Below are 72,089 nucleotides of genomic sequence, written 5' to 3'. Positions count from 1 at the left end.
CCAGCGCTAAGCGGTGTGCGCTGCTCCCTGCTCTGTGCACATTTAGCTGCAGCACACATCGGGTAATTAACCCGATGTGTGCTGTACTAGGAGAGCAGGGAGCCAGCGCTCAGTGTGCGCTGCTCCCTGCTCTCTGCACGTGTAGCTGCGTGAGCTGGTAACCAAGGTAAATATCGGGTTGGTTACCCGATATTTACCTTAGTTACCAAGCAGCATCTTCCACGCGGCGCTGGGGGCTGGTCACTGGTTGCTGGTGAGCTCACCAGCAACTTGTGTAGCCACGCTCCAGCGATCCCTGCCAGGTCAGGTTGCTGGTGGGATCGCTGGAGCGTCGCAGTGTGACATCTCACCAGCAACCTCCTAGCAACTTACCAGCGATCCCTATCGTTGTTGGGATCGCTGGTAAGTTGTTTAGTGTGACTGGACCTTTAGATATCATCCATGCCACGTTTGTTTTTTGCCTTCAGTAGGTGTTAATAGTAACATCTATTGTCAAGATGCTTATGTGATAGGATTAACCTGTTTCATTAACCTAATTTCACCCATGTAATATGTTCTATCATTATACCTTTCATTTATATTCCAGAACAACCTCGAAATCTGGTAATTACATCTAAGTAGTCTTTTTTTCCCCCCGTTCATCATTCCACAAAAAAGGAATCAGTTGTCTGAGAACCCCAAATGGTACCAATCAATACTATAGCTTATTTTGTAAGAGAAACCTCCTCAAATAGCTATCTTTTATACATTTTATGAAAAAAAAAAGTTATTTTGTTGTTCAAAAAGTATTATTAGTGGTATTTCTGTTTTCATAAAAACCCATCCAACAAAGTTTTTTTTTTTTGTTTTTTTTTAAATTTTAGTCATACCCCATGGAAAATGTTTAAATATAAAATCCCAAAAGAGATTTCAAAATTAATGTTTTTCTTTCAGTGCCCTGAAACATAAATTACTGAATACATTGTATGAGATTCAAAAGGTTGCTACTACATAAACCAATGAAAACCTGCCGAAATATGGCTGCGTCAATTGAAAAAAAAATAATAAAAATAAAAATAAATACACTCCTCAGCATTGAAATAGAAATACAAAATGGAAAAGTTGTGGAATTATGGGAATCACAGGATGAGTAGACATGTTACTGATCTGCAAATGATGAGAAATGGGAAACATGGGAATGGGAAATTTAAAATATCTTGATTTATCCAGTATCAAGTATGAGCACCACGTGCAGAAATCCCTCCTGCAGTTACAGCCTTGGCTGCTATCAATGAGGTTAGTAAACGGAACCTATCACCAGATTTGTCCCCTAAAAACTGCGGCCATCGCCTGTATGCACTTATTCAGTATTCTAGAATACTGTATATAAGAGCCCAAGCAGAACTGTATAACATAAAAAAACTGATTTTCTTATAAAACCTTTATTTATATGCAGCGCTTTACATACATCAGGAACACTCTCCCCATTGGGGCTCACAGTCTAAATTCCCTTTCTGTATTTCTTTGGAGTGTGGGAGGAAACCCACGCTACCTTGGGGAGAACATACAAATTCCTTGCAGATGTTGTCCTTGGTGGGATTCGAACCCAGGAACCCACCAAGCTAACCACTGATCCACCGTGCCACCCAGTTTTGTCATGAACAGCCGGGTTTTGGTCTCGCAAGATCTCCCCGATGTTCACCAATTTTGTCACAAACAGACTGCTCTCTAGCGCCCCTTTTTTGTCAGGTCAATTTCGATACTGCCGGAAAATAAAAAAATGAGGCCGCTAAGCTACTAATGCCAAATATTGAAGGTCTCTTCCCGCTAATGGAATATACCGTGTGTCTACCCATATCCTGTCCACCGCCATTAACTTGAGAACGGCGGCAGCTATAGGCATAGAAGTGGTGTCTAGGTATAGTAAAGTAGCCATGCGCTACGCAATGAAACCACCTATAGCGCCACCTGGTGGAAAACAACGAAGTTAGCATTTTTATCTTGAAAACTGAACGAGATAGAGAAAAAAAGTGAATTAAAAAATTGTAGGGCATCATCAATTCAATATGAATCGGATATGGGTGGACACACTGTATATATATATATATATATATATATATATATATACTAGCTGTACTACCCGGCTTCGCCCGGGTTAATAACTGCTGTTAACAAAATAGAATGTATTAACAAAAATGTATTCAGCACACAAAAAAACAGAAAACAAATAGATAGAAATGTAATTATTAAAAGGCAAAAACTAAGCTAATAGAAGCATTTCACAACATATATTTCAACACCACAGATATTCCACACAGATGTAACATCCTATGACCTCACACATACTGAGAATGTCCTTTGTTGCCTATATTAACCAATCAGAGCTCAGATTAATTAACTGTAGCAAAATAGAAGTTAAGCTGTGATTGGTTGCTATTGGCAGCCTGATAAATCTCCAGGCAACAGAAAGCCCTCCCCCTGACAGTGTATATTAGCTCACACATACACATATAGACAGGTCATGTGACTGACAGCTGCCGTAATTCCTATGTGGTACATTTGTTGTTCTTGTAGTTTGGCTGCTTATTAATCAGATTTTTATTTTTGAAGGATAATACCAGACTTGTGTGTGTTTAGGGCGATTATGTGGTGAGGTTGGTGTGTGTGTGGTGAGATGTGTGCTGAGGGTGGTATATGTGTTCAAGCACGTGGTAGTGTGTGGTGCATTTTGTGTGTGTGTTCATATCCCCGAGTGTGGTGAGTATCACATGTCGGGGCCCCACCTTAGCAACTGTACGGCATATACTCTTTGGCGCCATCGCTCTCATTCTTTAAGTCCCCCTTGTTGACATCTGGCAGCTGACAATTTGCCCCCAACACTTTTCGTTTCACTTTTTCCCCATTATGTAGATAGGGGCAAAATTGATTGGTAAATTGGAACGCGCGGGATTAAAATTTTGCCGCACAACATAGCACCCGGCGCTGCCCAGGATAGTAACTGTCTCTATGTTTCTCTCCCATTCTCTGTCTGTCTCCCCCTCTGTATATATCTCTCTGTCTCTCTTTCTCTATCTCTTTGTCTGTCTGTCTCTTTCCCTGCCTGTCTCTTTCCCTGTCTGTCTCTTTCTCCGTCTGTCTCAATCTCTTTCCCTGTCTGTCACTTTTCCTGTCTGTCACTTTACCTGTCTGTCTCTTTCTCTGTCAGTCTTTCTCTTTGTCTGTCTCTTTGTGTCTGTCTCTTACCCTGTCTATGTCTGTTTCTTACCCTGTCTGTGTCTGTCTCTTTCCCTGGCTGCATTGTGACACGCCAACATTCCATATAAGGGCGTGGCTGCGCATTCTTCTGAAGTTCTGGCTGCACTGTGGCTCCCAGCTCCATTTGCTTTAATGGAGGCAGGTTTTTTGGTGAATAACTGTAAAGAGCGGTGTTAAAATTTCCACCCGAAACATAGCCTATGACGCTTTCGGGGTCCAGAAGTGTGCAAAATTTTGTGGCTGTAGCTGCGACGGTGCGGATGCCAATCCCGGACATACACACACACACACACACAAACACACACACACACACACACACACACATTCAACTTTATATATTAGATATATATATATATATATATATATACACCCCTCGGTACCCTTACTGGTAGCACTCTAAAAATTCTACACAACAATTCTTATACTCACCTATGGGGCAGGTAGGTCCAATGGGGGTTGCTGGTCTTGGTCCGGCACCTCCTGTCTCCTTGCAATCACCATCCTCCTTCTCTGCTCCGTGTTGATGACCCTGCATCATCCACACAGTGTTCTCCATGGCGCTCCTGTGCTGCTTTGGGCAGATCAAAGTATTGTAATGCGCAGGCGAAGAGAAAGGTCAAAGAATATCTGTGCTTCCGCACTATAATACTTTCATCTGCCCTCATCAGGGCAGAGAGATGTGTGCGTGCATAGGAACGCCATGGAGGATACTATGTGGATGACATAGGACGCGTCGTCGACACGAAGCAGGGAAGGAGGACATCGATTGTAAGAAGATAGGAGGCGCTGGACCGAGACTAGCGACACTCATCAGACTGAACCACCTCACAGGTGAGTATAACAAAAGCTGTTTTTTATGTTGTACAGATCGGCCTGGGATCTTATATACAGTATTCTACAATTCAGTATATAAGGGTTTACTTGTGGAGGCCGCAGCTTATAGGGGACAAATCTGATGACAGTTTCCCTTTAAAGGTTAGGTGTCACTTTTTTTTATTTTTGTATTAATAACAGTGATTACGAAATCAAGTATTTTTAATACAAAATTAAATTCACTGTTTATTTAGTTTTTATTTAATTCTAGTGTTACTGAAGCACTGGGGGCTGCCATCTTGGATTTGCTGTGTGTAATGATAGTTACTCACCTCAAATACGACAGTTCCTGTGCATAAAAGACACTGGTAGTGCCTACTTAACACAGGCACTGCCTTCTGCTGTGAGTTGAACACACCCCCTGGGCTGTCCAGATCACAGCAGAGGGAGGAGATCAGCGCCATCTTTGTAGAGCTCACAGCATATGCTGTGTGCTGCACTTTCCCCTTCTCACCCGCTTGGGATGGTGAGTACCGGCGCCGGACCGCCTCCGCTACCCTCGCCCCACCATCGCTTCTCTCCCCCCATCTCCCCACCGCCGCTCTCACCACTGCAACTTTTAAAATATTTTTTTTTAGATTTTGCTCAATTAAAAACAAATAATGATATTTAAACATAACATTAAAGCATTAATACTTTACAGTTTTTCAGTTATTGAAATTTTTTTTTTTACGACACCTTTCCTTTAATGGTTGTCTGAATAAGGTTCTGGAATGCTGGATGCACTTGGGCATGGAAGTCATCAAGATCCGCTGCTGGCAGCTCCCCTTGTAATTGTCGATTAATGGTGTCCCAGATGTGCGCGATGGAAGACAAGTCCGTCGGTAGAGGGCAGTTGCAAAGTTCATTCAGAGCCGCAGAACATTCTTCAGACAATCAATAATAACTTCACTGATTGCAGACAAGGCTAGAGGTGTGGTGATTTCTGCACATGGCGTTCATACTCAATACTGAATAAATGAAAATGGTTTTAAAATGCTGTTTCTATTTTTTTCATCACTTGTTTATCCGTAACGTGTCTATCCACTCTGTGCTTGCCATAATTATGGTACTCAACTTTTTTTCTTTTTGCAACTTCAATGTTGAGGAGTTTATCACACGTGATCATATTATTTCATGTTCAATTACCCTATGGAAATGAAAAAAAAAAATGTTGAAAAAACCCCCAAAAAACAAAAAACAAAACAAAACATAAAAGTTTCCCAATGCAAAAATAAAGAAAAATGTAAAAAAAAGAAATAAACATATTTGGTATCAAAACTTCTGACCTATCAGCATATAAGATTAACTAACTAAATGGTAAACACAGTAATATGAAAAAGAATCAAAATATCAGAATTTATATTTTGAGTCCGGGCACCTTTCCCAAAAAAATGCATTATAAAGCTATCAAGACATTGTATGTATCCCAATATGGTAACAATATAAACTACAACGTGCCACACAAAAACTCAAGGCCTCTCACAACTCCATGGAAAAATAAAAAAGTTGTTACAGGTCTCAGGAAAAGGCGACACAAACCTAATTTTTTTTTACAAATTTCTGAAAGTTTTTAACTACTAAAATATAAAAGAAACTATATACACATATACATCCCCACCGTCTTACACGGTGGCAGCAGCATGTGCAAGTGTTCTTTATTGAGAGAGCGTGATGTTGGAGCAGTACACTCACCCCATCAATCAAACCCCAGTGGGTGTCATTGCCAGCTTAGGAGCATGATGATCTGATATGAAGCACCTCCGACTTGACTGGTTGCTAGTCATTTACATAACAGGTGTCAAATGATAAAGAGTAGTTTTTGTTTGTTATATGCTGGAGTGGTTAGTATTAGAGAAACATTATGGATATAATTTTGAAGTTTATCATGTCAATCTGGCAGGACAGTTTCCTTTTATTATAAAGATAAGTCAGGGAGGGGGGGCGGGGGGGGGGCTGTGGCTGGGATCGTGAACTGAGAGGAGGCACATGAGAAGTGTTCCTGCTAAGCCATGTTAAAAAACGTAAATTACTTCATACTTTCCAATCAGCGTAAGAGGCACTAGACTAGTGGATAAAGTGCCCGCCTAAGAAGCATAACGTTGGGAGTTCTAGTCCTGGTAAAGAATGTAATTTTTAGCGTAAGAGGCACTAGACTAGTGGATAAAGTGCCCGCCTAAGAAGCATAAAGTTGGGAGTTCTAGTCCCGGTAAAGAATGTAATTTTTGGGTGGCGATCCCTTTCCTTTCTGGGTAGGTAGCGATCCCTTTCCTTTCTGGGTATGGTGGTGATCCCTTTCCTTTCTGGGTATGGTGGCGATCCCTTTCCTTTCTGGGTGTGGTGGCGATCCCTTTCCTTTCTGGGTATGGTGGCGATCCCTTTCCTTTCTGGGTATGGTGGCGATCCCTTTCCTTTCTGGGTAGGTGGCGATCCCTTTCCTTTCTGGGCATGGTGGCGATCCCTTTCCTTTCTGGGTATGGTGGCGATCCCTTTCCTTTCTGGGTATGGTGGCGATCCCTTTCCTTTCTGGGTATGTGAGGTGGCGATCCCTTTCCTTTCTGGGTAGGTGGCGATCCCTTTCCTTTCTGGGTATGTGTGGTGGCGATCCCTTTCCTTTCTGGATATGTACGGGTGGCAATCCCTTTCCTTTCTGGTTATGTACGGGTGACGATCCCTTTCCTTTCTGGGTATGTGTGTGACGCCCTGGGCAAGCCAGGGGTCACAAGTCATAACACCACCACACCCTACACCCCAGATAGGTACACCAAAGCTACACAAAAATCCTTGTTGCCTTCCTCCAGGGGCTGATGTCCACACCAGGGGACCGCTTGAAAAGCTGCATAGAAACTTCTATGAACAGGCCCGAGAACTTACAGGGCAACCACAAACATTAGTGGCTTGTAAATCAAATCTGTTTGTTGCAGCTAACTGTTACCGCCTCCGGAGAGGCAGGTTGGAGGGAGGGCCCGCAGTGGAGCAGGCTGGGGCCCAGCCACCACAGGAACCGGTGGCTACCCTCTGGAGGGGAACGACAGATCCCGCTCGGGAAACTGGTTCAGGACTGGGGTCAAGGGGTGCTGCCTGGGTTTTAGGGGCAGCATCAGGGCCAGGTTACTTGGGTGGGAGAGAGCGGCAGCCGCAACCGTTGAAAATGTTAGTAACGTTTAAGAAATGAACCTCCCGATGTGGGATGAAGTTATTTTATTTGTATGTCATGTTTTTATATCTTTTCAGAAAATAAAACCGGTGTTGGACGGGCAGCCCGCGGACGGTCTGCATTTTGCTAAGGGGGAATGTGACGCCCTGGGCAAGCCAGGGGTCACAGGTCATAACACCACCACACCCTACACCCCAGATAGGTACACCAAAGCTACACAAAAATCCTTGTTGCCTTCCTCCAGGGGCTGATGTCCACACCAGAGGGTGGGCCAGGCGGTTGGCTCCACCCACCAAGGAGTTCACAGCCCTGGAGGCGGGAAAACCAGGCAGTTAAGCTAGGGAAGTGAAGGAGTGTAGACAGAACAGTGAGTGAAGTGGAAGTGAAGTGGTAAAGGAGCAAGAGAGAGGAGAAAAGGTGGAAGAAGAAGTGACAGTTGAGGAAGCCTAAAGTTGGTCCGGGTGTGTGCCCCGGACTGAGACAGCAAGGTCAGCAGACGGCGGTGACTGTCTGCAGGAGAGGCTGCTTGGAGGTTGCCGAAAGGACCGTGGACGGGTGGTGGCCCGGTGGTACCGGAGCGGTATACGAAGAGCAGTCAGCACCATTGGCAGGGGCCTTTCGGATCCCGGCAAGGCTAGGAGTCGCCGTGAATTTGCCAAAAACGTCAGTGAAGGGGACCTCTGGGTCTCCCAACAACCAAGTCCCGATTGAAGGCAACAGTCCAACCGTTAGAGAGAGACACCGCCACCGCCAAGGCACCAGTTTCTCAGGGCCAGCGCCTGCGGGCAAAGTAGGGCTCCTCCGGCCCATATCCAAGTCGGGGAGCGGGTTACCGGTGGGAACCCATCACTACCAACATAGACTTAGGTGCAGGAAAAAGGACCGTCACCGTCAACTACTGGGGAAAAGCAACAGCAGCCGTCCGTGGGAACCGTCTTTCCAGCCGTGTGTTTTACCGAGAACTGTGTCCCCATCTCAGGCTGAGTGAGTACCACAGTGCCGTGAGGCACAGCGCTGCCCCCGCGTCCCTGCACCCCACCAGGCCCTGCACCGGCCCCGCCATCCCTCATCACCCACCTCATCACTGGGCCCCGGGACAACTACCCCCTACCCACGGAGGGGAGAACCAACAACTTTGCTGCTCCCTGTCACCGCTCCCGGGATCCCCATACAGAGCAGCGGTGGTGTCCACACAATCACCACAACCGTGGGTGGCGTCACGGACAATAAACAATCCCAAAAACCAATCCCTTTTCACTCACAGGCGAGGAGCGCCGCTCGAGTCCACGGGATCCGGCCCATCGCTCGAGCCACCGAGCAGCAGCAGGCCGCAGCAGCAGCGGCAGCCGGACCCGAGCAGTGGGAGAGCGCGGCGTCCCCTCCTCCGCCCACAACAACTTGGCGTCACGAACAGGATCTTACCGCTCTGCCGTTGGGTAGAGGTGCGCCTTGTTACCGCCGGAGGTGTCCGGCTGAAAAATTTCAGAAGCCGCCATCTTTGGCGCGAAAAGTTCCCGCTCGAGCGTCTTCTCGAGTAGCGGAGGCGCGAAGGCCAAAACCCCGCCCCGATAGAGGAGGGGCCGGAAAGAGGCTAAGGGGGACGGAAACAAGATGTCTGCGCCCGACGGAGCCGCTGGAGGAGCGGTGGTCGCGGCCGCAGTGGCACCCGTGGATGGGAATGGGCCTGCCCAGATCCCGGCCGTGTTGGCAGGAGGTGCCGCGGTCCCCGCTCTCGCTCAGGTGATTCCGTTCTCCTTGCACTATGTGCCTGGAGCTACCTGGCTACCGCAGTATGACGGGAAACCTGATGCTTTACAGGACTTCCGGAAAAAGCTTAATCTGCTTCTGGAATTGTACCCCCTGACCGATAAGCAACGTGCAGCGGTAGTGCTGGGCCAGCTAACTGGTGCGGCTGAGCAGGAGGCGGAGACCTGGGCCGAGGGGGACCGGTTCTCTGTAGCCACCATCTTTGAGAAGCTACAGACTGCCTTTGAGACCCGTACCGAAGCTGAGCTGAGGATGCAGTTTTACCAGTGCCGGCAACGGTCTGTGGATAGCATTCGGGACTATGCTTTACGTCTGCAAACCGCCCTCCGCACACTAAAGCGGGTGGACACTATCAATGAGGCAGACAGCAACAAGATGTTAGTAGAGCAATTTGTGCAAGGGATGAGGTCCCCTGAGGATCACAAACAACTCCGGCTGTGGGCCCTGGAACACCCTGATGTGGACTTTGCTGTGTTAAAGGAACGGGCCATTAAAGCACTGCAACCCCCAGCTTCAGAAATCTTGGAGCCAGCCCTGTGGCCCATTGAGACGGCCCCTGTCGTGGTGGCCCCTGCCCTACCAACCTCTTCAATACCTACAGCCCCAAGCAGCACGATGGAAGAACTGGCAGCCCAGGTCCGCCGCATGGACGGAGACCTCGCCAAGATCCTCGCTGCACTCCAACCTTTGACCAGATCCCAGCCTCCAGCAAAGATACAGCTTGCCGACAGCCCTGAGGATGTTCCCTGGATGCAGCGGAGAAGTGCTAACAACTCGCGGAACAGAGCTCCAACCTGTTACAAGTGCAGTAAGCCTGGCCATTACTTCCGACAGTGCCCGTTAAACGAGCAACCCCTGGGGCCCCGGGCCAATCCTCAGGAGTAGAACCCCGTGGCCCCCCAGACTGGCGGGACCGGTATATCGGGGCCCGGCCCATCATCCCCGTGGCTGTGGACGGCATACCGGTGATGGCTCTCTTGGACACTGGATCACAGGTAACCACCATACCATACACATTGTACCAGCGGTATTTGGGGATAGACGAGCTGGCACCCCCAGATACTAGTATAACGCTGATTGCTGCTAATGGACTCCCATTGACCCAAGTGGGGTATAAACAGGTGGCAATGACAGTGGGGCAAGCTGAACTGCAACACCAGGGTATGATTGTGATCATGAATGAACCCAGTGATCATAACCCGAAGATAGTGCTAGGAACCAATGTGATGGAGCACTGTATGGGTGATGTGTTGGCCCTACTGCAACAGCTGGCCGCCACAGCGGCGGGGAGCCGACAGAGAGCTGTGCAGCCTGAGATCCGAGCCTTGATGTACCGCCAGCATGTAAACTCAACAGGAGGAGAGATTGGTGGAGTGAGAGTGATGGATGTTGCTCCGTTGATTGTGCCCCCTAGGAGTGAGATGATGATTTGGTGTAGGGCAGCAGTAGGGCCTCAGGGGCGTGACTACCCTGCCATGATGGAGCCCATGCCCTTCGAGCACTGGCCCACTGTAATGGCCGCCCGAGGGGTGGTAGACGTAAAGAAGGGGAGAGTGCCCGTGAGGGTACTGAACTGTGGGGAGGAAGAAGTCAGGCTTCCCCGGTATGCCACCCTTGCCAAGCTGCTCACCCTGGATCCCCACACCATCCACGAGGCCACTCCCCCAGTTTCCCCACCTACTACCAGCACTCCCCCGCCCCAAGGGGAGGTAAATGAGTGGCACCAACAGCTACACGTGGGCACTGACGATACCCCTACACATCACAAAGCAGGGGTATACAGGGTGGTGCGGGAGTACGAACAGGTTTTCAGCAAACATCCACTAGACTTCAGGCAGATCAAGGGGGTTCAACACCACATCCCCACCGGGGAACACCCCCCTATCAAAGAGAAGTACAGGCCTATTCCCCCTGCACATTACCAGTGTGCCAAAGATATGTTGAGGAACATGAAAGAGGCAGGGGTTATTCGGGACAGCTGTAGTTCCTGGGCCGTTCTGTTGGTACTGGTCAAGAAGAAGGATGGCACCATGCGGATGTGTGTGAACTACCGGAAGATTAATCAGATAACGCATAAAGATGCCTACCCACTGCCCCGTATTGAAGAGTCTTTGGCCGCACTGAGAACCGCAAATTACTTCTCTACCCTTGACCTCACCAGTGGGTACTGGCAAGTGGCAGTGGCCCCGGAGGACCGGGAGAAAACCGCCTTCACCACCCCAATGGGGCTCTGTGAATTCAATAGTATGCCGTTTGGGCTGTGCAATGCCCCTGGAACCTTCCAACGGCTGATGGAGTGCTGTCTGGGACATCTAAACTTCGAGACCGTCCTATTATACCTGGATGATATGATCGTGTACTCTCAGACGTATGAAGCCCATCTGGAGCACCTAGCCGAGGTGTTCGCGTCCCTTGCCAAATACGGGATGAAGTTGAAGCCCTCTAAGTGTCACCTGCTGAAACCCAGAGTGCAGTACCTGGGGCATGTGGTGAGTGCGGAAGGTGTCACCCCCGACCCTGAGAAGATCACTGCAATCCAGGACTGGCCAAGACCAACCACCGTGAGGGAAGTGAGGCAGTTTTTGGGTCTGGTGGGGTACTACCGACGCTTCATCAAGGGGTACACGAAGATGGCTGCCCCCATGCAAGACCTCCTCGTGGGACAGACCAAAGGTGGTAGACCTATCGGAGCCCCACTGGTGTGGGAGGACAGGCATGAGGAATCCTTCCGCCAGCTGAAAGCGGCCTTGACTGGAGAATAGGTCGTAGCGTACCCTGACTACGGCTGCCCATTCATCCTCTACACAGACGCCAGCAATGTGGGTTTGGGGGCAGTCCTGTCCCAGGTCCAAGATGGAAAGGAGAAAGTGATTGCCTATGCTAGCCGAAAACTCCGGCCGACTGAAAGGAACCCTGAGAACTACAGCTCCTTCAAGCTCGAGCTCCTGGCACTGGTATGGGCTATCACCGAGCGGTTCCGCCACTACTTGTCCGCAGCAAAATTCACCGCTTTCACGGATAACAATCCGTTGACTCACCTGGACACGGCCAAGTTGGGCGCGTTGGAGCAGCGGTGGGTGGCCAGACTAGCCAACTATGACTTCACAATCAAATACAGGGCCGGCCGTGTCAACATTAATGCTGATGCACTCTCTCGGATGCCCCACTTGTCAGAAGGAGGGTGCGAGGATGATGACCTCGAAGAGATCGAGTTGCCTGCATTTCACCAGCCACCAACTGAGAAGGTACATGTCCACCAACAACGGGTGAACCTGGATCCACTGCCCAGTCAGGAGTGGCAGGAAGCTCAAAATCAGGCGCCCGCTGTCCGCCTAGTCAAGACCCTGGTGGAGCAAGGCGCTGCTGGGATGGACCCTGCCACCCCAGCTGAAGCCCAACGCTTGTGGAAGGAACGGACCCGGTTGTATCTACATCAAGGGAAGTTGTACCGTGAGCTGATCAACCCGAAGACTCATGAGAAGATCCGCCAGTTGGTTATTCCCCAAGCTGATGTACCCACTGTTCTGCAGGCGTACCATGATGGTGCCGGACACTTCGGATGGAAGAAGCTGGAGATGCTGTTGAGGGAACGGTTCTATTGGAGTGGGATGCGGGAGTCTGTGGAGGCCTGGTGTCGAGAGTGCGGTTCTTGTACGTTGAGGAGGAAGGACGAAGCTAGCCAGAAGGTGCCCCTACGCCCGATCATTACACATCAACCGCTGTAGCTGGTCGCCTTGGACCATGTAAAGCTCACCCCCAGCCGAAGTGGGTACACTTACGCTCTGACCATAGTAGATCATTACTCCCGGTTCATGGTGGTTGTCCCGGTCAAAGACCTAACCGGCCGTACCACCGCTAGAGCGTTCCAAGCTTACTTCTGTCGACCCCATGGATACCCTGAGAAGGTGCTTACCGACCAAGGCCCAGCCTTTGAAGCGGAGGTGTTCCATGAGTTCTGTCAGCTGTACGGCTGCAAGAAGATCCGGACCACGCCTTACCATGCCCAGACCAACGGTATGTGTGAGAAGATGAACCATTTGGTCCTTGGCCTCCTCAAGACGTTGCCGCTGGAAGAGCGGAACCTGTGGCCGGAGAAGCTGCCTGACTTGGTCGATATGTACAACAATATCCCGTCTAGCTCAACAAAGTGCACCCCAGCATATCTGATGAGGGCTCGGCCCGGCCGACTGCCGGTGGACCTGGAAATGGGACTGGAAGCCCCAGAGACACTCCCCTTGACGGCTGAATGGGACACCCGGCGGAGGGTGCAGTACCGACAGATTCAGGAGTATGTGGAGAAGAATTTAAGTCGGAGTCGAGAACAACAGGAGCGGCGCTTCAATCAGAAGGCGTCTGCAGGCCCTTTCCAGCCTGGAGATGTGGTGTTAAAGCGGAAGAGGAAGACCCACAAGCTGGATGATCAATGGGAACAAACCCCATACGTCATACAGCCCACAGGATGGGAGGATGGGAAGGCCTACCAGATCAGTCGTGACCAAGGGGGCACTTTGGCCACGGTTTCTCGGGACCATCTGAAAAGGTGCCCACCAGCATTGAGGGCAACGCCTGAAGTACCGGTTCCTCCACCAGCAGAGAAGGCAAAAGAGGTGATCCACACTGTAATGGGTGACTTCCCAGCAGATTGGCCTACACAGAACGGCGCGGTGATTCTTCCAGTGATACTGTTCCCACAACCTGTGAATGAAGAAGTGATGGAGGCGGTAAACCCTGAGCCAGAACCAGTGCCAGTGCCCAGGGATGAACCTGCGCCCAGCTCCCCTATGCCTCCGCCTGCCCCACACGATAGCAGGGAGGAGGAACTGATTGTTCCCTCTGCCCCACTGCCTAGCCCCACTGACACCGGACCCCGAAGGTCCACCCGTCCCAACCTAGGTAGGCCCCCACTTAGGTACAGGGAAACCGTTCTTTAAACAGAGGGGGGGGGGGGAAGAAAGTATGTGTGTTTTGAGTTTGAAAAGTTTTGACGAAAATGAGAATAATTACCGAACAGTAATTTGATTACCCATGTGATTGAAACCGGCCGTTGCCGGCATTGTTGTTCCCGTGGGGACGGCTTGAAAAGCTGCATAGAAACTTCTATGAACAGGCCCGAGAACTTACAGGGCAACCACAAACATTAGTGGCTTGTAAATAAAATCTGTTTGTTGCAGCTAACCGTTACCGCCTCCGGAGAGGCAGGTTGGAGGGAGGGCCCGCAGTGGAGCAGGCTGGGGCCCAGCCACCACAGGAACCGGTGGCTACCCTCTGGAGGGGAACGACAGATCCCGCTCGGGTAACTGGTTCAGGACTGGGGTCAAGGGGTGCTGCCTGGGTTTTAGGGGCAGCATCAGGGCCAGGTTACTTGGGTGGGAGAGAGCGGCAGCCGCAACCGTTGAAAATGTTAGTAACGTTTAAGAAATGAACCTCCCGATGTGGGATGAAGTTATTTTATTTGTATGTCATGTTTTTATATCTTTTCAGAAAATAAAACCGGTGTTGGACGGGCAGCCCGCGGACGGTCTGCATTTTGCTAAGGTGGAATGTGACGCCCTGGGCAAGCCAGGGGTCACAGGTCATAACACCACCACACCCTACACCCCAGATAGGTACACCAAAGCTACACAAAAATCCTTGTTGCCTTCCTCCAGGGGCTGATGTCCACACCAGGGGGTGGGCCAGGCGGTTGGCTCCACCCACCAAGGAGTTCACAGCCCTGGAGGCGGGAAAACCAGGCAGTTAAGCTAGGGAAGTGAAGGAGTGTAGACAGAACAGTGAGTGAAGTGGAAGTGAAGTGGTAAAGGAGCAAGAGAGAGGAGAAAAGGTGGAAGAAGTGACAGTTGACGAAGCCTGAAGTTGGTCCGGGTGTGTGCCCCGGACTGAGACAGCAAGGTCAGCAGACGGCGGTGACTGTCTGCAGGAGAGGCTGCTTGGAGGTTGCCGAAAGGACCGTGGACGGGTGGTGGCCCGGCGGTACCGGAGCGGTATACGAAGAGCAGTCAGCACCATTGGCAGGGGCCTTTCGGATCCCGGCAAGGCTAGGAGTCGCCGTGAATTTGCCAAATCCGTCAGTGAAGGGGACCTCTGGGTCTCCCAACAACCAAGTCCCGATTGAAGGCAACAGTCCAACCGTTAGAGAGAGACACCGCCACCGCCAAGGCACCAGTTTCTCAGGGCTAGCGCCTGCGGGCAAAGTAGGGCTCCTCCGGCCCATATCCAAGTCGGGGAGCGGGTTACCGGTGGGAACCCATCGCTACCAACATAGACTTAGGTGCAGGAAAAGGGACCGTCACCGTCAACTACTGGGGAAAAGCAACAGCAGCCGTCCGTGGGAACCGTCTTTCCAGCCGTGTGTTTTACCGAGAACTGTGTCCCCGTCTCAGGCTGAGTGAGTACCACAGTGCCGTTAGGCACAGCGCTGCCCCCGCGTCCCTGCACCCCACCAAGCCCTGCACCGGCCCCGCCATCCCTCATCACCCACCTCATCACTGGGCCCAGGGACAACTACCCCCTACCCACGGAGGGGAGAACCAACAACTTTGCTGCTCCCTGTCACCGCTCCCGGGATCCCCATACAGAGCAGCGGTGGTGTCCACACAATCACCACAACCGTGGGTGGCGTCACGGACAATAAACAATCCCAAAAACCAATCCCTTTTCACTCACGGGCGAGGAGCGCCGCTCGAGTCCCCGAGATCCGGCCCATCGCTCGAGCCACCGAGCAGCAGCAGGCCGCAGCAGCAGCCGGACCCGAATAGTGGGAGAGCGCGGCGTCCCCTCCTCCGCCCGCGACATGTGCATTATGTGATCTTCCAAATGTAAGACCTGTTAACATTTATATATATATATATATATATATAGGTTAAAAGACTTTGGTGGACTTCCTTGTGTTATGCTGCCACCTGCTGTCAAAACAGAGAACAGCGGGCAAAAGTCCTGCTGCTCAAGTGACTTGATTGAGTCTGGAACAGGAGGAGGAGGAGTCTACATGTGGTTGTTTGGCAGAGAGGAGTGTGCTGGAGTGGGCTGTAAGATAGAAGGCCTCAGTCTGCCCTGCTTTTCCGAGGTCCAAGTACCTTAGAGTGTTGCGTGGTGTCCCCCCCAAGACACAGATCCAAAGAGGCTGGATGTGGAGTGAGGAGCCAGACAGCACGTGCAAATTACAAAATTACAGATCCAAATAGGCTGGATGTGGAGCGAGGAGCCAGGCAGCACGTGCAAGTTACAGACCCGGGACAAAGACTGAACTTTAGAGGTGTCTGCCAGCGGAATTCGGGCCCCAACGGTGACGAGGTACCCCACGCTGAAACCTGCAGTTAAGTTTGCACACTACTTTTAGTTAGGGACAGATAGGAAAAGACTCTGCACTGTGTTATACGAGTAAGGTAACAAGGACTCTGCGTTTTTTTTGTTTAATAAGGATTTCTGTGTTTTGCTTTTGGGAGTACAATCTGAGGCTTCCTACCCTTGACAAGTTATTCAAAGTAGTTGTATGTATATTGCATTATCTCTACTGCTGTGCACTTTTCCGGCTTTTCTCCCCTTCCCACACTTTTCCTCTACCTGTGTTGTGCAATACATTATTAAATTTGCATTGATTAACCCCCGTGGTTCCGTGCAGTCCTTGCGTAGCCCGTTACCTGCAGGTTATTACATTTGGCGTAGTCGGCAGGATACGCAGGCTGGTACGGAACAATGGACGGACAGGGGGGTGTCGCTGATGGAGGTGTACTAATACAACCTGATGGGGGAATACCAGCAAGGCAGCTGTCCCTGGGGGCTATGCTGACCCATATACCAAAATTTACTGGCAACAATGTACCTCTCCATGACTGGGCGCAGAGAGTGAGGGGCATGTTGAGAGTAGCAGGAGTGACTGCAGAAAATCAAGGGGAGATACTGTTGATTGCCCTTGAAGGCCATGCTCAAGAGACTATTTTATTGCGCCCTGAGAGTGAACGAAAGACGTTAGAGCAGGTGGTGAAGATTCTTGAGAGAGTGTATGGCGGGAAACCAGAAGCAGGAGATTTACAGGCGCAACTGTTCTACAGGCTGCAGGGTGAAGAGGAAGGTCTGCCACAGTATGCAAATGCACTCCAGAGAATAATGAGACAAATGCTTAAAGCAGAGCCAGAGCTAGCACAAACAGCCAGTTATGCTGACCGTACCCTACGAGATCAATTCCTCCGTGGGTTACATAACCCCAAGATCAAAGGTGCCCTCCGTGAACGGCTCAGGGTAGAAAAAAAACTAACTTTCCAGGAGATATTGGAAGAAGCAGTCTCCCGCACACAAACTGAAAATTGCGACCCGCAGAACGCCTTGGGTGAAGTTTGTTTGCATAAGGTAGTCCCGGGTGAGAAAAACCGAGAACCGAGCCAACTTGAGGCTAAAGTGGATCAGTTACAAGAGACTGTTACTGCTCTACAAGAGTTGCTGAAGAATATGCAAGCCCCGGCGTCAGAAGTAAGAATGACAGCACCGCGATCAAATACCCGCATGCATACCTATCAAGAAGAGAGGGGACAGATCGAGCAGAGACAACCGAGACCCGCTGGAGACTACCAGTGTTGGAACTGTGGAAATTGGAACCATTTATTCCGACACTGTCCAGAGAGGAAGACGTCGCAAGAAAGACCGCCGTTAAACTAGTGCCTCCCTCCATGGATGGGCACATGGTGGGGAGACCAACTGAGCTTAGAGAAAACCAATGCCCTGAAGATATAGCAGCCTGCACGCCGACGATCACGGCCGAATTTGAAGGGAAAGAAGTAAAATGCCTGATGGATACTGGGTCCCAAGTGACCACCATGCCAGAACAGTTCTTCTACCAACATTTTGGACAAACTGTATCCATTGACAAAGGGGCACATATCAAACTGAGGGCTGCAAACAATCTTCCCATTCCGGTTGTAGGGGTCGTGTGGATGAACATACGTGCCTGTGGCCAGAACTTAGGCAAAAAAGGGATTGTGTTAACGGAGGGCCGGTACGACAGAGAGGTGCCAGCTATCGTGGGCATGAACGTCCTGAAAGAATTAGACCAGTTGCTCTTCAACAAGGGGGGCTGTGATTACTGGAAGACGACAGTTGCTAACAGGCCTGCCCAAAAGGTCTTCCAACACCTTATCCGTGCCCGAGGACTGTGGAAGAATGGTGGGAGCCGCTACCCGGTGGGGAGGGTTCGAGTCCCAAGACAGACAACAATTACTCTACCTCCAAATCGTGAGACAGTCCTCACCTTGCCAGTCGGGGCCCACCGTACACTCGAGGGGATGGAGGTGTTGGTGGAGCCTTACCGTGGTGAAGAGAACGGAGACGAACCGTTGGTGGCTCGCACTTTAGCAACAGTAAGAAATGGAAGGGTCCCTTTCCATTGCGTGAACACCGGTGAACAGGCCTACACCTTGACCTCGGGAGTTGTTCTGGCCCATGTCTACCTGGCGCCTGAAGAGGTGGCAGCTGCAGAATCGATTGAATTGCAGCCCATGGCAGGGGAAGCCTGGACTTGGGCTCTTTCTATGGAAAGAAAAGAGAAACCCACTGATCAATGGAACAGTCACGTCATCTTAGGGCAGATGGGAGTGGACCTGAGCCCCTTCGATTCGGAGCAAGCCCAAGCCATAGAGGACTTTATTTGGGAGAATCAAGCCACGTTCTCCCGTCACGCAGAAGATTTCGGCTGTGCTGACAAGATTCAGCACGAAATACCCACAGGAGATGCCCCACCGATCAGGGAAAGGTACAGGCAAATACCCCCAAAGTACTACCAAGAGGTAAAAGAGCTTTTGGCGCAGATGCTGAAGAGCGGGGTGGTAAGAGAAAGTCAGAGTCCATGGGCTGCCCCAATCGTGCTGGTCAAGAAAAAGGATGGGTCTACCCGCTTCTGTGTTGACTACCGCAAGCTTAATGGATGCACGGTTCGTGATTCCTACCCTCTGCCCCGGATAGAGGAGTCCCTGTTGGCGTTGGGAAAGGCACGTTACTTCTCCTCCCTCGATCTGGCCAGCGGATATTGGCAGGTCCCTGTGGCAGAGAAAGACAAGGCCAAGACCGCATTTATTGTACCCATGGGACTCTTCGAGTTCAATCGCATGTCGTTTGGACTAAATAATGCCCCAGGAACTTTTCAGCGCCTCATGGAAAGTTGCCTTGGAGACATGAACTTCGAGGCCACATTGATTTACCTGGACGACATAGTAGTGTATTCTGAAACCTTTGAGAAACATCTAGAAAACCTGGGCCAAGTGTTTCAGCGGTTACGGGCCCATGGGCTTAAACTAAAACCAAAAAAATGTCGGCTCTTTCAGGAAGAGATTGAATATCTCGGACACAAGGTGTCGGAAGCCGGCGTACAGCCCACCGATGGGAAAGTGAGAGCAGTGCTACAATGGCCCACACCCAGCACAGTGCGGGAGGTTCGAGCTTTCCTGGGGCTAGCCGGTTATTACCGTCGCTTTATCAAAGATTTCGCAAAGGAGGCAGAACCTTTGCACGAATTGCTCCGAGGGACTGCGAAAGGACCAAAAGCACAGAAAATTTGCTGGGGACCAAGACAAGCAGAAGCCTTACACCGATTGAAAGAGGCCTTGGTTAGCGCCCCTGTGCTTGCCTATGCAGACTATAACCTCCCCTTTCGGTTGTATACAGACGCGAGCCTCTACGGCCTGGGTGCAGTACTGGCCCAGGTACAGAATGGTACTGAACGGGTGATTGCATATGGAAGTCGGACGTTGCGAGAAGCTGAGCGCAACCCCGAGAATTACAGTTCCTTTCGGTTGGAGCTACTGGCACTAGTATGGGCAATAACCGAAAGGTTCTCGGAATATCTCACGGGAGCTCAAATTGAAGTCTATACGGATAATAACCCCCTGGCTCACATCTCCACCGCCAAACTGGGAGCAATGGAACAGAGGTGGCGGGCACGACTCTCCAGATACAATTATCATGTGCAGTACCGCTCTAAGCATGAAAATCAGAATGCGGATGCCCTTTCTCGTGTTACCACCGAAGCCCCAGTGGGGGAGAGAGATGAACAGTTGGAGGAAGACGAAATTCTGGACTTTAGTAAATTCACCGCTCAAGTGGTAGAGGCTCTTATGCTGGAAATTACGTCGGGCACGACATCACGCCTGCTTGGCCAAACCAGAGAGGAATGGGTGAAAATCCAGTCATCTGACCTAGAACTGCTTCAAGTGAAAGAGTGGGTGATCCAGCAGCGCAAGCCTAGAAAGGAAATACGGGCCACGCTGTCGCACGTGGCCCTCCAGATTCTCAGCCAGTGGGATAAGCTGTCGGTGCAAGAAGGGATGCTGTATCGGAAGGTGCACCTAGCTACAGAGTTGGAAGTACGGTGGCAAGTAGTGATACCCCAAAAGATGGCAGTACCATTGGCCCGAGAGGCGCATGAGAAGGGAGCCCATTTCGGACCGGACAAGACTTACCAGTGGTTGCAAAGAATAGTATACTGTCCTCAGATGCTTCGGGCAGTAGAGAAGGCCTGTAAACTGTGCCGTTCCTGCGAGTTAAGTAAGGCTCCTCCACAGCAAGCACCAGTATAGACTATTGTAACCAAAGAGCCGTTGGAAGTACTCATGATCGATTATCTCAAGATTGGCCACTCCCACCGGGGCTATCAGTTCTGCCTTGTGATGACAGATCACTTCTCCAAATTTGCGGTGGTGACGCCCACCAGAGATCAGACGGCTGAATCAGCTGCTCGAGCCATCAGTGATGACTTTATCCGGGTGTACGGCTGCCCCAAAAGAATACATTCTGACCAAGGAGCTTGCTTTCAGGGCAGTGTCATGAGAGAACTGCAAAGGATTTACGGAATGCAGAAGTCAAGGACTATGCCTTATCATCCACAGGGCAACGGAGCCTGCGAGAGATTTAACCGGACCCTCCTACAAATGCTACGCACGTTGGAGGATGATCGTAAGAATCACTGGCCCGGCTATCTCGCAGAACTCGTGTGGGCGTACAATAATCGTGTCCACTCCACCACTGGGTACACCCCATACGTGCTACTGTTTGGAAGAGCCGGAAGAGGCATTGAAGAGCTGAACCTAGCTCCCCCCGAGATCAGTGAAGGTCAGAGCGTAGGTTCCTGGGTTGATTGTCACCGTCGACGGCTGGAGACTATCCATCGAATTGTCACCAAGCGGTTGCAAGAAAAGACACACCCGCAACGGAAACCTGTGTGTGAAACCCCGTTCTTACCAGGAGACAGAGTACTAGTTGCAGAGAAACACCCGAGACACAAGTTGAGCGAGCGCTGGAAAACAGAGCCGTACATTGTGATCAGAAGAATCTCGCCCCATGGATCAGTATACGAAGTGAGAGGCGAGCAAAGAGGCGGCACCCTCATCCTGCATCGTAATATGCTGAGGCCCTGCTATTCAGAAGACAGGACCAGACAAAGTACCTCGGAGACGGTGCCCGTGCCTGTTCCTGTTACCTTCGAAGAGGGCTCTGACGATGAAGAATGGTGGCGGGCCCCGACCAACCCAGCAGACTGGGAGAGATCCACACCCCCATCCGTTCAAGACACAGGTGCCACCCCTGCAGAGCAGGAGTCACTAATCTCCAGAGATGGGGACGGGAATACTGTACTCCCTGATACGGCGCCGACGTCTGGCGAGTTAGCTGTGGTGCCACGCCGGACTGAGCGGGCTAATGCTGGTATTCCCCCTGATCAGTACTTGGCAGATGAATTTGTGTGTTCTGTCACTGAATCCTGTTTTACGACATTGGCTCCCAAGCAACAGGTTGTGAAGCAGGGCAGGAGTTGCTACCGTGTGCCCCTTTGCAGAGTGCCTCAGGAGTGTATCGGCCGGGACGGCCGAGGTTAAAGAGGGGGGGAAATGTAACACCTGTTAACATTTATATATATATATATATATATATATATATATATATATATATATAGGTTAAAAGACTGTTTAGTGGACTTCCTTGTGTTATGCTGCCACCTGCTGTCAAAACAGAGAACAGCGGGCCAAAGTCCTGCTGCTCAAGTGACTTGATTGAGTCTGGAACAGGAGGAGGAGGAGTCTATATGTGGCTGTTTGGCAGAGAGGAGTGTGCTGGAGTGGGCTGTAAGATAGAAGGCCTCAGTCTAACCTGTTTTTCCGAGGTCCAAGTACCTTAGAGTGTTGCGTGGTGTCCCCCCCAAGACACAGATCCAAAGAGGCTGGATGTGGAGCGAGGAGCCAGACAGCACGTGCAAATTACAAAATTACAGATCCAAAGAGGCTGGATGTGGAGCGAGGAGCCAGGCAGCACGTGCAAGTTACAGACCCGGGACAAAGACTGAACTTTAAAGGTGTCTGCCAGCGGAATACGGGCCCCAACGGTGACGAGGTACCCCACGCTGAAACCTGCAGTTAAGTGTGCACACTACTTTTAGTTAGGGACAGATAGGAAAAGACTCTGCACTGTGTTATACGAGTAAGGTAACAAGGACTCTGCGTTTTTTTTGTTTAATAAGGATTTCTGTGTTTTGCTTTTGGGAGTACAATCTGAGGCTTCCTACCCTTGACAAGTTATTCAAAGTAGTTGTATGTATATTGCATTATCTCTACTGCTGTGCACCTTTCCGGCTTTTCTCCCCTTCCCACACTTTTCCTCTACCTGTGTTGTGCAATACATTATTAAATTTGCAATGATTAACCCCCGTGGTTCCGTGCAGTCCTTGCGTATCCCGTTACCTGCAGGTTATTACACATATACTTGATGCCAGTGGCCGGCTTTATCTGTGGGTATGCGGTTTTTTCACCATATTTTTTTGATGATATTGAGACTTGCTACTGGTATGCACTTGCACTTTATGTCTTTTGGCATTATGTTTGCTAAAGGAATTTTGGCACTTGCTTCCTATATCATAGGCCATTAAATACAAGCATTTTTTGGTAATCTATAGCCCTTGGTTATGATATGTATATATGTATTTCCACATGCCTGGGTTATGGTTGGGCTCTTTTCCGGCACTGTAATGATATATATGTCATTTATATATATATATTTTTTGCACATTGGAACTTTCAGCTGAATAGAGTACCGGTAGTGTCTACCCACCCCGGTGTGTTGGTTATTCCTTATTAGGTTTGATTTGTTCACCTCTCCCACAACTAGAGGATGACATCATAACCAATACTTCTCTCTTCCACGGCTAGTTGTTATCTATTCCATTTATCCCTTTTAACCGCTTACCTCTCCCACGGCTACTAGGGACTGTGAACATTGGGTTCTATTGCCATATTACACTTACCTTGGCTTTTCCAATATAATACCACCATATGTTCACCTCTCCACGGCTACTGGCAGTCTATACATTGTACTATTGTATCACATTGTATGCCCCCCTTGATTCAGTGGTAGTTGTTTTTAATCCCATTCTTATTGCTGTTTTGCGTGTGTCTTTTCTATAATAAACAACTTATTTGCATATACACTCGATTGTTCTCCTTTTGTTGTATTCTATTACGAGTGGTGCATATATTCCGCCAGCGCAAGTGTGCTGGCGGAGTATTTACCCTATGGCTCATTCTTTGAGAAATTGTCTCATAATACTTTCCAACCAGTAGAAGTTCCAGGATGGGTCCTTGGAGGGCTTGCATCTTCTGCCCTCGTCAACAGCAAGAGAGTGCGCACGGTCACAATAGAAGAGGAGACCACCCCCAACAACAGCACACCGCAGACAAGTGAGAAGCAGGAGGACAGTGTCTTCAATAAAATGGCGCCGCAGATAGCTGTATGCGCATGCGCTAACTTTGAAGCCATTTTATTGAAAAGTACCTGTAATACTTCAAGATTCTACTGCACATGCGCCGGCAATAACTATAATGGTGGTAGCAGATGGGAGAAATTGCCATTACAGCCAGCCAAGCAAACAGGGAAGGAATATTTACACAAGACCCGACCCATATATTTCCCACCGATGCTCAAATCAGTCCACCAATGATGTATTTTCTGAAGCTTTGATAAAGGATTTTCTTGCAATGAAGCCTCGGATCTCTAAATTGAGGGTATGATTTGAATCAGCATCCTAGTGCCAGTAATGGCACTGCCTGTCCTTTATATGTGAAAATCCTGTTGGTCCTCTTTAAGGTAATTCTTTCTCTAAAAGGAGTTATATTTCTTGAACAGACAGAGGAACAGCATTCTCCCCTGGGAGGTGTAAGTATAAAGATTAATTAGAAAACTTATTTTTCATTAGGATTGTCGTCAAAGTGCTTCTAATATCTACAATTTAAGGTGTATTTGTCACGGGCGGGGGCGCAGGCCATGGCAAGGGGGCTACTCGAGACGCTTGGATTCGGGATCGTGGCTGTGGCTCGAGTGGCAGCCGGATACGGGGCTCGTGCAGCAGCCCGTCGCCCCACAACGTAATAAAAGGGGGTATTTACGGGGGAGAGAGTTTGTCAGTTACGCCATCTGTGGGTTTTTTCCACTAAAATGTTGCTTTGGCCCCAAAATTTTAATTTTCAAAAATGGTAATGGGGGGAAAAGGACCAAAGAATTTGTGACACAATTTCTCCTGGGTTTGCCAATACCCCATATTTGGTTGACAACAACTTTTGAGACACAGTGTAAAGCTCAGAAGGGAAGGAGCGCCATATCGGAGTTTAGGTTTAGTTGGAATGGTTTGCGGGTGCCATGTCACATTGCCAGAGCTCCTGAGGTGTCAGAACAACAGAAACCAGCCATAAGTGACCCCATTTTAAAAAGTACACCCGTCAATGAATTCATCCAGGGGTGCAGTGAGCGTATTGACACAACAGGTGTATCACAAAATTTTATACTATTGGGCAAGGAAGAAACTATAATTACATTTTTACCACTAAAATGTTATTTTAACCCCAGATTTCATATTTTCACAAGGGGGATAGATAAAAACAGCCCCATAAAGTGTTACAAAATTTCTCCTGAACGTGGGTGGCAATACTCCACATGTGACCATACAGTACTGTTTGGCCGTACTGCAGGGCTAGGGAAGGAAGGAGCGCCATTTGGAATTTGGAGCACAGATGTTCCCAGAATAATTTGCGGACTCTGTTTACAGAGCCCCTAACGTGCCAAAACAGATGATACCTCCTCAAGTGACCACATTTTGGAAATCACACCCTCTGGGAATTAATCTACAGGTGTAGTAATGATTTAATTTGTTAAACACCAATGGAGTCAAATGTAGTGAATGTTGAAAAATTAAAAATTGCAAAAAAGTCCTTGTAGTGCCCAGTACATTGTAGTAACCGTGCATTGTGCCCATCTCATGCTTCTGGAAACACACATCCATACAATAAGTGGACTCTCATCTCATCACTACAACAATGCCAAACATGTGGATTTAACTTTGGTTTAGACAAAAAGACTGACGGCACTCACCACACTGAAGTGTGAACAGGTGCATAACTGAACATGGCATAAAATACAAAAAAACTATGAATGTGTGAATCTAAACCTGCATTACTGCTAAGGGAAATCTAAGAAAAATGAGATATTTAGCATATAGAAACGGTCATTTGTATATCTGCCCAGTTGCCACGTCACGGCATATCTCGTAACTGACCCCTCCTTGGTCTGATGAAGCGTCAATACCACTACACGTGAAACGCGCGTAACCTGTTTTAGGGGGGACTGTTCGGTCTCTGATCTTGCACTACTGGCACTTTAAAGCAAGCTACTGGTGATCCTTTGGTAATCTATACAGCCGCTGGTAGGTGCCGGTGCCCGGATATATGTATATGTCCAGCGTGCTGTTCCATTCACTTTTTATTTTGGACACCAGCTATTGCTTTCTGGTTTCACCTGGCAGTGGATTTTTGCAAACTAATATGTTGATGTTTTGTATCCTGTCACTTTTCATATCTGCCATGTGATTTTGCTGATTGTATCTGTGCTCTGTGCTTGTTAGTGCTCTCTGCCTCTTTGCACTTACTGCATATTGTTGTGCTGCATCTGATTTTAGATGTATTAATAAATTTTGATATGTTTTTTGCAATACAACCACGTTTTGTTCTCCTGTTTGTTTAACACATCCATACAATAAGTGGACTCTCATCTCATCACTACAACAATGCCAAACATGTGGATTTAACTTTGGTTTAGACAAAAAGACTGACGGCACTCACCACACTGAAGTGTGAACAGGTGCATAACTGAACATGGCATAAAATACAAAAAAACTATGAATGTGTGAATCTAAACCTGCATTACTGCTAAGGGAAATCTAAGAAAAATGAGATATTTAGCATATAGAAACGGTCATTTGTATATCTGCCCAGTTGCCACGTCACGGCATATCTCGTAACTGGGTACCTACTTTATGTTGAAGCCTCTCTCTGGGTTAACAAAACCTCCTGTGTATGGGCAAGTAGGAACCTGCTATATAGGATAAAATCACTTGTGGAAAGTGGGGGAGGGGTGCACGGTCGGAAGGTATGACCCTCTTGAATATAGACAAAAAGACTGATGGCACTCACCAAACTGAGGTGTGAACAGGCGCATAACTGAACATGACATAAAATACAAAAAAAGACAGTTTTCACTCTGAAATGCTAAAGTATGAAAAGTATGAATGTGTGAATCTGATCGCTTTCGAATCTGCTTTTTGTGAGGCAGAATCAAAAAGAAACAGCAATTCAGGTTTTTTTATGCTGTTCATCATGTCGCAAAAGTGATAATGCAGTTTTATTTTTGGGTCAGTACAATTACAGCAATATTACATTGTTTTTTAAAATGCTGAGATAATCTTATATATGTGTTCCTGCTATGCACTGTGTAATCCGTACAGGGACATGGTCTGATCATACCACATCTCCTGGGGAGGGGAGGATGCAATAAAGTATACATGGGATCATAGCTGATTCTTTTTGTGAGGTAAAAAATTTCCCTGCCTGTTATATCACAGGAGCGAGTATTTCTGCTGCATTTTCACCTCTTTGATCTCATCATAAATCAAGTCAATGACATAATCACTTATTCTTCCTGCCCTGCCCAATAGCTGTGGTATGATCAGACCATGTTCCTTTACGGTCAGACACGGCCATTACACAGTACACAGCAGGGACACATATATAACATTATCTCAGCACAAAAACATTTTTTTAAACACATCCAATTGTGAAAATTATTATTATTCCAAGATCTATTGATTAAAATTAAATTTGCTTGTGGGGAAAAAGGTACAAAATGGCACAATAGGAAAGTAGTAACAAAGTAAAAACCATATAATTATAAAATGTGGCACAAAAAAAGAGAGATAAAAACAACAAGATACGTATCCTAATACCAAAAATAATGAAGAATCATAAACCGATACTGCAAATAGTGTGAGGAGGGTCAAGAGATACAGGGAAAGAGACCCCATACACATTAGATAGTTGTCGGCTAATGTGATGAAATAGCTCTCATTTGTCTGAAAACTATTTCCCCCAGACTCCCCTCAAATGTAGCCATGTATCATGTGGTGTATGGCTCCATAGTCACGGGTGCCACGATGGTGCAGACTCTGTTCAGTATGTAAAGTCTTACAGGCAACGATGCCTCCTAGTTGCTCAGTCAGACCTGGGCGTCGGCTGATTCATTTCCATTTTCTCCCTAGTCCTGCAGGAGTTAATTCCTGTGGGTTGGTGTGCAGCTGCTAGGAGCACAGGTTGCTGATTTCCACTCATAGGCATCTCCTTTCTGTTTAAGGGATGAGACTGTATTTCTCTGAGCCAATAATAGCTTCAGCATAGCTCCAGCTATTCTGGTCTTAGTGGAGATCCAGTTCTTGGTGACCTGTAGTTTGCTATTTTAAGCGGCGTGAAAGTTCCCCTGTTGTGCATTTACTTCCTTCCTTTTTTCTTTATTCCCTCTATACACGTATAGTCTTGCCTTTGTGTTTGAGTGCGTGCGTATGAATTTTGGTACTCCCTTGTCCTTGTTGTTTTTGTAGGGTTTTGTTACTGTGTTTTCCGGCCCGCCCCAAAGGTGTGGGAGAGGGGAGGTAAGATCAAGACTCAGACAGGAGTCAGGGTTACCCTGGGAGCTCAGAACTGGCTACCATCAAGTGTACCTCTGAGATAGGGGACAGTGAGGGGTTGCTAGTCTGAGGATCAGTTTAGAAGCCCCTGTGCAGTCATTTCATACCCTGTGATACCATGTTTTTTATGAGAGATTTTCTACTAGACTGCTCTGGCAACAACATATTTAGAGAGGGAACGAAAGGATCCAGAAGAACAAGCTGGATCCTTCTGTAACCTAATATCACCCAACTGTCATAGAGAGTCAGGAGACCCCCACACATTAGACTGTCTGCCGAAATCGGTTGGTCCGGATGACTTTAGACTAATGTGTATGGCGTCTTCATGTTAATCTGCAACTTGTGTTAGAAACTGTTATGCCATAGTAATCCATCTGAGCCTCTAACCCCCACTCCAGTCCATCACTCCTCTCACCCCCTTTTTTTTCCCACTTTCCTAATTTTTGTGATATCTTACTCAAAAGTTACTGATCTATCTCCTCTTTTCTAAAAAAAAAATGGATGCAATTCCAAGCAAACATTTAATACTTGAAATGCATAACTCTATGGACTTGACTTTTGTAATTTCCAATTAAAAGATTTAGTAAAGTAGTTTTGCCCCTGATATGAATTGTTCGCTATGTTCTTACCCGTCATCCAACAACCCGAGCAGCTATTAAACATCGAATCTCAATTATCCAGATTGTCTTGCCACTCCACCTCAGATCTGTGTATGGATCCGAGAGATAAATTACATTATATCGCAATCAACCAGTTGATTTTGGAAGAGGATTTGTATTTATAATCAATATAGAAACTCGCCGGGATGCTAAACAAGAGCGTCATTTCTGTAGCTCTCAATGTATATACGTAATTGTTTCTAAATGGTATATTGGCTTAATCCATTTTCTACCTAATGATGGAGAACAGCAGAGCTCAAACTGTTTTATGTTATTTCCTCTACATACCACAATTTCCAGATGAGATGTGCCCAGGGAGTAGCTATAGTGGGTCCAGAGGTGGCAGTTGCACGTGTCGCGGGCGGAGGAGGGGACGCTGCGCTCACCCACTGCTCGGGTCCGGCTACTGCTGCTGCTGCTCGGTGGTGACTCGAGCGGTGGGCCGGATCCCGGGGACTCGAGCGGCGTTCCTCGCCCGTGAGTGAAAGGGGGGTGGTGTGTGGTTTGGGGATATTGTCCGTGACGCCACCCACGGTTGTGGTGAGGTTGTGACACCACCGCTGCTCTGGACGGGGATCCCGGGAGCGATGACAGGGAGCAGCTTGGATGTTGGTTCTCCCCTCCGTGGGTAGGGGGGTTGGTTGTCCCGGGGCCCCGGTGAGGGTTAGGGATGACAGGCGGGTTACGGGGCCTGGTAAGGTGCAGGGTCGCGGGGGCAGCGCTGTGCCGCACGGCACGGTGGTACTCACTCAGCCAGTAATTCACACGGAGTCTCTGGTCAAACAAACGGCTGGATGGACGGGTCCCACAGACGGCTGCGGTTGTTCTCCTCCCGGTAGGTTGATGGTGACTGCCTTTCCCTGCACCTGTGTTGTGTTTACGGTTCCAATGGCTTCCCACCGGTAACCCGCTCCCCAGCTTGGATGGATGCTGAGGGAGCCCCTTTTGCCTGCAGGCTCTGGCCCTGGGAACTGTAGCCTTGGCGGTGACTGTGTTTGCCTTCACAGTGTGAGCTGTTGCCTTCAATCGGGTCTTGACTGCTGGGAAACCGCGGAGGTTCCCTTCGCTAACGGATTTGACCGGTTTTATGGCGACTCCTAGCCTGGTCGGGGTCCGTAAGCCCTGCCGAATGGTGCTGGCTTCTCTTCGCTCCCCGATCCAATACCGTCGGGACACCGCCCATCCCCGGTCCTTACGGTTCGCTCCAATCAGCCTCTCCTGCAGACGGTCACCACCGTCTGCCAACCTTGCTGTATATGCCCGGGCCACACACCCGGACACCGTCAGGCTGCTCCTTTACCACTTCACTTCTCTAACTCCCAAACTCATCTGACTCCTTTTCCCGCCTCCAGGACTGTGAACTCCTCGGTGGGCGGGACCAACCGCCTGGCCCACCCCCTGGTGTGGACATCAGCCCCTGGAGGAAGGCAACAAGGATTTGTGTTTGACCTAGGTGTGCCTAGCCGGGGTGTGGGGTGTGTTGGTGTAGTACCTGTGACATCCTGGCTTGTCCAGGGCGCCACACACGCAGGCCCTCATTATTAAAAATGGCACATGGTATGTGGGCCCTCTTTCAAATTTTGCATTGTCTCCCCGGACCTTGAAGTTTTCAATACTCTATATCTCATAATAATGTAGTTTCTAAAAAAATGTTTTATAAGGACTTTCGAGGACTTTTAAAGAATAACTCATCAATATCAGAACAGTGGGGGTTGGACTATGGACACCTTCACCACTCAGGTAAACTGGTAGTGACAAGGCTCTGTACATAAAGCACTCTGCCAAGTGTTAGGCCAGCGTTACACGAGACGATTTATCGTGCGATTGCACCCGTCCCCGTTGTTTGTGTGTCACGGGCAATTTGTTGCCCATAGCGCACAAAGTCGTTTACCCTCGTCACACGTACTTACCTCCCGAACGACGGCGCTGTGGGAGGCCAACATCCTCTTCCTGAAGGGGGAGGAACGTTCGGCGACACAGCGACGTCACACAGCCGCCGCCCAATAGAAGCGGAGGGGCGGAGATGAGCGGGACGTAACATCCCGCCCACCTCCTTCCTTCCGCATTGCCGGCGGGACGCAGGTAAGCTGTGTTCGTCGTTCTCGGGGTGTCACACAGAGCGATGTGTGCTGCCTCGGCAACAACGAACAACCAGCGCGCAGAAGGAGGAACGACTTTATGAAAATGAACGACGTGTCAACGAGCAACGATAAGGTGAGTATTTTTGGTCGTTCACAGTCGTTCGTAGCTGTCACACGCTACGATATCTCTAACGATGCCGGATGTGCGTCACGGAATCCGTGACCCCGACGACATATCGCCCGATATATCGTAGCGTGTGACACCGCCCTTAGTGTCATGAGTGTGTCCCGCTCTGGGGAGACCTATGGCAAGTCTGGGATCAGAAGGTCACAATGTCTGATTGCTCGCAGATCCACGGCTTTTATGTGAGTGAAATCTACTTGCTTTTCGTGGTGTAGGGGTTATTGACTCTTTAATATCTGGTTGTCTTTTGTAGCCTTAAGGCCGCTTTACACGCTGCAACATCGCTAGCAATGTCGCTAGCGATCGCACCTGCCCCCGTCAGGTGTGCGTCACGGGCAAATCGCTGCGTGTGGCGAACAATATCGCTAGTACGCGGCACACGCGCATACCTACCTAACGACGTCGCTGTAGCCGGCGAACAAACTCTTTTTTAAGAGGGCGGTTCGTGCGGCGTCACAGCGTCGTTACACAGCGGGCCACCAATAGAAGCGGAGGGGCAGAGACCAGCCGCATTAACGTCACTCCCACCTCGTTGCCGGAGGACGCAGGTATGTGACGCCCTGGACTAGCCAGGTTGTCACAGGCAGTCCCATACACACACGCCCTCCCCTTAGTAAGGTGACAGCAGCCAAACTACAAAACCTTGTCACCACCCTCCGGGTTTGATGTTCACACCAGGGGGCAGAGCGAGGCGGTTGGCTCCACCCACCGAGGAGCTCACACGCCTTGAGGCGGGAAAAACTAGAGTCTAGATGAGTCTTGACAGTGAAGTGGAGTGGAGTGAAGTTCAAGGGCAGACCTGTGCCTAGGTCTGCCATAGTCTACACCAGGTGTCTGGGTTGGAGCCCAGTCACCTCTGGCAAGGAGGCGGACGGTGGTGGCCGCCTGCAGGAGCTGGGATTACAGCCGGTGGAACCGTAGGGACCGGGGACGGGCGGTGGCCTGCCGGTACTGAACCGGGGAACCGATTGGAAACCGGAGCACCAGGAGGGGTACTCAGACCCAGTACAAGGCCCAGAAACAACCGGGCTTAGTCAAATCAACTGATTGAGGACTAGACTTTAGGACCTATCCCACCTAAGACCTGACTGAAGACAACAGCCCAACGATTAGGGTAAAGCCACCACCCAGGCATACAGACCCGAGGGGCCAGCGACTGCGGGCAAAGAGGGCTCTCCCGGCACATACAAAGCTGGGGAGCGGACTACCGTTGCTTAGGCATAGGAGTCAACATTTTCTACATAAGTAAGGTGCAGGAGAGAGGCGGAAACCACCAACCTGACAAGGGATAAACTGCAGCCGGCTGCAGGCACCGTTCACCATCCCGTATGGTTTACCAGAGACTCCAGCGTGTTTGTAATAGTGAGTAGAACAGTGCCTTCGGGCCGCCAGCATCATCCATTCCCCCCGCCTCAGCACCTTCCCTCGGGCCCCCGGGACCATCATCCCCCCTACCCATGTAGGGGTCAACACCAAGCTGCGCAACACCGTCCCCGGGATCCTAGGCAGCGGTGGTGTCCATCTCATTCACCACAACCCATGGGTGGTGTCATAAACTCAAATCCCGCCTACAAACAACCGCGGCTCCGGCCGTGGACCTCCCCAACGAAGTACCTACGTGTAGCGCCAACCCCCTTTCAGAGCGACGTGACCCCCGGGTCCGTGAGGAGCTTGAGCCACCCCACCGATGAGCACGGATCCGAGCGGCTCGGCAGCCGGCTGAGCCCTGGGGCGGTACAGGTACGCTGTTGTTTGTCGTTCTCAGGGTGTCACACGTAGCGATGTGTGTTGCCTCAGGAACGACGAACAACTTGCCTCTCAAAAGAGCAACGATATTTGGGAAAGAAACGACATTTCAACAATCAATGATTTGTGCCGCTTTTTAAATCGTTAGTGGTCGCTCGTAGGTGTCACGCGCAATGACGTCACTAACGATGCCAGATGTGAGTCACGAATTCCGTGACCCCAGCGATATCTCGTTAGCGATGTCGTTGCGTGTAACGGGGCCTTTAATTCCAGGTGCAGCTCTTTTATGACCACTCCCCTTTGCTATAAAAAGTCACATGTCTTACCATCTGACGCTGGATGATAAAATTTTCTTTCTTATGCTGACCACTTTGGAAGGAGCTAGTCTCTGGAGGAAGCTGAAGAGTCATGACAGTTGCAGCTGCGGTGATTAGCTGAATTGGAGGAGCTTGGAGTGTTTTCCTTTTGTGCCTATTTTCCCCCTGTCTGTACTCCTTTTCTTGTGTTGCATTATTGCAGTGGTGAGACTAGTGCTCCTGCAGGCCTTCTCACTAGCCAGGATGAGTTTAAGGCCTAGGCATGTGATTGGCGATGGGGGAAAGCCATATAGGGTTGTTAGGAAGTGCAGGGATCAGCCTCAGGCGAGTGCATGAGGTGAACTCGATCCCCTCTGTTGCACTACCCACGGGGGAGCATGCTAGTGAACCTACAGGACCACAGAGGACTGTGGCAGCTGACCCCAGGGATGGACTTGGACTGGACTTTATTGATCAAAGTGCAATCAGCGCCAAACAACAAAAGGTCAAAGGGTAGAACCAAGAATGCAAGTACAGCCAACACAGGAACAGTCCTAATACCCGTAGGTATGGCAGAGTAGCAATGCACAGCAGGTACGACCTGAGCACCAGCGAAGTCCGATACAAAGTGGAGGCAAATATTAACACTGAACCAGGCCTAGATCCAGTAGTAGGAAGGATGTTGACACAGGCAACTCGGTAAGGACCTCCTTTGTTGGTGCTTGATCCGATTCAACGAGCTGAAGCTGGGTGCTCATGGCAGGACAGGTGTGGACTTAGTGGAGTGCAGGGACCCAGATAAGGACTGGAGCAGCAGACAGGCATGGCTGGCTCTGGGTGGAGACAAGGTACAGATATTAGGAACAGGGTTAAACAACAAAGGCAGGTAACAGGGACCTGACGGGAAGAAATGCCACACTAAAGGACAGGAAGACGTTGCTCAGGCACCTCCCAGAAGGGGAGGATGCCTTATATAGACATTGTTTCTCTGCAAAAGGCTGAGAAACACTTCCAGGTTAAGGAGTACTGGCCCTTTAAATCACAGCAGGATGTGGCGGGCATCGCCTAAGGAAGGTCCTGGAAGACCTGTTCATTGCACATATCTTTCTAGACGACAGACAAAGAGCTGGAGGAGGATCCAGGACGCGATCCAAGTGACTACACTGTATGGAAGGAAGGACTGCAGGATGGGCAAACCATACGGAGCCATGTGGTGGACGCCGACTCCCCTGCTCAGTAGGGGTCGGACCCACAGTTCGTGGCATGACACCCTCTCCCTAGCATCAGGGCTCACCATTGTATTGTGTTCATTGAGTACTCTGTGTGTTGCGCTCGTCGGGAGTTCCCCAGTTGGAACCTCGGAAGTCACTGTGTGATAGGCAGGTGTGGAAAAAATATTGCAAAGTAAGAATACTTTAATAAATAGAAGTGTTAATAATTTCTTTTAATAAATTAACAAAATGCTAAGTGAATGAACAATAGAGAAATCTAAATGAAATCAATATTTGGTTTGACCACCCTTTGTCTTAAAAACATCAGTTCTTCAAGGTACACTTGCACACAGCTTTTGTGGTTTCGTATTTATCTTGTCCCCCTTAGATATCTTTTCTCAAGACTAAATAAATTTAATTATTGTAATATTTCCTTATAACTTATGCGGGCGTCACACGGGACGATAAATCGTGTAATCGCATAAGCGATCGCACCCGCCCCCATCGTTTGTGCGTCACGGGCAAATTGTTGCCCGTGGCGCACAAAGTCGTTAACCCTCGTCACACGTACTTACCTCCCAGACGACCTCGCTGTGGGTGGCGAACATCCACTTCCTGGAGGGGGAGGGACGTTCGGCGTCACAGCGACGTCACACAGCGGCCGGCCAATAGAAGCGGAGGGGCGGAGATGAGCGGGATGTAAACATCCCGCCCACCTCCTTCCTTTCGCATTGCCGGCGGGATGCAGATAAGCTGTGTTCGTCGTTCCCGAGGTGTCACACGGAGCGATGTGTGCTGCCACGGGAACGATGAGCAACCGGAGCACAGAAGGAGGACCGACATTTTGAAAATGAACGACGTGTCAACGAGCAACGATAAGTATTTTTGCTCGTTCAGTCGTTCGGAGGTGTCACACGGTACGATATCTCTGACGATGCTGGATGTGCGTCACTAACGACGTGACCCCGACGACATATCGCCCGATATATTGTACCGTGTGACGCCTGCATAAGTTCCTTCATGCCCCTTTTAAGTTTCGTGCCTCTTCTTTGTACCTTTTCTAACTCCAGGGAATCCTTTGTAAAATTCTATGCAGAAACCCGGATTGCACTATTAGGAATGTCCCACAAGAGGGAGACTCCACTCTACTTTATTGTCCACGTCCTCTTAGTATTTGCTTCATTTATCCTGAGACAACAGTCGGAAAGTCCAGTCTTTGATATGTAGATTAGATTTGACCACTTCTGGATTGAACCCCTAAAAACTAATCCTATAGAAAGGTACTGAATGTTTCTAGTGATCACCTCTTCCCACCTTTCTTGATAACTAGGCATTCATCTTGGGTTTATAGCAATAATATAATAAAAATATCTTTTATTTCTATAGCATCAGCGTATTCCGTAGCACATTACAAGTCAGAGGAGACATGTATTGAAGATAAAGACAATAGAGAGTAACATAATTTAACACAAGCAAAGAGGAGTAAGGCTATGTGCGCACGTTGCGCCGACTCTATCCTCCCACTGTCCTCCATATCGTCCCTCCACGACACAGACAGCGCCACTACTTTCTACAACACCACCCTCACATCAGCTATTGATTCAGTCGCTCCCCTTGTGCATGGCAGAGTGAGACGAATCAATAGACAACCCTGGCACAACAGCCTCACTAAAAAACTGCGGCAAAGGTCTAGGGCTGCAGAGCGGCGGTGGAAGAAAACGCACTCCCAGGAAGACTTCACCACATTCAAAAATGCAATTCACACATTTCGTTCAGTCCTCACCTCCGCTAAACACGACTACTTCAGAAACCTCATATCCTCTCTAACACACAACCCCAAACAGTTATTCAACACTTTCAACTCCCTCCTTCGCCCACCACTGCCCCCTCCAACCTCCCTCATCTCTGCAGAAGAATTTGCCACCTATTTCCAAGAAAAAATCGACCTAATAAGGCAAGTCTTCTCTGCTCAGCCACCACAACCCCTTCATGTAGCTGACCACTGCCCCTCCGCCATAAACTTCCTCCCCACCATCACCGAAGGAGAGCTTGCACGTCTGCTCTCAAAAGCGCACCTCACCACCTGCGCACTTGACCCCATGCCATCCCACCTCCTTCCCAACCTCACCACCATCCTTATTCCAGCCTTAACCCATCTCTTCAACCTATCTTTAACGACTGGAACCTTCCCCTCTGCCTTTAAACATGCAACAGTCACACCTATCCTAAAGAAACCTTCCCTCGATCCAACCTCTACTACCAGCTACCGCCCCATATCACTACTCCCACTTGCCTCAAAACTCCTGGAACAGCATGTCCATGCTGAACTTTCCTCCCACCTCTCCTCTAACGCTCTCTTTGACAACCTACAGTCCGGCTTCCGTCCACATCACTCCACCGAAACTGCCCTGACTAAAATCACAAATGACTTGCTTACTGCCAAAGCGAACAAGCACTTCTCTATACTCCTACTCCTAGACCTGTCCTCAGCCTTCGATACCGTTGACCACTCCCTCCTACTACAGATCCTCTCTTCCCTTGGTGTCAGAGACCTCGCCCTCTCTTGGATCTCTTCATACCTCTCAAATCGCACTTTTAGTGTCTCCCACTCCCACACAACCTCTTCATCCCACCATCTCTCTGTTGGCGTCCCTCAAGGCTCTGTCCTAGGACCCCTACTTTTCTCTATCTACACATTTGGCCTGGGACAACTCATAAAGTCCCATGGCTTCCAATACCACCTATATGCCGACGACACCCAGATCTACCTCTCTGGCCCAGATGCCACATCTCTGCTGTCCAAAATCCCGAAATGTCTATCTGCTATATCCTCCTTCTTCTCCTCTCGCTTCCTAAAGCTCAATGTGGCCAAAACTGAACTAATCATCTTTCCTCCGTCTCACCTACACTCTCCACCTGATCTATCTATTACAATAAATAACACCACGCTCTCGCCAGTACCCAAAGTTCGCTGCCTCGGAGTGACCTTTGACTCTGCCTTATCCTTCATACCACACATCCAATCCCTCACCACCTCCTGCCGTCTTCAACTCAAAAATATTTCCAGAATCCGCCCTTTCCTCAATTTGCAATCTACTAAAATGCTAGTGCATGCCCTCATAATCTCCCGCCTCGACTACTGTAACATCCTCCTCTGTGGCCTCCCTGCCAACACGCTTGCCCCTCTCCAGTCCATCCTTAACTCTGCTGCCCGACTTATCCACCTCTCTCCTCAATACCACCCCGCTTCTCCTCTCTGCATGTCCCTCCACTGGCTTCCAATCTTCCACCGTATCCAATTCAAACTTCTAACACTGACCTACAAAGCTGTGCATAATCTTTCCCCTCCGTACATCTCCGAACTACTCTCCCACTACACTCCAACACGTCACCTCCGGTCCTCCCAAGATCTCCTCCTCTCCTCCTCTCTCATTCGCTCCTCACACAACCGACTCCAAGACTTCTCCCGAGCATCCCCAGTCTCCTGGAACTCGCTGCCTCAACACGTCAGACTATCCCCTACTCTTGCAAACTTGAAACGGAACCTGAAAACGCACCTGTTCAGAAATGCCTACAATCTACAATGAACTCGCTGCCGCCCGACCACCGTGCGCAGCTGCCGCCCGACCACCGTGCGCAGCTGCCGCCCGACCACCGTGCGCAGCTGCCGCCCGACCACCGTGCGGAGCTGCCGCCCGACCACCGTGCGGAGCTGCCGCCCGACCACCGTGCGGAGCTGCCGCCCGACCACCGTGCGGAGCTGCCGCCCGACCACCGTGCGGAGCTGCCGCCTGACCTACACCCCACCTATTGTCTCCTCCCCATAATCCTATAGAATGTAAGCCCGCAAGGGTAGGGCCCTCTTCCCTCTGTACTAGTCTGTCTACTGTAACTTGTATACGTATTTTGTATGTAACCCCCTTCTCATGTACAGCACCATGGAATTAATGGTGCTCTATAAATAAATAATAATAATAATAAATACATGCAGTTACGCTGCGCTTTGTAGCGCAGCGTAACTGCATGCGTCCTTCGTCCCCTGCACAGTCTATGGAGATTGTGCAGGGGCCGTGCGCACGTGGCCTTTTTGAGCGCAGCGCTTCGGCTACTGCCGAAGCGCTGCGTAAAAAGAAGTGACATGTCACTTCTTTCCTGCGCTTTGCCGGCAGCTCCTGCTCTGTCTATGGCAGGAGCTGCAGGCAGAGCGCATGGAATCGGCTTAACTACGGACATTTTCTGCAGCGATTAGAAGCGCACATGTGCTCTTCAGATCGCTGCAGAAATTTCTGCAGTGAACTGTACGCAACGTGCGCACATAGCATAAGGTCCGGCCATCAGTATAATAAATAGGATATTCAAATAACTTTGCATGGATCGGTCACCAGCCAGTCTGTGTACAAATACAGATACAGAGGGATAATAAGTGCATGGAGGGTGTAAACAGATGATAAAAGTGACAAGATTCCACAGAAACTATAGGAAGAGTCAAAAGGAAATAGTTAGACTAATGAGGTAATAGGCCAGTCCAAAGAAATGCATTTTTAGGGCACGAATGAAACTGTGGATATTGCGAATTTATCAAATTGTCCAGGGTAGTGCATTCCAGAGTATTGGCGCAGCATGAGAGAAGTCTTTGAGATGGAAATGAGAGGTTTCCAGTATTGAGGATATTAGTCTAAAGTCATTAGCAGAACGGAGAGTACACGTAGAGTGATAGACAGAGATGAGGGAGGAGATTGACAGCGGTTCAGAACTGTGAGAGCTTTGTGAGTGATAAGTTTATATTATAATCTGTAGCGGATGGGCAACCAGTGCAATGACTGGCACATTGTGGAGGCATTAGTGTAGTGGTTGGACAGGAAAATGATGATCCTGGTAATCATAGGTTAGAATATCTGATAAGACAAAGACTGCAGTGGGCGATTCATAGTCAGTTGTGAGTCTGAAGGTGCTTCTGAAAACCAATTCGCCATGAATAGAATACCTTTAGGACGTGATGCTTTTGAGGGAGGTTCCTGGAGGCTTCTGGTGTGTCCCAAAGATTTGCCATCTCTTCTGGGAGTCCAGGCGATATTCCCTGTTTCTGAGAGTCTCACGGATGTCCTAGGAGACGTGACAAATATGACTAAGAGCATATGTTCATCAAAGAGTTATTGTAGGTCCTCTGTTCTTGACTGCTGTCTACTAGCCAAAGAAGAAAGCTGTCGCGGGCGGGGAGGGGACGCTGCGCTCACCACGCTCGGGTCCAGCACTGCTGCTGCTTCGCTTGCTGCTCGGTGGCTCGAGCAGTGGGCCGGATCCGGGGACTCGAGCAGCGCTCCTCGCCCGTGAGTGAAAAGGGGAATGGTTTTGGGGATTTATTGTCCGTGACGCCACCCACGGTTGTGGTGAGGTTGTGACACCACCGCTGCTCTGGACGGGGATCCCGGGAGCGATGACAGGGAGCAGCTTAGATGTTGTTTTTCCCCTCCGTGGGTAGGGGGGTTGGTTGTCCCGGGGCCCGGTGAGGGAGGAATGGCAGGTGGGTTACGGGGCCTGGTGAGGTGCAGGGTCGCGGGGGCAGCGCGGTGCCGCACGGCACGGTGGTACTCACTCAGCCAATGATGAATGCAAAGTCTCCGGTAAAACAAACAGCTGGATGGACGGGTCCCACAGACGGCTGCGGTGGTGGTTCTCCCGGTAGGTTGGCGGTGACTGCCTTTCCCTGCACCTGTGTTATGTTCTTGGTTCTGATGGCTTCCCACCGGTAACCTGCTCCCCAGCTTGGCTGGATGCTGAGGGAGCCCCTTTTGCCCGCAGGCTCTGGCCCTGGGAACTGTAGCCTTGGCGGTGACTGTATTTCCCTTCACAGTTTGAGCGGTTGCCTTCAATCGGGTCTTGACTGCTGGGAAACCCCGGAGGTTCCCTTCGCTAATGGATTTGACCGGTTTTGCGGCGACTCCAAGCCTGGTCGGGGTCCGTAGGCCCTGCCGAATGGTGCTGGCTTCTCTTCGCTCCCCGATCTGGTACCGGTGGGCCACCGCCCGTCCCCGGTCCTTACGGTTCACGTCAATCAGCCTCTCCTGCAGACTGTCACCACCGTCTGCCAACCTTGCTGTATGTGCCTGGGCCACGCACCCGGACACGGTCAGTCTGCTCCACTACCACCTCACTCTTCAGCTCTACAACTCCACTCTCCTCTACTCCACTCTACTCTGACTTCCTTTTTCCGCCTCCAGGACTGTGTACTCCTCGGTGGGCGGGGCCAACCACCTGGCTCCACCCCCTGGTGTGGACATCAGCCCCTGGAGGGAAGCAACAAGGATTTTTGTCTGACTTTGATGTGCCTAGCCGGGGTGTGGGGTGTGTTGTTGTAATACCTGTGACGACCTGGCTTGTCCAGGGCGCCACATTCCCCCTTAGTAAAATGCAGACCGTCTGCGGGCTGCCCGTCCATCACCGGTTTTATTTTTGTTAACTGCAAAAGAGTAAAAAAACATTTAAAACACAAGCATTTTTAGTCAAACTTCCCATAACGGGAGGCACATTCTTAAACGTTACGAAACGGTTGTCTTTTATTAAACGGTACGGTTTCCGCTCTTCTCCCACCCAAACAACCTGGCCCTGATGCTGCCCCTAAGAAGTGGGCAACACCCCTTGACCCCAGTCCAGAACCAAGTTGCCCGAGCGGGTACGGTCTCTTTCAGGGGACCCGCGTCCATGGGGACCCCTGAACCCCCGGAGGATCGCCACCGGTTACGGTAGTGGCGGGCCTGGGCCATCTCTTTCCTCCAGGCCCATCCTCCAGATCTGCCTCTCTGGAGGCGGTAACGGATTAAGCCAAATATTTACATCCTACAAGTTTGTGGTTGCCCTGCAAGTTCTCGGGCCTGTCCGTAAGCAGTTCCTTACGCAAACGGTGCACAAAGTCCCTACGGGGGCTAGTTGTCAGAAACGGCCGGTTCAATCACGGTTCCAATCAGATAAACTTCTTCGGTTGATTCAATCTTATCATTCAAACTTTTAACGGTACTGGTGGTCCCAACGGGGACAACTTGCAGCGGGGCTCCGCTGCCATCTCTCGGACTCTTCCGCTGAGGTGGCCTCATCCTCTGCTACTAACATTTCGAACATGCAGTGACAGGCCTGTTGGGGGAGAGGTGCCCGGTATCCATTTCCACCGGTGCGCGGGCTATAGAAAACCACCGGCCCTCCTTCGTAGCGGAGACGCTCACTCGCCTTCTCGGACTCAGAGACGGGCTCGGTGCCGGGGCCGGAGTCATTATCATCTGTCCCTGCGCCAGGCGGGTTGCCGCCAGCTGCCGCAGTCTCCGGGTTTCCGGCACTCAGCACTAGAGTTGAGCGCGGTTCGCGGTTCTCCAGTTCGCGGCTCGAGTGATTTTGGGGGCTGTTCTAGATCGAACTAGAACTCGAGCTTTTTGCTAAAGCTCGATAGTTCTAGATACGTTCGAGAACGGTTCTAGCAGCAAAACGACAAGCTAATTACTAGCTGGCTTTCCGCTGTAATAGTGTAAGTCACTCTGTGACTCACACTATTATGACATTTCAGTGTATAGTGTGCGGGAACAGCGCATTCAGATCACTACTGTTTGGATAATGGCGATCGCCATTTTTTTTTTTTTTTCCTTGTCTTCCTTCCCTAAGCGCACGCGTGTAGTGGGGCGGGCCAGCATGTCAGCCAATCCCAGACACAAACACAGCTAAGTGGACTTTTAGCCAGAGAAGCAACGGCATGTGTGATAGGATGTCCATGTCACATGTCCATGCATTATAAAAACGGACATTTTCCCCCAGCACGCCATTATCTGCCTTCTGCATCTTGGTGTCAGTCACCGCTGGCGTAGCTCCTGTCTCCGATACTGCTGTGTACGCTCTATACACAGCGCTATACAGAATAGGGATAGAAGTTTCTATTAGTCCTTGTAAGAGCTAATATCGGCAGGGTCAGAGCCATAGGTGACAGTCAGGTCCGTGAAAACAGATTTTAACAGCTACACAAGATGACAGCGTCTGTGTAGCTAAGGTCAGGGATTTCCTCGCTGCATTTCCCCATTAGGAGGGATAGAAAGGCAGGCTTCCTTTCCTCTACCCAGACCCACAACCCTGCCACTGTACCCTCCTGCCCTTTGCACACTCAAACTCATTGTTACTAAGCCATTATACTAGCAAACACTGAGGAAACTTAGTGGCATCCTAAAAGTGGCTGTTGGACTTCCATTAGTGTCCCACTGGTGCAAACCTATGTGCAGCACCTCTGCATTGCATACTCAAACTCATTGTTACTAAGCCATTATACTAGCAAACACTGAGTAAACTTAGTGGCATCCTAAAAGTGGCTGTTGGACTTCCATTAGTGTCCCACTGGTGCAAATCTATGTGCAGCACCTCTGCATGGCACACTCAAAATCATTGTTACTAAGCCATTATACTAGCAAACACTGAGGAAACTTAGTGGCATCCTAAAAGTGGCTGTTGGACTTCCATTAGTGTCCCACTGGTGCAAATCTATGTGCAGCACCTCTGCATCGCACACTCAAACTCATTGTTACTAAGCCATTATACTAGCAAACACTGAGGAAACTTAGTGGCATCCTAAAAGTGGCTGTTGGACTTCCATTAGTGTCCCACTGGTGCAAACCTATGTGCAGCACCTCTGCATTGCACACTCAAACTCATTGTTACTAAGCCATTATACTAGCAAACACTGAGGAAACTTAGTGGCATCCTAAAAGTGGCTGTTGGACTTCCATTAGTGTCCCACTGGTGCAAACCTATGTGCAGCACCTCTGCATTGCACACTCAAACTCATTGTTACTAAGCCATTATACTAGCAAACACTGAGGAAACTTAGTGGCATCCTAAAAGTGGCTGTTGGACTTCCATTAGTGTCCCACTGGTGCAAACCTATGTGCAGCACCTCTGCATTGCACACTCAAACTCATTGTTACTAAGCCATTATACTAGCAAACACTGAGGAAACTTAGTGGCATCCTAAAAGCGGCTGTTGGACTTCCATTAGTGTCCCACTGGTGCAAACCTATGTGCAGCACCTCTGCATTGCACACTCAAACTCATTGTTACTAAGCCATTATACTAGCAAACACTGAGAAAACTTAGTGGCATCCTAAAAGTGGCTGTTGGACTTCCATTTGTGTCCCACTGGTGCAAACCTATGTGTAGCACCTCTGCATTGCACACTCAAACTCATTGTTACTAAGCCATTATACTAGCAAACACTGAGTAAACTTAGTGGCATCTTAAAAGTGGCTGTTGGACTTCATTATTGTCCCACTAGTGCAAAGATATTTGCAGCACCTCTGCATTGCACACTCAAACTCATTGTTACTAAGCCATTATACTAGCAAACTATGCTGCCAGTTTAAGGGCCGTAGTTGCATTGTCAGGGATAGTTATTGTTGTTTATTCTGTTGTTAATAAAGATAGACCATCGCTGCAATCTACACCACCTCTCAATTTTTACTACCACATTTTAAGTGCACAATCTTGTCGCAATCAAAATGAGTGGCAAAATGACAGATGCTGGTGGAAAGGGGAAGAGGCGTGTTGGAAAAGGAAAAAAAGGGTTTGTCCGTGGGGAAGGTGGCAAAGCTCCATTAACATCTGCTGAAGATAGACCATCTTCCAGCAAAAGTAAGATGTCTACTACTTACCATGGACAATCCGATGTGCTCCCTTTTTTACGGACACGAACAACTGGAACAAAGGTAGATGATGGCCAAAAAAGGAAAATGCTTGAATGGATCTCAAGTGGTCCAACAAGTGCCCTCTCCGCCACCTCAACTACCGCATCCAAAAAACACCAGTCCTCTGAGTTGTCATGCCAATCAAACTTGCTTTCTCCCAGCTCTGAAGTCTCCATCCGCCCTGCACAGTATGGTGGAACTGAGATGGCTGAGTCTGCAGAGCTGTTCAGTCACACTATAGCCTGGGAATCAGAGGTCTGCTCCCAAGCTACAGTGAGTACAGAACAGGAAATGGTCTGCAGTGATGCCCAGAACCTTTGTGACTCTGATTCAGGCCGTGAGGACCAAGTTTCTGAGCATAATGTTGACCCTTTTTCACAAACTGTAACACCTGTTGTTATAGACAATGAGGAACATACTGATGACGATGAGACGCAGATACCAGATTGGGATGACAACTTAAATATTCGGTCAGGGCAAGAAGAGGCTCGGTCTGAGGGTGAGGGGAGTGCAAACAACAATTGATGAGGAAGTTCTAGATCCCACCTACTGTCAACCCACAGTCAGGCCCTTGAGGAGGTCAACAGAGACGATGGAGGAGGATGCAACTGACGACGAAGTTACCTTGCGCCTTCCTGGATAGAGTCGGAGTACTGGTAGCACGTCTACAACTGCATCCTCAGCCACCACTGTGCCTCTGAGCACTAGTCGGGGTGGATCAGCAGGTTGCATGCCCTCTAAGCCTTGCCTAGCCTGGTCCTTTTTTGACATAGCAAAAAATCGCCCAAATTATGTGATCTGTAAAATTTGTCGTGATTCTGTTAGTAGAGGGCAAAACCCCAGCAGTTTGACAACTTCTTCCATGAATCGTCACATGAATAAATATCATATGTCCCAGTGGGGAGCTCACCGTGCTGCAATGCGGCCTAGCGGAGCGAACCATCCACCGACTGCCCCTTTCCAGTGCATCCGCGCGCTCTTCATCTTCTAGGACTGTGGGGACTGCTTTCACACCTGGTTTTCCACGCACAACTTCCACCACTGTAACCGCAACAGGAAGTTTGCTTGGTAGGTCGTCAGTTGGTTTGGAAGGGGAAACAAGTGCGTGTGTACAGCTCTCTCAGACATCGATAGCACCAACGTTGGATGAAGGCAACATCATGTCTACGCCTGCACTTTCCTCACAAACCTGCATTTTTCCAGGGACACCCTACTCAACACCGTCTACACACAGCAGCCAGATCTCTGTCCCTCAGATGTGGACAAATAAAAGGCCATTTCCTGCGACCCATGACAAAGCTAAGAGGTTGACTTTATCCCTCTGTAAGCTCTTGGCTACCGAAATGCTGCCTTTCCGCCTGGTGGACACACAGGATTTTAGAGACCTTATGTCTGTCGCTGTGCCCCAGTACCAGATGCCCAGTCGCCACTACTTCTCTAAGAAAGGTGTGCCCGCGCTACACCAGCATGTTGCACACAACATCACCGCTTCCTTGAGAAACTCTGTGTGTGAACGGGTGCATTTCACCACCGATACTTGGACCAGTAAGCATGGACAGGGACATTACATGTCGCTGACTGGGCACTGGGTAACTATGGTGATAGATGGTGAAGGGTCTGCTGCACAAGTCTTGCCGTCCCCAAGACTTGTGTGTCAATCCTCTGTCTGTCCAAGTTCCGCCACTGCTTCTGCCTCCTCCACCTCATCTGGGTCCTCCACCTCCACCCCAAGCCTGCCTGGTCAGGCCACCAGCGTTCTCACTGCGCAGAAGGAATCACGCACCCCTCATTACTATGCTGGCAGCAGAGCGCAACGGCATCAGGCGGTCTTTAGCTTGACATGTCTTGGAAATAGGAGTCACACAGCGGCTGAGTTGTGGGCAGCTCTGGAGACTGAGTTTAATAAATGGTTGTCTCCACTCAACCTGCAGCCTGGTAAGGCCGTGAGCGACAATGCTGCAAACCTGGGTGCGGCCCTTCGCCTGGGCAAGGTGACACACGTGCCTTGTGTGGCTCACTTGTTGAACCTTGTTGTCCAGCAATTTTTAACACACTATCCCGGCCTAGATGGCCTTCTGACCAGGGCACGAAAACTGTCTGCTCACTTCCGCCGTTCAACCGCCGCAGCTGAGCGACTTGCATCGCTCCAGAAGTCTTTCGGCCTGCCGGTTCATCGCCTGAAATGCGATGTGCCGACACGCTGGAATTCGACTCTCCACATGTTACAGCGACTGTGGCAGCACCGCCGAGCCCTGGTGCAATACGTCATGACGTATAGCCTGGGCCAATGAGATGCAGAGGTGGGGCAGATCACCCTGATGGAGTGGTCTCAGATCAAGGACCTATGCACCCTTCTGCAGTTTCGACATGGCGACGAATATGTTTAGCGCTGACAATGCCATTATCAGCATGACAATTCCAGTCATTTACATGCTGGAGCAGACGCTAAACACTATTCGGAGTCAGGGGGTGGGACAACAGGAAGGGGAGGAACTACAGGAGGAATCATATGCGCAAGACACAACAACATCACCAAGGTCCAGACGTTCATCATCACCAACGCGGCAGGCATGGGACCATGGGGGACAGGGATCAACAAGGGCGCATGGTAGTGTCGCGGGCGGAGGAGGGGACGCTGCGCTCTCCCACTGCTCGGGTCCGGCCGCTGGTGCTGCTGCTGCTCGGTGGTGGCTCGAGCGGTGGGCCGGATCCCGGGGACTCGAGCGGCGCTCCTCGCCCGTGAGTGAAAAGGGGATTTGGATTGATTGTGGGGATTTATTGTCCGTGTCGCCACCCACGGCTGTGGTGATAATAGGAGCGGTGACAGGGAGCAGCTTGGTTGTTAGTTCTCCCCTCCGTGGGTAGGGGGTTCGTTGTCCTGGGGCCCGGTGATGGGGTAGGGATGGATGGCAGGCAGGCCACAGGGCCTGGTGAGGTGCAGGGTCGCAGGGACAGCGCTGTGCCGCACGGCACGGTGGTACTTGTTCTGTCCCCACTTAAAGGCGATGGAAGGTGCGTAGTTGTGAGAGGTTGTGAGAATCTTACCTTCGTTTTTCCTATAGGTGGGGCAGCCAGGACCAGAGCGCTCCAGAGTGAAAAATGCACATGCTGAGATGAAACAATGGTGGTTTATTTTCTCCAAAGGTTAGGACATGCAGAGTGCAGTAATCCAAGTACTTGGCATTGTAATTCTCAGTGATGCTTGCCTCTGAAGCTACTACGTGGTCAGAAGACTTTGCTCCTAGTAGCTCTAATCCAATATGGGAAGTTGTTCTCACAAACTCTGCTTTGGAAATTAACATCCCAGGATGTGATGCAAGAGGGTCATCAGACACTCCCATGGGCTGGACAAAAGAAACAGAGGAGCCGAAAGGTCTGACCAGTAGATGGCAGCAGAGACAAGCATGAAAAACATTAAATAACAGTTTTAACTAAGACAAATAGAAACAGCACACTCCCCATCTGAAATTCACTTTGGGGATTTCACTATTGAGTCCATAATACAACCTGAAAGGAAAGGCATGTTAAATGCAAAAACAAGCTCAATTGAGTCCAAAACAAGAAGGATGGCTCAAAGTTCAGGTCCGGTAGCGTTCTTCCTGTAGGGACGCTCTCTATGGGCAAAAGCAGAACAAGTTCGTGGATTGGCCTTGCAAAGGTCTTCGTCTCACCTTTCCTGATGACCTTTAGCTCCATCTTCCGAACATTGCCGTCCTGACTAGGCAGTATCCTAGTAATTAGTCCCATAGGCCAGTCAGTCCTTTCTGTGGTCTGATCTTTCATGAGGACTAGGTCTCCTTCCTTGAGGTTCGGCTTGGGATGTCGCCACTTCTTTCTTCCTTGAAGAATGGTGAGGTATTCCTTCCTCCATCGGTTCCAGAAGTAGTCAGCCAAGTATTGAACCCGTTTCCAGTGTTTTTGATAAGTGTTCGCGTGGGTGAACTCTCCGCTGGGCATTACCGCGTTGTCAGTTTTTTGGGTAATGAGAATAGTAGGAGTTAATATGGTTGGTGTTTCTGGATCCATGGTCACCGGCACAAGGGGTCTTGATAATGGCTGAGACTTCAGCTAAAAGAGTGACTAGAGTCTCATGTGTGAGTCTTGAGGAATTGACGTCCATTAGCATGGAGTTCAAGATGTTGCGTGAAATCCCGATCATCCTCTCCCAGGAGCCTCCCATGTGAGAACTGTGAGGGGGATTGAAGATCCAGGTGCAACCTTTCTCTGCCAGCTGATCTTGGATAGGTTTGGTGTCGATGTTCAGTTCTCTACATGCACCGACGAAGTTGCTTCCACGGTCAGACCTCAGCTGTTTCACTGGTCCTCTGATGGCAAGGAACCTTCTCAAGGCGTTGATTAGGCTGGAGGTATCCATGGACTCTAACACCTCAATGTGAACGGCTCGAACACTCATGCAGGTGAATAACACAGCCCACCACTTGCTGTTTGCTTGGCCTCTGCGAGTTCTGCGTGTGGACACCATCCATGGTCCGAAAACGTCTAGGCCCACGTAGGTGAAAGGTGGCTCTGTGGAAAGTCTGTAGGCAAGTCTGCCATTTGCTGGTACAGTTGTTTTCCTCTCGCTTTACGACAGTGCACACAATCGTGTAGTATTCGTGCTACACGTCTCTTCATTCCAATAATCCAGAGGCCTGCAGACCGTAAAGCACCTTCTGTAATTTGCCTGCCTTGGTGTTCAGTCTTTTCATGGTGGTGTCGGATCAGCAAGACTGTAACATGGTGTTTGTTGGGAATGATGAGAGGATTTTGTTCTGCAACTCCAAGATGAGCCTGATTTAAACGACCACCAACTCTTAGTAAGCCGAAACTGTCGATGACTGGGTTTAAATTGGCGAGAGGACTTCTTAATGGAATCTGCTGTTTGTTGTATAAACACTTCCATTCTATGGTGAATTCACTCTGTTGGAGGTGGCGTATTATGAGGGACTCGCTATGGGAGATGTCCTCAGCAGAAAGGGCTTTGTGGCAGACATGCCAGCGATGACAGTCTTTGGTTTTAAGGTCAGTACGACAGTATCTGGCGATATGCACTAACCTAGCGACAGTCCTGACGAGCCTCATCCAGCTGAAGAAACGTTCAAAACGTTGGCAACCGAAGTTGGAAGTTTTTTCTGCACTGGTGGCCAGGGTATTGACTTCAGCTCGGACATCTGGATCGTTGTCTGGATCTAGGATGCTGAAGGCTTCCTGGACACCTTCTTCTGACTGTCTCAGCAGGAACTCTGGACCTGTAAGCCAAGAAGAGTTAGCAAAATAACTTATAGACATAGGTCTAGTTGCGTGATCTGCTGGATTCAGTTCAGATGGTACATAACGCCATTGTTCTGGTTTGGAGGATCTCCTGATCCTTTCAATGCGGTTACTGACGTACACATAAAATCGTCTTGATTGATTGTAGATGTAACCTAAAATGACCTTACTGTCAGTGTAGTATTGGACCTCATCTATTTTGACACACAGTTCTTGTCGTATGAAGTCGGCAATTTCCACTGCCAAAACGGTGCCACAGAGTTCCAGTCTGGGAATGGTATGGTCGGGCTTCGGGGCCAGCTTCGCCTTGCCAAATACAAATCCAACGTAGTTTTGTCCGTTGGGGTCTGTCACTTTCAGGTATGCAACTGCTGCTATAGCTTCTGTGGAGGCGTCTGAGAAGATGTGCAGTTCCTTCTTTATGCTAGAGGTGAGGGAGATTTTGAGATAACATCTTGGGATGTGGATGTTGTTCAACCCACACAACGACTGTTTCCAAGCTTCCCATTTTTGCTGTTTGTCGGAAGGGAGTGGGGTATCCCAGTCCTTGACGGTTTCAGAGAATTGTCTCAGCACCGATTTGCCTTGTATAGTGATAGGCGCCACAAATCCCAGTGGGTCGAAAAAGCTGTTCACTATAGAGAGAACACCACGTTTTGTGAATGGCTTGTCTGAGCAACTTACTTGAAATCCGAAGGAGTCGGCTGCAAGATCCCATCTGATGCCCAGGCTCCTCTGCACGGGTGGACTGTCTAGCCCCAAGTCAATGTCCTTGAACCCAGGGGCGTGATCTCCCGACTCAAAGGCTCTCATTACGGTCAGGCTATTGGAAGCAATTTTGTGTAACCTGAGTTTTGCCTGGGACAGCATGCCTTGAGTCCTTTTGAGCAAATCAATGGCTTCTTCCTCGGTGGGTAGTGATTTGAGCCCATCATCTACATAAAAGTCTTTCTCAACAAAGTCTCTGGCATCTGTTCCATACTCGGACTCTCCCTCTAATGCGGTTCTCCGGAGACCATAGGTTGCAACTGCGGGTGAAGGGCTGTTTCCAAACACGTGGACCCTCATACGATATTCCACCATCTCTTTATTGGTGTTATTATCCTTGTACCACAGAAATCTGAGGAAGTTCCGGTGGTCCTCTCTGACTAGGAAACAGTGGAACATCTGTTCAATATCGGCAGTGATGGCGACAAGCTCTTTTCTGAACCTCAGCAATACTCCTACCAAGTTGTTTGTTAGGTTAGGACCTGTGAGGAGAACATCGTTAAGGGATATGCCTTCATGTTTGGCGCTGGAGTCGAAGACAACCCTGATTTGATTCGGTTTTCGTGGGTGGTATACACCGAATGAAGGCAGATACCAACACTCTTCGTTCTTCTTCAAGAATGGAGCAGGTTCTGCGTGGTTGTTGCGGAATATTTTGTCCATAAAGGCAACAATATGTTCTCTCATTTCAGGTTTGCTGCTCATAGAACGCTGAAGAGAGTTAAATCTGGTCTGAGCTTGAGCTCGGTTGTTTGGGAGTCTTACCCTGGTAGATCGGAAGGGTAATGGAGAGACCCAATGGTTGGTTTTGTCTTTAGAAAACTCACAGTCCATTATTCCGATGAATTCTCTGTCCTCTACTGACAAGGCTGCTTTATCGTCGTCCTTGGTTGTGAGAAAGACTGATCTTCCCAAGTTGTCGATATGCAGAGAAGAAGCGATGTCAGGTAGCTGTATTGTGTCTGGAGACTTCTCTTTCACTCCATAGTGATGAGGACATGGCTTTAAGCAGGTTGTGCGTCCATCTCCATGCACGTAAGTCTTGAAGGAATAAATTTCTGATCGATCAACGCACACATTTCCTATGACTACCCATCCCAAGTCCTGTCTCTGGGCGTATGGTGCATAGTCAGGCCCATTACACTGCTGTCGCACTTTGTGTACCCTTAGATTGTCTCTGCCGAGCAGGAGTAGAATCTCTACGTTATTGTCCAGAGGTGGGATAACACTAGCGAGGTGTCTTAGGTGTGGTTGATGAAATGCAGCTTCTGGGGTAGGAATTTCATTCCTGTGGCTGGGTATTTGGTCATATTCAACGAGCGTTGGTAGAGGTATTTCAGTCTTCCCATTGATAGGAGAAGCAATGAATCCCTGGGCTCTTCTGCCGCTAGTCTCTATGCGACCCGAGCAGGTGTTCAAGGTGTAGGGTTCTGATGGTCCATTAATTCCGAAGGCTTCAAAGAATTTGGTTCCTGCTAGGGACCGGTTGCTTTGGTCGTCTATGATGGCATACACCTTCATTGCCTTTTCTGGATGTCCCTCGGGATAAATCTTGATGAGGCATATTCGGGCACAACATTTCTGTGTTTGGCCCTCTCCACATACCTCTGAGCATGAGACGGCTGTGGTGGTGTCAGTCTGATTCTTGGGCTCCCCGCCATGACTTGGAGTGGGAGTGGTGGTGACTGCAGCCGGTGTGTCTCTAGCTAGCTGGGTTGGGTGCATGGCTGAAACGTGTTTTTCACTATGACACTCCTCACACTTGACGATGGATTTACAGTCCTTGGCCATGTGCTCAAGTGATGCACAGCATTTGAAACAGATCCCAAGCTCTGTGAGGACTTTCTTGCTCTCCTGTAGGGTTTTGGATCTAAACCCTCTGCACTTGTTCAGTGAATGCGGTTTTTTATGGATGGGACATTCTTGATTGAAAGACTTATCTCGTGATGAGATGGTGTTCTGTTTATCTGTGCGTGCTGCAGGTGATGGTAGCTCAGTCTTCCTGACACTCACAGTGTTCTTAATGTCTCTGCGTTTGTGTATGGCACCTTCATACCTTGATGATGATGATGATGTTGCAGCTGCCGAAGTGTTGAACTCTAGGAAGTCGAGGCTGGGGTCGTTCCTCATCTGGGCCTGCTCGTCAATGAACTTGCAGAACTGAATAAATGGGGGAAAGGTGACGTCATTCATTCTTTTGTACCTTGAGACTGACGTTGCACATTTCTCCTGCAGACTGTATGGCAGCTTCACCACGATTGGGTTCACTCCATGGGCTGTATCCAGGTAGCACAGCCCAGACAGACGAGGGTCTCTTTTGGCGAGCTCCAGCTCCATGAGCAGATCACTTAGGTCTTGAAGCTTGTGGACTTCTTTAAGGTTGATCTTTGGGATGTCCTACAGTCTCTTGAATAGGGCTTTCTCTATTGCTTCTGCGCTGCCAAAGGTGCGTTCCAGTCTCTGCCATGCAGCAGCGAGACCTGCTTCTGCTTGTCCCACATAGACGGTTCTGAGGCTCTTGATACGGTTTGTAGAGCCTGGGCCCAACCACTTGATCAGGAGGTCGAACTCCTGTTCCGCAGTGAAGTTGAGATTGGCGATGGCTGCCTTGAAAGTTGCTTTCCAGGCCCTGTAGCTCTCTGCACGATCATCGAATTTCGTGAGACTAGTGTTGATTATCTCTCTGCTCACCATGAACCTGGCAAACTCAGACATATCTGATTTCTCACCACTTGTTGCCACGACGACTCGTGATGCCCCTGGGGCGTATGGGCTGCCTGGCGTGAATGGATGAGATGATCCCGGGTAAAATGACGTTGCTGCAGGGTTGAGCTGTGGTTTAGCCTCTGTAGATTCTGATGACCGCTGCTTGAGCTGTGGAAGTGGGTCAGGAAACACTTGGTTGCCATCTTGCTGTGGTGGCTGTGTTTGAGAGGGCACCTCTTGGTGACTGTTATTAATTTGCTCGGGTGCTTTAGGTGGCACTGGCACTGGTAGAGGTAAGTTGGAGGTTTCGGTGTTGTCGGCTTGGACGGTACTGCAAACTGGGGTTGCTACAGGTAACTGATTCAGTACATAGTCTCTTGTGCGATCAACTGGATTGTCTGCTTCCAGAGGTGGCGAGTCAGTTGGATCAGGACCTTGGATCAATGCTTGCTCAAGTAGTCTCACTTTAGCTAGCGCAACTTCCTCTTCCATCTGTGACCGAAGAATCTTTATCCGAGCCTCCGCTTCTGCCCTTTTGGCTTCCGCTTTAGCAGCTTCTGCTTTTGCATGGGCTTCTGCTTTAGCGGCTTCTGCTTTTGCAAGGGCTTCTGCTTTAGAAGCTTCTGCTTTTGCAAGGGCTTCTGCTTTAGCAGCTTCTGCTTTTGCAAGGGCTTCTGCTTCTGCCCTTTTGGCTTCTTCCTCTACTTCTCTTTCTGTGAAGGAACGTCTCACCTTGGATTCCTCTGCTCTTATGCGGGCCTCTAGTATCCTGTCGCTCAGGGCTGAGCTTCTTGAGGATGATGACCCGGATGACCGAGAGGAACGTCTAGATGAGGTTGATCGGTGTGATCTGGTTTCTTGCTGGTGAGAGATACGGTGTTCGGCCTTGTCTATGGCATCTTGCACCTTGGCATCTCTTTCCTTGTTTACCTCTTCTGCCTTGCTCAGGTCTGAAAGAGGTTCATCAATTTTAGAGTCTTTTAGAAAGGTAATGTACCTTGTTGACAGTCTCTTGTATCTTTCATGAGCTGTGTTCAGCCGTTCCAGAGCGGCTTGTAAGCATGTGGCATCACCTGATGAGGATTCAAGTCTTGGCATGTAATAGGTGACTCGTTCCCACTGTTCTTCCAGGTGTTCACATAGCTCATCTTTCATAGTGTGATAGTTTTCAGCGGCCTTTATCGTGGGTTTGGAAGAGCGCTTCGGTCGGACAACTTGGTCTGCTGAAAGCGTGGGCTCTGCCTCCTGGGCTTCATAATGGACAGTATCAGATTGTATTTGCTCTGTTTCAGCAGTGGGGAACTGTCCAAGGTCTTTTTCAGCCATTTTGATTTAAGGTGTACTGTCTCTTTAAGAAACTTGACTTTTGAATAGGGGTCCAAAAATCGTTGTGCAGCTCTGCAAGGACTCCCTGATGAGATTCCCAAGGTGTCTTTAGTAAAACTTGGGGTTCGCAGTGCAGCGATGGGCAGTAATGGGGTATAATGTACTGCAAGTCTATAGAAGGCGTATAGCAGGAGAGAAACAGCAGGTGCATAAACTGTCCCTTTACAATGCAAGCAGAGGTGACACAGGACGTGGCAGATGGGAGAGCTTCCCCTTAGGCTTGTCCAGGCATGCACTGTGCAGGCAGACTAGTGCACAAGGCTTGTTGCTAGGCAGATTACATGGGAAGTTACAGGGCTCTTAGGGATCTGTAGCCGGGGTATTGCGCTCTTAAGCAGTCTTCTGACTGTTCTGTCCCCACTTAAAGGCGATGGAAGGTGCGTAGTTGTGAGAGGTTGTGAGAATCTTACCTTCGTTTTTCCTATAGGTGGGGCAGACAGGACCAGAGCGCTCCAGAGTGAAACATGCACATGCTGAGATTAAACAATGGTGGTTTATTTTCTCCAAAGGTTAGGACATGCAGAGTGCAGTAATCCAAGTACTTGGCATTGTAATTCTCCAGTGATGTTTGTCTCTGAAGCTACTATGTGGTCAGAAGACTTTGCTCCTAGTAGCTCCAATAAGGGATGTTGTTCTCACAAACTCTGGTTTGGAATGAACATACCAGGATGTGATGCAAGAGGGTCATCAGACACTCCCATGGGCTGGACAAAAGAAACAGAGGAGCCGAAAGGTCTGACCAGTAGATGGCAGCAGAGACAAGCATGAAAAACATTAACTAACAGTTTTAACTAAGACAAATAGAAACAGCACAGTACTCACTCAGCCCAATGATGCACACAGAGTCTCTGCTGAAACAAACGGTTGGATGGACGGGTCCCACAGGCGGCTGCGGTGTTTTTCTCCTGACCCCAGGTTGGTAATGTAAGTCTTTTCTTTCACCTCTGTGCAAGCTCTTCCTGAGCTCCGGTTTCCAGCTGGCTCCACGGTTCGGTACCGGTGGGCCACCGCCCAGCCCCGGCTACCTACGGTTCCACCAACTGTCTGCCCGGCTCCCTGCAGACGGCCACTACCGTCTGCCTCACTCTCTACACGGGGGCCCTAGGCTCCAACCTAGGCCCCAGTCTGCGTCTGCCTCTCTGCTGACCTCCTCTCTCTTCCTCTCCTAGACTTGTCTCTACCTGCTTCCTGCCTCAGGCCAGCTAGACTCTTCGGTGGGCGTGCCTATCTGCTTGACTCCGCCCACCTAGTGTGTCTGTCTGAACCCGAGAGAAGGAATCAGGTTTCACTGGGGATGTCTGCTGTGAACTGCTGGGGGTGGGGGTGTGTGTGTTGTTACCTGTGGCCCCTGGCTTGTCCAGGGCGACACATTCCCCGTTGGTAAAATGCAGACCGTCCGCGGGCTGCCCGTCCATCACCGGTTTTATTTTTCTATTTTAACTGTGAAAGATTAAAACATTAAACACAAGCATTACTTTGCAAACTTCCCACAACGGGAGGCATATCAAACATTAAAACACTTTTAATAATAACAATGGAACGTGTCCTTCAGTCACCCACCCAAACAAACCTAGCCTTGGTGCTGCCCCTAAGAAACGGGCAGCACCTCTTGACCCCAGTCCAGGAACGGGCTCAGATTGGTTAACAGGACCGGTACTTCGCTGCCGTTGCGGCCGGGCGGACTGCCGGAGCCGTCGTCATCTCCGTTGCGGCCGGGCGGACTGCCGGGGCCGGTGGCAGGGCGGTGACAAAGGTGAGGCCTGGGGACCCCAGGTCTGGGCCCTCCCCCACAGATGCTACGGGCTCCGCTACCGGTAACAGGGGTAACGGGTTGGTGCATTTCTGCGGCGGCCTCTTCCAGGAACCACAAGATGGCCGCAGGGTCCTGGCGTCCCTGCCTTTATAGCCGCGGTCTACATCAGACAGACCTTCACCCGCCCCCCCTTGGTTCTTTCTACCACTTCCGTTCGTTGGGGGCGGGGCTTCGCGCCTTCCCTGCTCGGGGAAGAGGCTCGAGCGGGAGCTTTTCGCGCCCAAGATGGCGGCTTTTCAAATTTTCCGTCCGGACACCTCCGGCGGTCACAAGGCGCACCTCTACCAGACGGCACAGCGGTAAGATCCTGTTCGTGACGCCAAGTTGTCGTGGGCGGAGGAGGGGACGCTGCGCTCTCCCACTGCTCGGGTCCGGCCGCTGGTGTTGCTGCTGCTCGGTGGTGGCTCGAGCGGTGGGCCGGATCCCGGGGACTTGAGCGGCGCTCCTCGCCCGTGAGTGAAAAGGGGATTTGGATTGATTGTGGGGATTTATTGTCCGTGTCGCCACCCACGGCTGTGGTGATAATGGTGACACCACCGCTGCTCTGGACGGGGATCCCGGGAGCGGTGACAGGGAGCAGCTTGGTTGTTAGTTTTCCCCTCCGTGGGTTGGGGGTTGGTTGTCCCGGGGCCTGGTGATAGGGTAGGGATCGCCGACAGGCAGGCCACAGGGCCTGGTGAGGTGCAGGGTTGCAGGGACAGCGCTGTGCCGCACGGCACGGTGGTACTCACTCAGCCCAATGATGCACACAGAGTCTCTGCTGAAACAAACGGCTGGATGGACGGGTCCCACAGGCGGTTGCGGTGTTTTTCCCCTGACCCCAGGTTGGTAATGTAAGTCTTTTCTTTCACCTCCGTGCAAGCTCTTCCTGCGCTCCGGTTTCCAGCTGGCTCCACGGTTCGGTACCGGTGGGCCACCGCCCAGCCCCGGCTACCTACGGTTCCACCAACTGTCTGCCCGGCTCCCTGCAGACGGCCACTACCATCTGCCTCACTCTCTACACGGGGGCCCTAGGCTCCAACCTAGGCCCCAGTCTGCGTCTGCCTCTCTGCTGACCTCCTCTCTCTTCCTCTCCTAGACTTGTCTCTACCTGCTTCCTGCCTCAGGCCAGCTAGACTCTTTGGTGGGCGTGCCTATCTGCTTGACTCCGCCCACCTAGTGTGTCTGTCTGAACCCGAGGGAAGGAATCAGGTTTCACTGGGGATGTCTGCTGTGAACTGCTGGGGGTGGGGGTGTGTGTGTGTTGTTACCTGTGGCCCCTGGCTTGTCCAGGGCGACACAGTAGCAGGCGAATTGTTGAGGAAGGTGCAGGAGAATATGAAGAAATGGAGGACGAACTGTCCATAGACATGGAAGACTCAGCGGATGAGGGAGACCTTGGTCAAATTTCAGTTGAAAGAGGTTGGGGGGAGATGTCAGAGGAAGAAAGAACGGTTAGCACATCTATGCCACAAACGCAGCGTGGACTTGGTCCGCATGGCTGCGCAAGACACATGAGTGCCTTCTTGCTGCACTACCTCCAACATGACCCTCGTATTGTCAAAATTAGAAGTGATGATGACTACTGGATTGCCACACTATTAGATCCCCGGTACAAGTCCAAATTTTGTGACATAATTCCAGCCATAGAAAGGGACGCACGTATGCAGGAGTATCAGCAGAAGCTGTTACTCGATCTTAGCTCGGCTTTTCCACCAAACAACCGTGCAGGTGCAGGGAGTGAATCTCCCAGTTGTAACTTGACAAACATGGGACGGTCTCGTCATCTTCAACAGTCTACCCGTACCAGTAGGACCGTATCTGGTGCTGGTAACAGCAATTTTATTGAATCTTTTCATAATTTTTTTAGACCCTCCTTTGCAAGGCCACCAGAGACAACAAGTCTAACACATAGTCAACGGCTGGAGAGGATGATACAGGAGTATCTCCAAATGAACATCGATGCCATTACTTTGCAAATGGAGCCTTGCTCATTTTGGGCTTCAAATCTTGAAAAATGGCCAGAGCTCTCAACTTACACCTTGGAGATTTTGTCGTGTCCAGCTGCCAGCGTTGTCTCTGAACGTGTCTTCAGTGCTGCTGGGTGTGTGCTGACAGATAAGCGCACGCGTCTGTCCAGTGACAATGTGGACAGACTGACGTTCATGAAAATGAACAAGTCATGGATCCAGAAGGAATTTACTACCCCTGTGTCATCCTGGGGAGAGTAAATGCTTGTGGATTTGGAATGTGCTTGATGCAAATCAAAACATCCTGTTTGCAACTAGGGCACAAGTGCTGCCACTGAAGGGGTGAGTGTCTGTGTGGCCCAATTTTTGGAAAAAAGGGAGACTCTGCTTGGAGTAACCCTTGCTTACATTGTTTTTAAAAATGATCCAAGATGCACAGAGCTGGGATCAGGAAAGACTTTACTACCTACCCTGGTGTCATCCTGGGGACGGTTAATTATGGCGTATTTTTGAATGTGCTTGATGCAAATCTAGCTGTGAAGTGTACAACTGGGGCACAACTGCTGCCACTGAAGGGGTGGGTGTGTGTGGGGCCCAATTTTTGGAAAAAAGGGAGACTCCGCTTGGAGTCACCTTGCGGTGTTTTACATTATTTTAGAAGGGCGTGCCATGCCTATATCTGTGTCTCCTCCTCTTTTTCCTTGTCCAGCTGTTTTGTTTTCGCATGAGTATATGTCCTTGTCACTTTCCCATGTGTTTGTGTTGTGTTGTGAGTTGTTTGTCACCTTTTGGACACCTTTGAGGGTGTTTTCTAGGTGTTTTTATGTGTTTGTGATTGCCTGCCATTGTTTCCTATGCGGTTCGAGTTCGGTTCGTCGAACGTTCGCCGAACCGATCTCGAACGAGACGCCCGATCGGCGAACCGAACTCGAGCCGAACCGCGACCGGTTCGCTCATCTCTACTCAGCACGTCAGGCTCTACTGTTGTAGCATGGGGCAGCAGGTCAGGTCGGTCAACACTGAGGCGCCCCATGGGCACTGGCAGGGACGATACGAGGGCCGAGACCGGACCGGGCCCCCCAGCCGCAGTGGCCGGTCCTTGTGGGACATGGAGGCGTGGGTCACTCGCCGGCCCCGTCACGTCGCCTCACATCTCATACATCGGGGCAGTCGCAACCAGCGTTTCCACCTCATTGGTCCACTGCTCCATCATGAGGTATATCTGATTCTGTTGGCGTTGGTTGAATTCAATTACTCTGGCCTTCATCCACGCCACGGTCCCGGGCTCGGGCACGGAACCTGGCGCGATCCCTGCCGGAGCCTCTGATACATTTTCGTTAAGGGGCCACAGCCTTGGCGGCTCCCAGAGGAGCGGTTCAGGGCGGCCCCGAGCGTCCGCAGCTGGTCGGTCCGCTCGGGCGGACGGGCAGGGTACCGCTACCGGTTGGGCGGGTAGCGGGCCTAGTGGTGGGGCGGCAGCAACTAACGCGGGTAGCGGGGGAGGCGGCAGGGTGAGCGGGTGCAGGCCGGGCCCCTCAGCCGCAGTGGCCGATCCCTCGGGAATACAGGGGCGTGGGTCTCTTACCCGCTCCTCCAGATCTTCCTCCACCTCGCGTCTCCGCATAGCAGCCACCACGTCCGCCATGTCGGCCTCCCACTCCTCCAGGAGGAGTTGCATGCGGGCCTGCAGACGGTTACTCAGCGGGGCGGCCTGGTCCCTCACCCACGCCGGGCGGGGTGCCATGCCGGGCGCGGTGCTACTGGACGGTTGGTGCATCGCTGCGGCGGCCTCTTGCAGGAACCAAAAGATGGCCGCAGAGTCCTGGCGTCCCTGCTTTAATAGCCGCAGCTTACATGCGGCCAGACGCCATCTGGCCCCCTTAGTCTTTTTCCGGCTCCTCCTCTACAGGGGCGGGGTTTCGGCTTTCGCGCCTCCACTGCTCGAGGAGACGCTCGAGCGGGGACTTTTCGCGCCCAAAATGGTGGCTTCTCAAAATTTTCGGCCGGACACCTCCGGCGGTCACAAGGCGCACCTCTACCAGACGGCAGAGCGATAAGATCCTGTTCGTGACGCCAAGTTGTCGCGGGCGGGGAGGGGACGCTGCGCTCACCACGCTCGGGTCCAGCACTGCTGCTGCTTCCCTTGCTGCTCGGTGGCTCGAGCGGTGAGCCGGATCCGGGGACTCGAGCGGCACTCCTTGCCCGTGAGTGAAAAGGAGAATGGTTTTGGGGATTTATTGTCCGTGACGCCACCCACGGTTGTGGTGAGGTTGTGACACCACCGCTGCTCTGGACGGGGATTCCGGGAGCGATGACAGGGAGCAGCTTAGATGTTGTTTTTCCCCTCCATGGGTAGGGGGGTTGGTTGTCCCGGGGCCCGGTGAGGGAGGAATGGCAGGTGGGTTACGGGGCCTGGTGAGGTGCAGGGTCGCGGGGGCAGCGCGGTGCCTCACGGCACAGTGGTACTCACTCAGCCAATGATGAATGCAAAGTCTCCAGTAAAACAAACGGCTGGATGGATGGGTCCCACAGACGGCTGCGGTGGTTCTTCTCCCGGTAGGTTGGCGGTGACTGCCTTTCCCTGCACCTGTGTTATGTTCTCGGTTCTGATGGCTTCCCACCGGTAACCCGCTCCCCAGCTTGGATGGATGCTGAGGGAGCCCCTTTTGCCCGCAGGCTCTGGCCCTGGGAACTGTAGCCTTGGCGGTGACTGTATTTCCCTTCACGGTTTTAGCGGTTGCCTTCAATCGGGTCTTGACTGCTGAGAAACCCCGGAGGTTCCCTTCGCTAATGGATTTGACCGGTTTTGCGGCGACTCCAAGCCTGGTCGGGGTCCGTAGGCCCTGCCGAATGGTGCTGGCTTCTCTTCGCTCCCCGATCCGGTACCGGCGTGCCACCGCCCGACCCCGGTCCTTACGGTTCATGTCAATCAGCCTCTCCTGCAGACGGTCACCACCGTCTGCCAACCTTGCTGTATGTGCCCGGGCCACGCACCCGGACACGGTCAGTCTGCTCCACTACCACCTCACTCTTCAGCTCTACAACTCCACTCTCCTCTACTCCACTCTACTCTGACTTCCTTTTTCCGACGCCAGGACTGTGTACTCCTCGGTGGGTGGGGCCAACCGCCTGGCTCCACCCCCTGGTGTGGACATCAGCCCCTGGAGGGAGGCAACAAGGATTTTTGTCTGACTTTGATGTGCTTAGCTGGGGTGTGGGGTGTGTTGTTGTAATACCTGTGACAACCTGGCTTGTCCAGGGCGCCACAAAGCCATCTGGCAAACTCGGCTCCAAGATGTATTGCATGGGGGCCCCTTCATTTCAGTGGAAAGGTTGGTGGCTACTTGGCAAAAACTTGGTGAGGACCCCCATTAAAGCTCCTGTTGTAGCTACAAAAAGGAGGGGTCGCTATGCAGTTGTGTGCCTCGCTAACATGAAGTTTGTTGGCAGACAGCCAAACCAGGGACTCACATACACTACAAAAGTGGAAGTGAATGACATACTCCCCATACTTTCTAGCTTCTTAGCAGGGTGGGATCACCAAGTGACAATCAAAGAGGGTAGTGTCACGGTATGTACAGGGAACTGCCAAGCACATGGCAAAAGGGAAGGGAAACCCTCTGTCTAGGGAGAGGGAGGATGGTGACCCCTGACCGAACCTACTGCTGGTCCCTGTGGTGCCTCACCACCCTAGATAGGTTCCGCACCTATGCGCAGAGCTGGATACCTGAACCTAGGTATCCCTAGTGCTGGACCCTAAATAGGGAACAGATGAGATGAGCTCTTTGTCAACCCCACTAAACACTATAGAAGACACAAGGAGGGCACACATGGGGAAAAGCATGAATATTTAACTACTTATCATTAGATGACTCAGATAGAGGTTCCGCAGAGCTTTCAGCAACAATACCACAGAGGAGAACAAATTACCTGCTTGCAACCTCAACTTGTAGGAACTAAAAATATCACCAGCACCAGTCCAATGGAAGGAAGGGGTACTTACACACAAAGAGAATACTGATTATCAACAAATGGGTGGAAGTCAAGCTCCTGCTGGGCCCAAAAGAGGGAGAAATTAATCAGCAGGAAAGCTACCTATACCAATGAATACTGACAGCAGGAACAATAGAAAGTCAGGGAGCTTTCTGCGCAGCCAAACGGACCTTCTATGGCCTGAAACCACATGACTATCTGTCACACGTGACACACCCATGACAGGTAGGTGGTAAAAGCTTCCTAAACCTCAAGGTAGTGGAGACCCTCAGGTAAAGAACTCATGTGCCCTTTCTATAATCTGGTGGTCAACTATTCCTAACTGTACTCAATGCTAAGGTTTTTATTCTTGAAGCAACCCCTTTTAATGTAAGTTTATACTTAGCAAATCCTTATAAAGATTATAAAATAAATGCTTTAATATAAAAATTATGTCACTGCAAAATATTTCTATTTCCCCTCCCACCACAAAAAAACACCAGCATATTTTTCATTACAAAATATATATATATATATGTATGTATATATATATATATATATATATGTATGTATATATATATATGTATATATACCGTGTTTTTCCAAAAATAAGACCTCCCCCAAAAATAAGCCCTAGCAGGGATTTTCAGCATTTTCGGAGAAAGGCTTAAATATAAGCCCTCCCCCGAAAATAAGCCCTAGTCCCGGATCAATAATGAAGTGTCCGTGCAGCTAAAAAAGTTACAGATACTGCAGGACACTTCATTATACACAGCGGCACCCGGCAATTACACTCACCCGACACCCAGCAGAGGACCTGCAGTGATCACACACCCGCACACATCAGCTCTCTCACACACACGCACACATCAGCTCTCTCACACACACACACACACACACACACAATCAGATCTCACACACACACACCAGATCTCCCTCACACACCAGATCTCACACACAAACATCAGATCGCACACACAGTCAGATTGCACACATAATCAGATCGCACACACAAACATCGGCTCACACGCAAACAACAAATCACACACACACACACACACACATCGGATCGCACACACATCGGATCGCATACACACTCACCTCATCCAGTGACACCGATCTCTTCTCGCTGGGAGAATCCTGAGAGGCAGTGCGGTACAGCGCGACGAACAGGACCTGCGGCCGGACACGTGACTTGCTCTCATTCCCTGCTGCCGTAAGTGAAGTGAAGTGATGTGATGTGATGTGTGTGTGTGTGTGTGTGTGTGTGTGTCTGCAATCGGCTGTGTGTGTGTGTCTGCGATCGGCTGTGTTTTTCTGCGATCGGCTGTGTGTGTCTGCGTTCGGATGTGTGTATCTGTGATCGGCTGTGTGTATCTGTGATCGGATGTGTGTATCTGTGATCGGCTGTGTGTGTGCCTGCGATCGGATGTGTGTATCTGTGATGGCTGTGCGTACCTGCGATCTGCTGTGTGTATCTGTGATCGGCTGTGTGTGTCTGCGATCGGATGTGTGTATCTGTGATCGGGTGTGTGTATCTGTGATCGGATGTGTGTATCTGTGATCGGATGTGCGTGCCTGCGATCGGATGTGTGTATCTGTGATGGCTGTGCGTGCCTGCCATCTGCTGTGTGTATCTGTGATCGGCTGTGTGTGTCTGCGATCGGATGTGTGTGCCTGCGATCGGATGCGTGTATCTGTGATGGCTGTGCGTGCCTGCGATCTGCTGTGTGTATCTGTGATCGGCTGTGTGTGTGCCTGCGATCGGATGCGTGTATCTGTGATGGCTGTGCGTGCCTGCGATCTGCTGTGTGTATCTGTGATCGGCTGTGTGTGTGCCTGCAATCTGCTGTGTGTATCTGTGATCGGCTGTGTGTGTGTCTGCGATCGGATGCGTGTATCTGTGATGGCTGTGCGTGCCTGCGATCTGCTGTGTGTATCTGTGATCGGCTGTGTGTGTGTCTGCGATCGGATGTGTGTATCTGTGATGGCTGTGCGTGCCTGTCATCTGCTGTGTGTATCTGTGATCGGCTGTGTGTGTCTGCGTTCGGATGTGTGTATCTGTGATCGGATGTGTGTGTCTGCGTTCGGATGTGTGTATCTGTGATCGGATGTGTGTGTCTGCGTTCGGATGTGTGTATCTGTGATGGCTGTGCGTGCCTGCGATCTGCTGTGTGTGATCTGCTGTGTATATCTGCGATCTGCTGTGTGTGATCTGCTGTGTATATCTGTGATCTGCTGTGTGTGTATCTGTGATCTGCTGTGTATATCTGTGATCTGCTGTGTGTGTCTGGGATCTTCTGTGTGTGTCAGCGTGTCAGCTAGCAGCAGGGTAGGATGGCGTGCAGCACCGACCGGAGATCACAGGAGGACCTGAGAACCAAGCAGATGTCCCGGTCTGGTGAGTATGAGTCTCCTGGGAAGTGGGGGGTCTGCTTTTTTGGGGGGTAAACTTACCCCCAACCGTGTTTCTCCAAGAATAAGACCTCCTCCAAAAATAAGCCCTAGCGCTTTTTTGGGGGGCAAAAAAAAACATAAGACAGTGTCTTATTTCTGGAAAAACACGGTATATATATATATATATATATATATATATATATATATATATATATACATACATACATACATACATACATACATACATACATACATACATATATATGTGTATATATATATATATATATATAAAAAGAAATATATAAAAAATATAAATAAATATATATATATATATATATAAATATATATATATATATATATATATATATATATATATTTATTTTTTTTTTTCTCAAAATTCCAAAGACACTAAAAGGCTGTTATCTTCTACGCTTCTTTGATTGCCAGCAGTGAATGACTCAGTTTTTGTTGTGCAGCCCATAATTTTGGAAAATCATATTGAATTCACAAAAAAAAGCCGCAATCTTTGGGAGAGGCCTGAGGTTTATTATGTAAAAGGTTTACAATCACAATTTTTTCCTTCTGTGGTTTCATGTTTGATCTGGTGACCACTAACATCTGTTATATGACAATGATTAAAATTACCCAGAATCCTCCAGTGTCATGAAGAAGACCACTCATACAGAGCAGAGTATTATTGAAAACAGGGGAAACAATCCGTGCAATAGTTACACATGGTTCCTGCCATGAAAATCAAGTTGTATATTTTAAGACATTTGATCAATGAAAGCTCTTTAAATTGGAGTATAATTATTTAAAATTCTGAAAATCCAGCAGATTTGGAGTGTATTGCTGAAACAATCAAAGGACCAAATGTGATTAAAAATGTAAAAATAAAAAATATATAAAGGTGCGTAGATTTTAATATATTAAATTCTTTTTACCCTCAGGCTGCTTTATTATAGAAAACAAATCTAAAATATCGAAACCAAATCCCCTTAACCCCTTAACGACCTTTGACGTACTGGGTACGTCACGGTGACATGGTGCTAAACGACCCATGACGTACCCAGTACGTCATGGCGAAATTGCGGTCCCGGAGCGCCGGGGAGTCCAATTTCTTTGATTAAACGGTAGATTCGGGAAGGAGGGGACCTCTGCCTTACCTCAGGAGGGGTGGTGCCTCCTCCCCGAACCTACAGAGGCTGTGATTGGCTGACAAACGCCGCTCAGCCAATTACAGTCACTGTAATGTTCCAGCCATTGAAAATGGCTGGAACATTTAAATCCAGCCCTGATCAGTACTGCTGTAGCACTGGCCATTGGCTGGAGCTGGGTGATCGGTGCTTCACCCGCCCCCAGCTCTGATTGGAGAGACCGGTCTTGTGACCGCTCTCTCCAATCAATGTGGATCTGTGGCCTGTGACCGTCCCTGGAAGCCGAGGAGAGCGGTCTCTGCGGGTGCCCATCGGTAAGTTGCCGCCCGCCCCTGTCCCCGATCGCCCGCCCCTGTCCCCGATCACCCTGCCAGCCCCGCCGCTGTCTCCGATCGCCCAGCCCGCCACCGCCGCTGTCTCCGATACCCCCGCCCGCCACTGCCAGCCCCGCCGCTGTCTCCGATCGCCTCGCCGCTGCTCCCGATCCACCGCTGTCCCCGCCGCCACGCTCGCCACTGTCCCCGCCGCTGCTCCCGATCCACCGCTGTCCCTGCCGCCACTGTCCCCGCCGCCACGCTCGCCACTGTCCCCGCCGCTGCTCCGGATCCACCGCTGTCCCCGCCGCCACGCTCGCCACTGTCCCCGCTGCTGCTCCGGATCCACCGCTGTCCCCGCCGCCACGCTCGCCACTGTCCCCGCCGCCGCTTCCGATCCACCGCTGTCCCCGCCGCCGCTCCCGATCCACCGCTGTCCCCGCCGCCACGCTCACCACTGTCCCCACCGCTGCTCCCGATCCACCGCTGTCCCCGCCGCCACTGTCCCCGCCGCCACGCTCGCCACTGTCCCCGCCGCCACGCTCGCCACTGTCCCCGCCGCCGCTCCCGATCCACCGCTGTCCCCGCCGCCACGCTCGCCACTGTCCCCGACGCCGCTCCCGATCCACCGCTGTCCCCGCCGCCACGCTCGCCACTGTCCCCGACGCCGCTCCCGATCCACCGCTGTCCCCGCCGCCACGCTCGCCACTGTCCCCGCTGCCACGCTCGCCACTGTCCCCGCCGCCGTCGCACCCACCTTTTTCAGCCGCTGCTGCCCCCGAATCGGCCCCCACTGTTCCCGATCGGCGGCCGCCGCCTCCTTCATCGGCTGCCCCTTCTCCATCGCCACTACACCTCCTATCCCTCCATGTGCTGCAAGCCACCCTCCCCCCACATGTGCTGCAAGCCACCCTCCCCCACATGTGCAAGCCACCCTCCCCCCACATGTACTGCTGCAAGCCACCCTCCCCCCACATGTGCTGCAAGCCACCCTCCCCCCACATGTGCTGCAAGCTCCCCTCCCCCCGGGGACCCCCTCCTCCATGTGCCATCTCTCTCTCCCATCAGACTCTTCCCCCCTCCCCGATCTGCTGCCTGCTCTCTCCCATCCTCTTCATCTACTGCCCCCTCTCACCCTCCTCAATCTGTTGCCTCCTTCATCTGCTGCCTCTTCTGTCTGCTGTGATCCTGCTGCCTAGATCCATCCTGTAAGGTAGGTATCCCCATCTCACCTCCCTCCCCCCCATCCTCTGCCGCTCCTCCATCCGCTGCGCCATTTCCCATCATCCATCCGCTGCGCCCTTTCCCATCCTCTGCCGCTCCTCCACCCGCTGCGCCCTTTCCCATTTTCCATCCGCTGCGCCCTTTCTCATCTGCCGCCCCGCCCTCTCGCATCGCATTATCTAGCGCAGTTGCTCGCTTCCAGACTGCAGTGGATGATGCGATGCGAGACTCGTGCATTGCTCTCACGTTTGGCACTGGTCTTAGTGGCAGGCGCTCATTTTTTTTTTTTATTCATTTTTTTTTTTTTTTACTGATGTCTGTATTTTTTATTTCGCCAAACTAATTTTTTTGTATGGGGGGGGGTCTAGTTTCCAAAATGGGATTACATGTGGGGGAGCTCCATTGTTTAGGCACCTCAGGGGGTCTCCAAATGAAACATGGCATCTGCTAATAATTCCAATCAATTTTACTGTGAAATGGCGCTCCTTCTCTTCTGAGCCCCGCCGTACACCCAAACAATTGATTTCCACCACATATGAGGTACCTGTGTACTCAGGAGAAATTGCACAATACATTTTATGGTGCATTTTTTCCTGATACCCTTGTGGAAAAAAAAGCTACCTGTTTGAAAAAACAATTTTGTGGTAAAAAAAAAGAATAAAATATTTTCACGGCTGAACATTACAAACGTTTCTGAAGCCTCCAGGGGTTCAAAGTGCTCACTAAACAGCTAGATAAATTCCATGAGGGGTCTAGTTTCCAAAATGGGGTCAATTGTGGGGGAGCTCCATTGTTTAGGCACTTCAGGGGGGTCTCCAAACGCAACATGGCGTCCGCTAATAATTCCAACCAATTTTGCTGTGAAATGGCGCTCCTTGCCTTCCGAGTCCTGCCGTGTGCCCAAACATTTGATTTCCACCACATATGGGGTATCTGCGTACTCAGGAGAAAATGCATAATACATTTTATGGTGCATTTTTTCCTGATACCCTTGTGATAAAAAAAGCTACCTGGTTGAAGCAACAGTTTTGTGGTAAAAAAATTTTTTTTTCTTTTCACGGCTCAACGTTATAAACTTCTGTGAAGCCCCCAGGGGTTCAAAGTGCACATCAAACATCTAGAAAAAATATTTGAGGGCTCTAGTTTCCAAGATGGGGTCACTTATGGGGGAGCTCCATTGTTTAGGCACCTCAGGGAGTCTTCAAACCCGACATGGCGTCCGCTAATGAGTGCAGCTAATTTTGTACTCAAAAATTCAAATGGCGCTCCTTGCCTTCCGAGTCCTGCCGTGTGCCCAAACATTTGATTTCCACCACATATGGGGTATCTGCGTACTCAGGAGAAAATGCACAATACATTTTATGATGCATTTTTCCTGATACCCTTGTGAAAATACTAATTTTTATGGCTAAAGTAACATTTTTGTGTTAAAAAAGTAACATTTTCATTTTTTCGTCTACATTGCTTTGGTTGCTGTGAAGCTCCTAAAGGGTTAATAAACTTCTTGGATGTGGTTTTGAGCAGATTGAGGGGTACAGATTTTAGAATTGGGTCACTTTTGGGTATTTTCTGTCGCCTAGGTTTCTCAAATCACTCCAAATGTGATGTGGTACCTAAACATTTTTTTTTTGTAAATTTTGTTGGAAAAATGAGAAATTGCTGATGAACTTTGAACCCTTCTAACTTCCTAACGGAAATTTTTTTTTTTTCAAAAATTGCGCTGGTGTAAAGCAGACAAGTGGGAAATGTTATTTAGTAACTATTTTGTGTGACATATCTTTTAGATTTATGGGCATAAAATTTCAAATTTTGAAAATTGCAAAATTTTCAAAATTTTTGCCAAATTTCCGAAATTTTCACAAATAAACGCAAAACATATCGGCCTAAATTTACCACTGACATGAAGTACAATATGTCACGAAAAAACAATCTCAGAATCGCCAGGATCCGTTGAAGTGTTCCAGAGTTATAACCTGTCAAAGTGACACTGGTCAAAATTGCAAAAAATGGCCGGGTCTTTAAGGTGAAAACAGGCTGGGGGTTGAAGGGGTTAAAGCTCCGTTAACTGAAAATTTTAAATGCTTCTTGGGTTCTCAGAATGCAGCAACACAAGAGTATAGTTTTAATAAAGTGTTTTTGTAGCACTCAGGCGGCAGGGGGCATTCAGGCACGGGGTCTCTTACCTGAGTTACTCGTCACGGGGCCGGTGTGGTGGTCTGGGATGTCGCGGTGGCCTGCCCGGCTTCGTGCCCCGAGGTGTACACCAATAAGGAGGGAGGATGATGGGGGTTGTAATAGGAAGATTGTCATGATGCTACCTGTGGTACGCGGCCAGGGATTAGCCGCTGCTGCTGTCGCTGTCTTCCGGGGCGGATGATAATAGCAGCCGAAGATGGTATCGCTCTCCAGAGGTGGAGCGGGCCCACGGGGAGGATGATGAAGGGAGTAGTGATGGCGATGGCCTTTGGCGCCGAGGCGTGGGGCGTCGTCGCCGGTAATAAGAGTCCGAGTCAGATGCTACGGTTCCAGGTGTCTTTACTCACTCTTTGTGCTGCTAGCCCGGGTAGTACCTGTCACTCACTTTGATTTGCCCACGCCGACCACGGATAGGTTAGAAGCAGTCACCAGTGTTTGAAAGAAGAAAGTCCTTTGTCAGATTTGCCCTTCCAGCCATGAGGAACCTTGGCTGAGCGCTCCGCTCCAAGCCGCAAGCCCCGTGAAGAGAAGAGAGGTGATGGTGTCGTGTCCCAGAACTGGTGTCCCGGGTAGACTGACTGAAGATTGTGTGAGTTGCTCCTACTTCTACCCCAAGTGGAACCCGCCCCCCCAGGTGGCTGGCTTCAGTGACCGGGAAAGTCTCATGCATCGTGATGGCCACCCCCTGCCTACCCTGAGCCATCCCACACTGTGTGAAGGCTCCAAAGCTGTATGTAGTGTGTGAATGCGGAATACCGGTGATTAACCCCCTCCTTGCACAAAGCAAATATCGCACCTTAAATAATATGCAATACTCTGTGGCAACTGGTGCCTCCAAGGGCGCCACATTTTCACACATAAGGATCTATTTCAAGTGTTTATTTCTGTTAATGTTGATGATTATGGCTTACAGCCAATAAAAACCCAAAAGTCATTATCTCAGAAAAATAGAAGAAATACCACAAAAAACCTACAAAAGCTTCCTAAGTGTTTAAAATGGTCCCTTAGTCTGGTTCAGGTGGCTACACAAGCATGGGGAAACTGCTGACTTGACAAATGTCCAGAAGGCAGCCATTGACACACTCCCACAAGGAGGGTAAGCAACAAAAGGTCATTGCTAAAGAAGCTGGCTGTTTACAGTGTGCTGTATCCATGCATATTAATGGAAGGTTGAGTGGATGGAAAAAGTGTGGTAGATAAAGGTGCACAAGCAACTGGGATAACCGCAACATTGATAAGATTGTTAAGAAAAGGCCATTCAAAAATTTGGGGGAGATTCACAAGGAGTGGACGCTGCTGGAGTCAACGCTTCAAGAGCTATTACACACAGATGCATCCAGGACATGTGCTACACTGTTGGATTCCTTGTGTCAAGCCACTCATGACCAATAGACAACACCAAAAGCGTTTTACCTGGCCAAGGAGAAAAAAAACTCCACTGTTGCTCAGTGGTCCAAGGTTCAGATGAAAGTAAATTTTGCATTTAATTTGGAAATCGTGGTCCCAGAGTCTGGAGGAAGAGTGGAGAGACCACAATACAAGCTGCTTGAGGTCTAGTGTGACATTTCTACCACCAGTGATGGTTTGGGGTGCCATGTCATCTGCTGGTGTAGGTCCACTGTGTTTTATCAAGACCATAGTCAGTGCAGCCATTTACCAGGGAATTTTAGAGTACTTCATTCTTCCCTCTGCCGACAAGCTTTTTGGAGATGGAAATTTCATTTTCCAGCAGGACTTGGCACCTGTCCACACTGCCAAAAGTACCAATACCTGGTTTAATAACCACAATATCATTGTTCTGATTGGCCAGCAAACTTGCCTGACCTAAACCCCATAGAGAATCTATGGGGTATTGTCAAGAGGAAGATGAGAGACACCATACCCAACAATGCAGACAAGCTGAAGGCTGCTATCAAAGCAACCTGGGCTTCCATAACACCTCAGCAGTGCCACAGGCTGATCGCCTCCATGTCACGCCACATTGGTGCACTAAGAAAGCTGAGAATCACTGCTTTCAGGTAGGTTTCAAGAGGATTCTACTGCATTACCTAGGAGCTCTTCTTTCTTTTCCAGGAGCATGAGAGGTTTTCTAGTTTTCTGGGTGCCTCCTGGATGTTCAGGAGAGGTAATAAGTAATATATACTGTATTACACGTTAACCTAATAGATATGTATTTTCTTCAGACCTCAGTCAAAACCTAGTAGTTGCGTGCCTCTCCTGACACTGGCACCACAATTCACCCGCTCGACACCTGAAGAGAATATTTAGCCACTTGGCATTGGAAGATAATTCAAGGACATATATTCACGGCAGATTTCTATTATTTTAAAGTAAAAATGCTTTTCAGTATTCCAGTCATCATCTCAATCATAGCTATAAAGTATTAGAGGCACTGAAATAAGGATTATCGAAATGTGATTATAGACACTTTGCCCAGGATCTCAGCTTTCTGACGACTCTGATGTTAATAGGTTAATCCTTTCTCAGACCACAGTGTCTATATAACCTGATAATGGTGCTTACACGTTCAGCCTCTGAGTTTCAAGTCATCAGACCGTATATAGATATTATATACGATAAAGACAAAAGTATTGGAACACTTACATATTACACCTGCAATAAATTTTATAACATCACATTCTAAATCCATACACATTAAAATAAAATTTGGTCCCCCTTTGAGACTCCAACTCTTCTGGAGAGGCTTCCTACAAGATTTTGGAGCGGTTTGTGGGAATATTTGCTAATCCATATTTATCCCGAAGAACAAATGTGAGGTCAGACACTGATTTTGGAGTAGAGGGCCAGTATTACAGTCTCACTCCTAGTTCATACCAAAAGAGTTTAATGGGGTTGAGGCCACCATCTTCCATACCAAACGTCCTCAACCATGTCTTTATGAACCTTGCTTTGTGCACTTGGAACAGTCATGCTGGTGTAAGGAGAAGCTGGGGTGACATGACCCTGGAATTGTTGACTCCGGTCTCCTTCATATCTCCTCCCTCCATTCCCATTCTT

The 72,089-nt window shown here is 49.9% G+C and overlaps 1 long non-coding RNA gene across 1 annotated transcript; it reads right to left on the bottom strand.

The window, feature by feature from the left end:
• Positions 1–33,596: 33,596 nt before the first annotated feature.
• Positions 33,597–63,035, bottom strand: LOC142301966 (uncharacterized). Its single transcript, XR_012752912.1, has 4 exons — positions 62,885–63,035; positions 39,199–39,317; positions 34,298–34,371; positions 33,597–33,836 (listed from the first exon to the last, which is right to left on the bottom strand). It is a non-coding gene; the product is annotated as an uncharacterized LOC142301966 (long non-coding RNA).
• Between the last annotated feature and the right edge of the window lie 9,054 nt (positions 63,036–72,089).

This window comes from Anomaloglossus baeobatrachus, chromosome 4 (genome assembly GCF_048569485.1).
Source record: "Anomaloglossus baeobatrachus isolate aAnoBae1 chromosome 4, aAnoBae1.hap1, whole genome shotgun sequence".
In the NCBI taxonomy this organism is placed as follows: Eukaryota; Metazoa; Chordata; class Amphibia; order Anura; family Aromobatidae; genus Anomaloglossus; species Anomaloglossus baeobatrachus.
This window is presented reverse-complemented; position numbering and strand designations above follow the sequence as displayed.